At 44.3% G+C, this 70,092-nt stretch overlaps 3 protein-coding genes and 2 non-coding genes across 7 annotated transcripts; all 5 read left to right on the top strand.

Moving 5' to 3' along the window:
* The first annotated feature begins 10,785 nt into the window (after positions 1-10,785).
* Positions 10,786-21,142, top strand: SLC25A38 (solute carrier family 25 member 38). 3 transcript variants are annotated; one of them, XM_040636935.1, is made up of 7 exons: positions 10,790-11,210; positions 15,342-15,463; positions 16,077-16,161; positions 16,840-17,019; positions 17,258-17,426; positions 18,811-18,977; positions 20,361-21,142. In XM_040636935.1, the coding sequence occupies exons 1-7, from the start codon at positions 11,142-11,144 to the stop codon at positions 20,481-20,483; spliced, it is 915 nt and encodes a 304-aa protein (XP_040492869.1). In that variant the 5' UTR covers positions 10,790-11,141; the 3' UTR covers positions 20,484-21,142. The 3 variants fall into 3 exon arrangements, with proteins under 3 accessions (XP_040492872.1, XP_040492869.1, XP_040492871.1); XM_040636937.1 differs by lacking the exon at positions 10,790-11,210 and adding an exon at positions 13,759-13,843; XM_040636938.1 differs by lacking the exon at positions 18,811-18,977 and having other exon boundaries at positions 10,786-11,210.
* A 1,159-nt stretch (positions 21,143-22,301) lies between these two features.
* On the top strand, positions 22,302-51,348 carry LOC103680514 (caspase-14). Its single transcript, XM_040636604.1, has 8 exons — positions 22,302-22,341; positions 26,633-26,968; positions 28,472-28,524; positions 30,050-30,199; positions 34,593-34,818; positions 35,267-35,383; positions 47,160-47,269; positions 49,337-51,348. Exons 1-8 carry the CDS (start codon positions 22,302-22,304, stop codon positions 49,436-49,438), a joined length of 1,134 nt encoding a protein of 377 aa, XP_040492538.1. The 3' UTR covers positions 49,439-51,348.
* A 3,063-nt stretch (positions 51,349-54,411) lies between these two features.
* Positions 54,412-59,888, top strand: RPSA (ribosomal protein SA). The gene is made up of 7 exons (XM_008710003.2): positions 54,412-54,528; positions 55,317-55,482; positions 56,415-56,533; positions 58,125-58,370; positions 59,094-59,222; positions 59,313-59,478; positions 59,726-59,888. The coding sequence occupies exons 2-7, from the start codon at positions 55,350-55,352 to the stop codon at positions 59,818-59,820; spliced, it is 888 nt and encodes a 295-aa protein (XP_008708225.1). The 5' UTR covers positions 54,412-54,528; positions 55,317-55,349; the 3' UTR covers positions 59,821-59,888.
* LOC121104329 lies at positions 56,198-56,348 on the top strand. Its single transcript, XR_005836621.1, has one exon. It is a non-coding gene; the product is annotated as a small nucleolar RNA SNORA62/SNORA6 family (small nucleolar RNA).
* Positions 58,428-58,582, top strand: LOC121104328. The gene has a single exon (XR_005836620.1). It is a non-coding gene; the product is annotated as a small nucleolar RNA SNORA62/SNORA6 family (small nucleolar RNA).
* Positions 59,889-70,092: the final 10,204 nt, after the last annotated feature.

The following is a 70,092-nucleotide window of genomic DNA, read 5'->3' as shown; positions in this document are numbered from 1 at the left end:
GATTACCGATTCTCAACCTTTGTTCATTTTTGAAAGATGTCTTTACATCTTACACTGCATCCCACACATTTTCATACAATTGATTTTCATTGATTTCCAATTTAAATTATTTTTTATTTTCCATTGTGAATTCTTCTTTGTATCATGAGTTGTTCAGAAATGAATTTATATTTTCCAAACAGGGGCGCCTGTGTGGTTCAATTGGTTAAGCATCTGCCTTCAGCGCAGGTCATGATCTCAGGGTCCTGGGATTGAGCCCCATGTCGGGCTGCCCACTCAGCAGGAAGCCTGTTTCTCCCTCTGCCTGCCACTCTCCCTGCTTGTGCTCTCTCTCTCTCTGACAAATAAATGAATAAAATCTTTGAAAAAAAATTTCCAAACATTTGGGGGGTGGCGGGTGCCTGGGTGGCTCAATCGGTTAAGCATCTGCCTTGGGCTCAAGTCATGATCCCAGAGTCCCAGGATCCAGCCCCACATGGGGCTCCATGCTCAGTGGGGAATCTGCTTCTCCCTCTCCCTCTGCCCCTCCCCCTGTTCCTTCTCTTTCTCTCTTGCTCACTCTCTCTTTCTCTCTCAAATAAATAAATAAAATATTTTTTTAAAAATTTCCAAATATCTGGATTTCTTTACACTTTAGTTTCTAGTTCGACTCCTCCACTCTCAGAGAATATATATGTGTGCATTTGGTTTTTTGAAATTTACCAAGAATTGTTTTATGACCCTGAATATGGTTTATTATGGTAAATGTTCCTTGTACACTTGAAAAGAATGGGTGTATTGAGTGATTGTTGGCTGAAGCTGGTTAATCAGATTGCTCTTTATTTTTGCTGTTTTTGCTGTTTGCTTATTCTATGAGTCACTACAAAAAATATATTAAAGTCCCAACTGTGATTCTGAGTTTGTCTGTTTTTCATTTTAATCCCATTAAATTTTGCTGTATATATCTTGAAACTATGTTATCAGGTGCATGCAAACATAAGATTTGTATACCTATTGGGTTGACTCTTTTATTATTTTTTTTTTAAGATCTTGTTTATTTGAGAGAGAGAGAGAAATAACGTGCACAGGGGGAGTGGCAGACAGAGAAGCAGGCTCCCTGATCAGTAGGCAGCCCGACATGGGTCTCGATCCCAGGACCCCGAGATCATGACCTGAGCCAAAATCAGACACGTAACCGACTGAGCCACACAGGTGCCCCTATCATTTTTTAAGTTTGTTTATTTATTTATTTATTTATTTATTTATTTATTTATTTATTTGTAATCTCTATACCCAACATGGAGCTCAAACTCATGATCTCAAGATCAAGAGTCACATGGTCTTCGACTGAGCCAACAGGTGCCCCAACTCTTTTATCATTATTAAATGTTTCTTTTCCTCCAACAATACTCCTCGTCTGAAAGTTTGCAACGCTCAGCATTAATATAGCTACACCAGCTTTCTTCGGATTAGTGTGTATGTATTGTGTTTCTCCAGACTCTTCTACTTCAAACGGAACTATTTTCTTATACTTAGTTTCTCTCCTATAAACAGAATTTAGTTGGGGCTTTTTTTCCCCTTTTTGCATAGAAAGAGTTTCTTTACCACAAAGATACATAATATGTATAAAATCTAAAAATCACCTTTAGATAGAATATTCTGTTGGATCCCATTATATAGTATACAAAAGGTTGATTTCTGATTTCAGAACCATTTTTTCTTTTCTTTTCCAAGTTAACATAATTTCAATAACAGATGATACATTGTGCAAAATTGACACACGTTATATTGACCATATTGCAAATAAATGCCTGGCGGGCAACCTACTCATTTTAGGAAAGCATCCAAACAGATTTATCTTGAAATGTTTAAATATGTGCTTAGAATATTCACACACCATTCCTCCAAAAAGTGTAACTCCTGAAAAACATGAGAAGGTTGCTTCTTTCTCCGGATTTAGATACGAATTTAACTTATTCAGAATATCCTGTGAGCTCCATTATTATGTTAGGTCACTAATAACAGAAGACAAACTCCTCATTCTGAATATCCAGACACTGAAATTCTAGTTGAAATGTAACCATGTAGCGATTTCCTGATAATCGGTGTCTTTGTAGAACTTGCATTATACTGTGATTTCAGTGCTTGGTAGATCCTCTTTTCTTGGAGTAATTTCTTACCCTGATGCCAGTGTGATATGTGCTTAATGAATAGTTGTTGAATGAATAAAGAAATGGGCCCCTGAAACAAGACAGGATAAGAACTAGGGTGAGGTAGATATGCAGGGCTTGTACCTGGCTCTCAGGCTGATGAAAGCCACACCAGAGAGGTGGGAGATGTTCTGGGGCACAGAACATCTTTGAGGAGAAAGCCCACACATAAGCAAAGTTTTCCAGCAGTTTTGCATTATTCAGAAACCCCCTCCAGCCCAGGTTAAGTGCTCCTGACAGAGGGTTTCAAACTTACCAGGGACAACTTTAGCAATCCTAGCAAGGTCTGCCTCTTTAAGAAACTGCACAGAGAGCCAGCAACCTGAAAGTCACATCCATGACCCATCCACGGTCTTCTCCATGAGTTCTTTATAAAGCTCCACTGTGGTGGGGCTCCAGGCAGCACTAGGATGGGGAATAATCCTTCTACTGGATTGGAAGTGGCTGCTGGAAACCTGAAAAGTCCAAAAGAGTTGTCAGACTATGCCTGATACTATTCTGGTTTGATTCATTAATTCATGCACATATTTAATACATGGGCTTGTTTTCCCCAGGCAGAGCAAGTACCAATATCTGGAGGTGAGAAGGAACATGTCTGGTTCCCAGAACTGCAGAAGCAGAAATGTTTAATGGTAGGGAAGGGAGGCCAGGGAGCAGGTCAGAGAGAAAACCAGGGGCCTGACCTGCCATGTTAAAGAACTCAGGCCTTATCCAGAAGAATTATATGTAGGAGAATGAAATGGTCAGATTTGCATGTTGGAAAGATTGCCACTTACACATGGGGATTTGTAGTCTGCTTAAGCCTCAGTGACCCTGGTGGTACACAATTCAAAGACACAGTCTTTCCCCTGCCACTTCCCTGTCTCGCTTCCCCATGTCGTCTAGGCTTTACTCCTGAGATGGTTCACCTTGGTTGGCCATCAGGCTTATCATGCCTCCTTATGCATATGCCTCACATTACAACTGGAGGCTCAACCAGAGACTCCCTTTTCTGGCAGACAGAGGAGAGGACAGATGTAGGTGGCCAGCCCTCCTCCCAGGAATTCTGGATAATCCATCACGTGGCAACACCTTCTTGTACCTTCTACCTGGTTATTATTCGTATTCACTGGTGCCAATCAGTCCTGTTATTATCCTGTTATTATCCTGTACCTGGTCTTGTGCAGTTTCTACTTTTTTTCTGGCTTGTTTCTTGGCTTACTCACAGTTTCCTGTATATGCTTTTTCTCACCCACACAGATGGAAAGAAATATAGATTCTCATTTATAGGACAGACAGGCCCTTGGGGTGGGGGGAAGCCTAGTAATGATCGCCAATCCTCATTGCCCTCCTGCTGGAGGCTCTTTTGCCAGCAAGTAGATGGTAGAGCAGCATTTGAATTCAGTCTCCATAATTTCTTCCCATTAGTATACTGCATTTCCTGTTACTTGTCCCTTAACTGCTCTGAGCATCAGTTTTCAAGTCTGTAAAATGAGAATAACACCGTTAATCGGGTATCCTACTGTCCCAGAGGCCAGGCGCCACAGCCCCCTGGGGACAGGGCTCTTGTTCCTTCTAGCGGTCAGTTTGAGCTGTGCTCCTGAATTGGGGAAGGAGCACCCATGGAAAGGAAGGGCTCAGAAGTGGCTTTGAAGGGACAGGAGGAGGCAGTTGGAAGACTTCTGACTTTATATGCCTAACCTGTCATGAGAATTTCTGCTTTGAGATTCTCAGCAACAATGCAGATGTTCGACGATTGTTTGGATTGTATGTACTGAAGGCTTCACCCTTGAACTCTGATTAAGTCATCTACATCCTCCCCGTGTCCCTTGGAGATGATACTGTACAGGAAAATCTTATCTAAATTTCAGACCTTGGTAATTAGAAGAGGGGACGTATTTGCTTATTTTACAGACAGGATTTTTGCCTGCCAAAAATCAGTGCATTTCAGATTATTCAGTTCATAGAAACTGTGGCATCCTGAATCCATGAGCCGTCCACTCCACTGCTAACCTCTTCTCCCCGGAAGCCGCTCTTCTCTCTCAGAGGAGTGTGGGGCTACTCCAGGAGGTGCAGGTGGGAAGCTAGGGCAGTGGGGTTTCCCGAGGACCTTCCTAAGGGGCAGGGCTTTTCTGTCTTGGAGACCTGCACCGCCTAAAGGGTCAGTCCCCAGCCTGTGGTCCCCTCCCCGACCCGATTCTTTTCTCTAGTCCAAATGATAGAAGAAGCCCACCTCCTTCTCCGGATCACAGAGATGGAGAGACTTGGCTTTGAATATGTCATCTTCCACAGTGACTCAGAGAAGACATGTGTCCGCTCATTCTAGCCTGGGCCCTTCCTGGAGGGGCCACCTGCGTGAGGCTGGAGGAACAGCTAAGCTGACAGCTCAAACTGGCTTTTGCTTGGCCAAAGAGCAGGGAGCCCTAGGCTAGCTGGTGAGTCTGTGGCTGCCGTGAGCAGGTTCTCGGTTACTGCCACACACAGGAGCATAAACTTCATTCTACTGGCTCCCTGGAGAAGGGCGGCTCTACCGGCCCCTCAGTGACGCACCCCAGGTGGGGCCCCCTCCCTGTTTAGGGACTTCTTCACTGATCCTCAACCTCCCAAATGACACTGGAGCACACAGTGGGTGTTAAACACGATAAGGGAGAAAGTCATGCCTTCTCAGTTCCAGTACATGCCCGACCCTGTATAGGGAGCTTTGGTTATATAAACTGTTCATAAAAATTCTTAGAAGGAGAGATTCCTTTTTCCTGTCTTACAGATGAAGACACAGATGTCCTGAATGGTTATGTGACTGAGGTCACGTTGCTAGAAATGTGGGATTCAGAGTCAGGTCTCTATCGCTGAGCCATTCTGTTTCCACCAGACACCTGCCCAGGAGGGAATGCAAGATTCAGCAGAATTCGAGGTTGAGGCTGGTGGTGGGGGGAAGGACTTCTTCCGCCAATTTGAATAGCTCATCCCCTTCTAAGCAGGTGCAGCTTGCTTCAGACAATGTTGCTTGTCTTTCCCTGGCCAATGTATTTTCTCTCGCTTTTCTGCTCCACTCTGAGGGAGGTAAGAATCTGATCCTGGATGACAGGGAGACCTTCAGCATTTTGCCTCACCAGCAACTGGCTGTGCCACATGAAATCCTGGGTGACTATTTCTCCCCTCACCTGGCCCTGCAGGATTCTCCACGTGGTGTGCTGGGCACCCTGCTAGACACCACATTTTTCATAATGGCATACAACAGTGCCAACGCGGTCTTTACAGAGACTGTGAGCATCACCTTCCTGCCTGGGTGCCTCAGTCGGTTAAGCGGCAGACTCTTGATTTCAGCTCAGGTCATGATCTCGGGGTTGTGAGATGGAGTCCTGCCTCAGGCTCACGCTGGGTGGAGAGCCTGCTTAAGATTCTCTCCCTTTGCCCCTCCCCACCCCCACTCTCTCCTTCACTCTCTCTCTTATAAAAAAAGAGAGAGAGAGAGAGAGAGATCTGTTTCCCTGCCTGTGTCCAAGCTAGGAGTGAGTGACTGCTGTGGGGTTATCCCATGTGTTATAATGGAAAATAAGGGCTCATGCAGCAATTCTGATGGCAAAGAGGACTTCCTACTTTTGCTTTTCTTGTGCACCAACCTTAGATGTTCCTTTTTTATCCAAGGACTAGGTAACAAGCTTGAAGATGGGTTATATGTTCAAACGTAAACATAATCTACATAGGATGCTGATGAGCTGTTTTTGGCCACCTCTGATTGAGGGAAACACCAACGAATGTTCCCGTAAATATCTAAGTCAGTCTACAAAAATTCTGGGCTCCTACTGAAATGATAATTCCTTACATTTAATTCGTCTCTTACTTAACACTTACATGCACATTATTTCATTTGATCTTTACTCTAATCCTGGGAAGTGGGTACTTTTATCTCCAATTTGAGAAATGGGGAAGCTGAGGTGAATACACAGCTAGAAAGTGACAAAATCACTTCTCTGCTTGCTCCCAAGGGCCCCTTTCTTTGCATGCTAGCGCTCTGCCTCCGTGGGCTCTCAAGGGCACACAGGGATGAGGAGGACACAGCCCCTGTCCTCCAAGGAGGGGAAACAAGGTGCATTGGTTAGAGTCTCCAGAGAAATATATATGTATGTGTATATACATACATATACAATATTGTTTTAGTATATTAATCAATATAGCTAGTATATATAATATTAATATATTAATAGATAGATCTTAGATGGATAGATTTATTTCAAGGAATTGGCTTATGCAACGGTGAGGATTGGCAAGCCCCAAATCCACAGGGCAGATCATCAGGCTGGAAACTTTTGGGAGGAACTAAAGCTGCAGTCGTGAGGCAGAATTTCTTCTTCCTCAGGGAAGCCTCAATTTTGTTCTTAAGGCCTTCCAGCTGATTAGGTTAGGCCCACTCAGATTATTGAAGATTATCTCTTTTGCTTACAGTGTACCGATTGTAGATGTTACTCAGATCTACAAAATACCTTCCCAGCAACTCCTAGATTAGTGCTGATTGAATAATTGCGGAATGGGGCATCTGGGTGGCTCAGTCCTTAAGCGGCTGCCTTTGGATCAGGTCATGATCCCCCTGCTCAGCGGGGAGCCTGCTTCTCTCTATCTCTTTCTTCCCCTCCCCCTGCTTGCGTTCGACTTTCTTTCTCTCTGTCTCTCGTTCTGTGCTTTCTCTCTCTCTCAAATAAATAAATAAAATCTTCCAAAAAAATGAATAACTGGGGATTATCACCTAATCAAGTTGACCCGTAGAGCTCAGCATCTCACAAGGAGCACTTGTGGACTAATAGGGCCCTTCTGCCGAGGACGAAGACCGCTTGCCTTGTGTGGGTGGAGCTACTTGGTAGTAGACGAACTTGTACAAGTCCGTCCTGCTCACCCCTGTGGGCATTTCAAGCTGTCCAGGGGTTGGGTGAAAACATGTACTTAGGTTTGTACACTTTTAGCCAAAATGTAGTATACGTTTCCTCACTGGGAAGATGGCAGGAAAACTGGAGGAGCTTGATCGTTGCAGAAGGTAGGGAAATGGTTTGTCACAATGCTGATAGAGAGGTTTGTGGCTTCTTTGGGATGATTAAACACAAAATGCCACATGGCCCAGGTTTGTTTCACAGCTGCTCTCTTTCATTGACCCTGATATCTTGGCCGTTGGAGTAGAATCCCAGTACCCCCACTCTGCAGGGGCATTCTCCCGATGCGCCCCCCCCCCCCCCGCCCCGCCCCACACACCGTAGAGTCTTCCACCACTTTCTCGGAGAAGCCCATGAATAGCTCTACCTCACTGCTCTCCCTCATAGTCCCTCCGGTCATCCCCGGCTCAGTGGTGAGGCTAAAGGAAAAGGTCACTGGCACAGAAGGAAGAAAGGTGTCTCTCTCTTGCAAAGCCAGAAACAGCAACAGGACCATCCTTTTTGCCGAAGCTTCTGGTAAAGCCATTAGAATATTTTTTTCCTGCTGGTTGTGCCGTTCCTTGAGACCAGGCACAGAGGGTGACTTCCGCCACTGCTAAGGGCAGTGTGTACCCTTGGAGACTCTTAAGACTGCTCTTTCCGACTGTGTTTGGGGTCAAGGGGGATGTTCAAATGGAGAGGATGTTCCTGTTACACGATGGAGCCCATCGTAACACATCCATTCAACTCTCTGGGAGGCCACTAGTCTTAAAGAGGCTCCTGAAGATGGAGGGAAGGGACTGTGGCCATACTGTGTGCATCATGTCTCCCCTCTTGACCCGTCCTGGCTTCCAAAGGGCAAGAGTGGACTCATTGGTTTGACAACAGTAGAGGGAATCAAGATATTTCCAGAAGCAGCTCTGGCTCCAGGCAGACAGACGGGAAAAGCCTCCCTGAGCTGATTTCCTGGAAGCATGGGGGGGGGGGGGCACTCATCTATGTGCTCTTCAGCATTCCGGCCACCTTCTGCCAAACGAAGTGACAGGTGTGAGGCGCTGTAAGGCTCATCTCCTCCTGCCCTGGAGGGCAGGGAACCAAAGCTGCCTTGGGAGCAGATTCTGTCTCCTATCCATCTCCAGTTTCCCATGCTTACTCCAGCTTTTTCCTTCTCGGATGGTGGAAACTCCTCTGGATGTCAAAGTTTGTTGTGAATAAAGCTGTAAGAAGGGGTCATGTATCCAAACTGACATATGTGTCTTTCTTCCTGGATTGAAAGTGACTACAGTCACTGGGATGGGAAAGCATCTGTGAAACCTTAACACACGACTCAGAAAAAAAAGGGCCAGATTGGGTTTGGGGGACTGAATGTGTAAGTGAGGGGAGTCAGGTTACAGAAGCAAAAATCACCTTCCACTGACTGCAGACAAGTCAGGGAAGCCGTGCCTGATGTTAATGACCTTGTTTTGAACTAAAATCACACGCAATGTTTTCTATATAGATGATAGATAGATAGATAGATAGATAGATAGATAGATAGATATAGATTATATATATATATATATATCTTTTTTTTTTTTTAATCACCACTCCAAGTTTTGCCATTAATTAGTATTGCTCCAAAACCCTCCCTCATCTGCTAATGGGTAATGCTTCTATCGCATGATCGCATACATTTCCACATCTCCAAGAACACGGGGGAAGGATTGAAGACGATGGGGGTACTCTGGGTTCCAGGGCTGGGAGTGTGGCAGGAACAGATATAGTCGAGGAAAACCTGGCAGACATCTACCACCCTTGCAAGCCAGCCCACTTCTTCTGAGCCCAGAGCCAAGCCAATGTACCTGCTGGTGGTGGGGCAGCCGTAGGCAGCCGGCTTTCATTGCAAGTCCCACCTCTGCCCCAACCCCAGAGTGGCTAAGAGCAGCCTCTGAAATACACCAGTCCATTGTTTCTCAAAAGTAGTAATCCTTGCTGTCTGGGGGGAAATGTAGCTGTTCCTTTAAAAAGAAGTTTCAGCTTAGTCACCAACGCTGTACAAAGAAAATGAGCCTCCCCCTTAGACCAAGGGATAGCAAAGTATTCAACAATCACCAGACAGATCTGTATATGTATTTTTTAATGTTTATGCTTTGCTTAATCCCTTCTGGGGACAAAGAGCCACTTATTGGCTGTTCTTTGTGCCTCAATAGCACAGGAATAAAGTCTTAAAAAACAGCATCTTACTCCCTAAATTATCAGTTTCTTCCCTGACCTAGATTTCCCAGATGGAGACTGGATATTGGAAAGCAGTGAAGCCTGTCACCATGACAAGTTTGGACTTTATTCTGCAGATAACCAGGGACATTGAAGGTGCATACCTGCCTTTTTCAACAGGAGTGTCAGGATCCCAGCAGCAATACTTTTCCACAACTCCGCCAGAGAGGAATAACGGGAAGCTGGGAGACCATAAAGGTTATTCCCCGAGTCCAGATGAGAGATAAACTATAATCTTAAACATCTAGACCAGTGTGGTCTAACAGATATGTAGTGTGAGCCACATGTGTAATTTTTAATATTCCAGTAGCCATATTTTAAAAAAAGGAAAAAGAGGGGTACCTGGGTGGCTAAGTTAGTTAAGCATCTGCCTTTGGCTCAGGTCATGATCCTGGGGTCCTGGGATCAAGTCCCACACTGGGTTCTCTGCTCGGCAGGGACTGCTTCTTTCTCTCTCCCTCTGTTCTCTCTCTGTGTCAAATAAATAAATAAAATCTTAAAAAAAAGGAAAAAGAAATATGTAAAATTAATTTTAACAACATATTTCACCAGATATATCCAAAATATCATTTCAACATGTAATAACAACTATTAATAAGTTATTTTACCATACTGCTGTAAGTCTTAGAAATGAGGTGTATGCAGGTGCCTGGGTGGCTGAGTTGGTTAAGCCTGGGACTCTTTTTTTTTTTTTTAAGATTTTATTTATTTATTTGACACAGAGAGAGAGACAGCCAGCGAGAGAGGGAACACAAGCAGGGGGAGCGTGAGAGGAAGAAGCAGGCTCCTATGGGAATAGCCTGACGTGGGGCTCGATCCCAGAACTCCAGGATCACGCCCTGAGCCGAAGGCAGACGCTTAAGGACTGAGCCACCCAGGAGCCCCAAGCCTGGGACTCTTGACTTCCACTGAGGTCATGATCTCCGGTGTTGAGTTTGAGCCCCAGGTCTCCAAGCTGAAGATTCTCTCTCCCTCTCCCTCTGCCCCCCCCCCCCTTGCTCTAGAAAGAAAGAAAGAAAGAAAGAAAGAAAGAAAGAAAGAAAGAAAGAAGAAGAAAAAAGAAATGCGGTGAATGGATAACTTACAGCACATGTCAATTCTTTCATTAAATTTTAAGCGTTCAAAGGGAAATGTGGGTCTGCCAAAACAATAAAGTTGTTTAACAGAAAAATAATTCACACTGCTTCAATTTTTAATACAAATTAACTAAAATTAAATGCAATTTAAAATTCTGGTCGTCAGTCACACGAGGCACATTTGAAGTTGAACAGGCACAGATGGCTGCGGGGTACTGTATGCCGCAGAGCAAGTCTGGACTGCAAACATGTTCACACCTTGCGCCAGACCTTGCAGCCTGTGGCAGGCCTCCAAGCTCCAGGCGCAGGGAAACCGCGGGTCCTGCAGTTCTGGACATCTTCACCAGGTGGCACTAAAGCCAACACCCTCGTGAGCTCGAGACTGGCGCCCAACCCCGGAAGCGAAATGCCACGGTTGCACGCAGTTCCTACGGCTTTCTCCACCTCCGGATACACCCTCCCTGATCTGGGGTCCAAAAGCGTGCAGCCGGGCAGGATGGCCTGGAGAGCAGAGCCACGGGGTCTGCAAACCTAGTGAGGAGCTGTGAGCAGGTCCGGGTGTGCCAAGCGGAGCCACGCAGGGGCCGTGGGTTGCGCAGACTCGGCCTCCGATTCGCGCGGACCGCAGAGCGCCCGCCTGAGAACGCGTCGCCCGGCCACTGCTGCCGCGTCGCCTTCTGCCGCGAGGTCGGCAGCGCTGGGCCCGAGCTTCCACCAACTGCACCCAGAGCCCAGCCTCCTCTCCAATGTTTCAGAAGTCACGCCCGGCGCTGCTGCAGCCTCAAGATGTCGGAGACAGAGTGGAGACGCTTATGGTAAACTGCGGGGAACGGACATAGGGGTTCCGAAACCGCCGGCTTGTAGAGGGAAATTCGGGAGGTAGCCAAGGGTCAGCGGCCCTCTGGGAACCGTTTCCGCTCCCCGGGTGTGCGCAGAACAGGTTGGGGACGTGGCGGGAGAGGGACGGATTGATCAAGGGGATTGAAAAGGGAAGGGCGAGGGAGGAGAGGAGTTGCAGCCCTCTTGGGACGGACAAGCGACGGTCTTGCTGTTGCTTTGGTGTCCAGGTAGGATGGGCGAAATTGCCGGGGCCTTAGGAGTGTCGGGGACTGTGCCCGTGCGACTCTGAACAACGTGCGAGCGCTCGCGGACGCTGCTTTTGAGTTGAATCCCTAGAGTAACAGAGATGGGAGGACGCCTCGGCAGGTATTTGGACCATGGCAAGGCCCCTAATAGCGCCAAGCCTGAGAAGCGGTGGGTGCCCGAGCGGGCTGAGTCAGGACCACACTGGCCTCTGGGCGGGGAGGGAGGACCCCCTCTGGGTCTCCACCTCCTAGCAGGAGAGCAACTGGTGGAGGCCGCGGCGCTGCGAGGCCACGCCCCTGAGCCTGGATTGGCTGCCGCGGTCGTGCCGCCGGGCCTCCATTGGTGGAGGCGGAGGCGGGGCTGAGCAGGCAGGTCCTGGAGGACCGTCAGGCTGAGTAACCGCTGGCCGTGGGTGGAGGCGGGAAACGCAGGACTTGGAGCCGCGAGGGCATCGGATGGGGGCCAGGTTCGCTCTGAGCTCCGTGTTTCCGTCCGCCAGCGCCGGCCGGCGGGGTGTGGGTGGCTTTTTTAATCCTTAAAAAAGGCAGCGGCTGCGGCTCTACTTTACATCTTTGAAAACGTGCTTACTTATTTCTTTCTGGGTCCTCGAGCTCTGGCCTGGAGATTTGATTGGATTTAGGATTAGCTTTTTTAAAGGGAATTAAGAATTGCTTGTGGAACCTGTTTGCTTAACTACTTAAGTACTACTTACTGCCCCTGTATGCTGTGTATTATTCGGTTGTTTTTGCCTTCCTCCCTCAAAAAAAATTGTTATTCATCGTTTTTATCTTGAATAACTTGGGGCTATTTAGAAAAAAATCAAACGTGTTCAAAGGATGTTCCATGTGACAGTATCTTAAGGCTATTCAAAATGAAAAGTGTAAACTCTGGGGTTTTTTAAAACAATGATATTACCTGTTGTGTTTGGGTTTTTTTGTTTTTTTTTTTTTTTTTAACTAATAGAGGTTAGTCTGTCCAGCTGGCATATACTCTGGGCTAATCGACCAAGAAAATTACAAAGTTAAAAAAGTTACGGGCTCTATGCATTTTTTCAGCAAATATTTATTGAACTAATATGTCCAAGCATTGCACTGTGAAAATAAATACATAAAATAGTACCTGCAGTGAGGGAGGGTGAGTGTGTTGGAGCGTGTGTGTGAAGGACCACAGCCTTAAAACAAATTCCATACAATACCTGTGAGAGTGCTGGGGAAGCAGCACAGAGAACCGCACAGAAGCTGTAACTACATGTCATGCCCACAACATTACCGGAGGAAAGGGCTGAAGGGAGCCTGGGAAGATTATTCTGTCCTGGGATGGGCCATGCAGGGCCCACTACGCTTCAGCCTGTGGAATTGTGCTCAAAGGAGAGCCATATGCAGATTACCTGCAGATGATGTGATTCATTCATTTTTGACTCTTGAACACCTATTGTGCACCAGGCTCCGTGGTCAGTGCTGAAGGTACCACCGTGAACAGGACAGCTACTGGCCTCTTCTGTCCTGGACCCTAAGGGAGACGGGCTCAGATGCAGTGGAAGTACTGAGGAGGAGCACTGAATGCGGATGAGGGGATTAGGGACTTTGTCACAGCAGAGGCCCCCTGCAGGGATGAATCAGACCTGGAAGGAGCTAGGATGGGTTTTCAGAGCCAAGAGGAAGGCAGAGAGAATCCCTGATGGCTGCACCGTGTTGAAGAGGTAGGAAGCTGAGAACACAGGCCGAAAAGGTGACAAAGGGGCAACATGATTCGGGAAGGACCTTGTAAGCCTAGCCAGTGGCCTCAAACCATGTGACATAGGACACATTTGTAACCTCTGTGAGCTATAATTTCATCTGTGAAATGGGTTAGATACCTAGCTTTTGAGAGTGTTGTAAGATCTTACCCCATGCTTCCCCGGGAGCTCAGGGGAGGGTGGGTTAGTAGGGTTGAGCCTGGAGACTGGAAAGGACGCCACTGAAATAGATCGGTGTGGGCCAGCTCTAGCAACACTGAGGGGTCATCAGCAGGACGGGGTCATGAAGCAGTGGGTACAGTGAGGAGTCTTAACGTGTCTCCCAAACTTGCCGCTGGAATATTTTGTGGAGTGGAGTAGAGGCAGAAGTATGCTGAACTATTGACTGGGTTTCCATTTTGGAGTGTGTGTCGGAGCTGCCTGGGGGCCCCTCAGGGAGGGAGTGCTGGGCTGAACTGGCGGTGGGCGTGGTGAAGTGCGGTGCCCTGTGGTGTGGGTGAGGTGGCCCTTAGGGGCTGTGACTGGGGGAGATAAGAGCAACCTCTCAGACTGAGGGTGGAGAGCAGCCTGAAAAGGAGCCCAAAACAAAGAGGCGGCCCGCTGTTTGAAATGCACCAGAGCGGCCACGTAAGAGAAGGCCTAGGGCAAGAAAGGGCTCCTGGGATAGGCAGGTCCTTGGTGAGCGGGAGGGGCAGCTCTAGCTGGATGGCAAGTAGTGGGGGCTGAGGGGTGACTAGCCCAGAAGGAGTAGAAGTGATGTGGCATCAGGCTGGAAAGACAGGGGCTTTGAAGCTTGCTGCCAGAAGGTGCCAGTGGAAGGATGAGACCGGGAGGTGCAGACCATGGGAATACGGTTTAGCATATCCGCAGCCCCCCTCCCCCCTTGGGGGACAGGGAGTGGCAAGATGACAGACTGGCCAGGTAGACACATTTTGCTTGTTTGTATGTGTTGTGTTATCACTTTTGTCACCCCTGAATATTTTACAAGCCGTTTGAACAGAATTATGACCTCCAGTATTTATTATGTGAATTTTTTTAGTCTTTTAAGTGGTTCCAGTTCTGATTTGAAACTTGATCATTTGGTAGATATGTGAAGTGATCTCTTCCCTGTGAAACAAAAAACCCACGGGTTACAAACATTTTAGTTCTGGGTTGGTGGCTGTATAGGTCCGTCAACTTCCTCTTCAGAGTGTCTTAGGACAGCAGTTGTCAGTGCATGCAAGAATAATAGTGTGACTGCCATTTAATGAGGAGAGAAGATTTTTTTTTTTGATTGGAGTTTGCCAAGTTTCTTGTTTGGAGAAGAAGGCTTTTCTTTCCTGGTTGGATTTTTAAACGTGACCTTTCACAAGCGTTTGTGATCGAGTGGATTCTGAGGCAAGCCGTGAGGCCTCTAGCGTGGTGGGCTCAAGGAAGTACATTTAGTCTTTGCCCTTCCAGGTGGTGCCTCTAGATTAGCCAGGGTGTGTGACTGTCCTGGTTTAAGGGAGAGCCAGCAGACCCAGGGGTAGGGAGGCTGTTGGTCTGTCACACCATCTGCGATCTGCTTAGGTCCCAGTGAGATGCGTGGGTACAGGAGAAAGGGAAAGCTTTTAAATTAAGGAAATACATAGGTTTTACAGGAAGTGGTCATGTTTTACATTGAAACTGAGCTTATGGTTTCACTTTCTTTTTCTCACTCCTGTAAATATCTACAGATCCTATAACCAAGAGAGCCTGGCAACCAGCAGTTCACACACTAGGTTCAGTTGATTTTGCTTCTGTGAAGATAAGCGGATGGCCACTGACTTTTATCCTCAGGACAGGGAGGGAGGTGTGGTTGGCGGCCCAATTCACAGGTGGACAAAGACGTGTTGCTCAGTAGGACCCTCACTGCTCATTCTCGGTGGTACTAAGTCCAGAGAGATCCCCTCTAGCCGGGTTTTATGTTTTCTACGGCATTCCAGCAGTGTTAATTCCTTGGTACACTTTTCCCTTCTCTGAAGTGGGAGGATGATACAGGGCACCAGCAGGTGGTTAGCAGGTGGTTTTCGAAGGCACCCTTCAGAGGAAATGACTGCGCTCGGTGTGGAGAAAGCTGAGGCCCGAGGCCAAGTTGCTCACTCCGTGTTCTCTTGCCCTGAAGTTGCATCCGGTGATCAAGGCTTTCCTGTGTGGCTCCATCAGTGGGACCTGCTCCACCCTCCTTTTTCAACCCCTGGATCTCCTCAAAACACGCCTGCAGACTCTCCAGCCCTCAGCACACGGGTAAGGCCCACTGCCCACCCCCCCCGCCCCCGCCCCGTCTCTCTGAGGAACGGGTTTCAACAACTGCTCTCAGACACAGGAGCCGCTCAACTGTGTTAAGTCAACTGCCATTCTGTTGGATGCTTCAAGAGAAACATGGGCCTTGCCCAACTTCTCTTTGACACTTCCTATTAATGAAATGGGGTCCTGCTCTGGGGGTACCTTCCTGGGATCTGCCCTGGTGACATTTGCATTTTACTATGCTAGCCTGTAATGTCGTACTGTGCTGTCTCAAACGAGTAGCATTGGTGGTTTTCTGGAAATAATGTGAGTATCAAGTGTCTCTTTTATGCCCCACATTGAGCTCAGCACCGTGGGAAGTATACCAAATGCATGTAACATGGGAGGTCATCCCATTGCTTGCAGTGTGAATCAACAGATAAACAGGTATGTGCCAAATCATGAACATATGGGAATTTAGGGTTATTCCAAGATTTGTTGTAGAGATTCTTGAGTCCTCTTAGGGAAGAACCATACCAAGAAGTTTTCGGATGGGAAGTACTTTTATGACAACTGGGTCTAAGTGTTTTTTGTTTTTTGTTTTCTTCCCTGCCTCCATTTTGTCTGCTTTCAGATCCAGACGTGTCGGGATGCTGGCTGTGCTCTTGAAGGTGGTTCGCACGGAGAGCATTCTGGGCCTTTGGAAAGGGATGTCCCCTGTAAGCTGCCTTTTGGGTCTTGTACTCTCTGCTGTCATAGCTAGCCCTTTCTCATGCACCTCACATATCCCCTCTTGTAAGGATAGCTGAGCGCTGGAAGCGGTGGGAGGACTTGTGTGGTCTTCCTGTCTCATGTTCCCGCTCGCTCCTGTTGGAGGGCTCCGGGAAATATCTTTGTGCCCTAGATACTGCTTGTTGGAGCAGTAGCAAGTCTAGAGCAGACGCAGCTGGTGCTCCCAGCTGCCAGCGTATCCCTGCCCTTGCCCTTCAGTGCAAGCAGGCCACACCTGCGTTTCCTTACCTCCAGGCTTCTCTGGCCCTAAGAACTCAATTTGCTGGGAGCAGCAAGGCACAGATGCTCATCCCAGCTCAGTGAAAGATGACAGTTGATGTTTAAAAGCCTCACTCACCCTCCTCAGCTGGAGGGCGAACTCTGAGGTGCCCTACACTGATTCCCAGAGTGCCCCCAAAGGGGCTCTGTTGCCCAGGGCAGTAATGAGTTAGGTAGCCTGCCCTTCGTTGGCTGCCTTCTCCTCAAGCCCCCATTCTTTTATTGGTGTTCCTGCCACACTTCAATCAACTACTTGCATGCAAATCCCTGTCTTCTGTGAAAACCCACTAAGACAGTATCTTAGTGTCGGTCTGGGATTTCTTTCCTCCCTCTGACTTGTTCTGCAGTCCATCGTGAGGTGTGTCCCTGGCATTGGCATCTACTTCGGCACTCTCTACTCCTTGAAGCAGTACTTTCTGCGAGGCCATCCCCCCACCGCCCTGGAGTCGGTCATCCTGGGAGTGGGCTCTCGCTCGGTTGCGGGGGTCTGCATGTCACCCATCACTGTGATCAAGACACGGTACGAGGTGAGTCCGACTGCTTTTGGCCTTCGGGGTGGATGAGCAGAGGCACTGGGCTTTTGTCAAGTGGCCAGCGATGTCAAGTCCAGATTTGGAATCTAAAATCGAGGCCATTGTGGTCAGAGAATGCAAGCCACACGGGAACCAGAGCCCTGGTAAATGCCACGTACCCCGAAGTCAGGTGGGTTCCTTGCTCAAACCGAGGACCGCCGCGCCAGCCACTGGTCCTGTGCTTCCTCTGCAGAGCGGGAGGTACGGCTATGAGAGCATCTATGCAGCCCTGAAGAGCATCTATCGCACTGAAGGGCACCGGGGACTTTTCAGCGGCCTGACGGCAACACTCCTTCGTGATGCACCCTTTTCTGGAATCTACCTGATGTTCTACAACCAGACCAAAAACATCATGACCCATGGTATGGACAAAAGAAAGTGTGGTGGGGAAGAGATACCTCCGAGACCTCTATCCTCACCACGTTCTCTGTAATAGGACACTGTTCATTGTTCTTAGCAGAGTTTTAGGAACGGAGCCACGTCAGCCTTGCATCAAGCATCGGGCCGGGTGCTAGGACTCAGTGGTGGTTGTGACAGATTTGGCCCCTGCAGAAGGCCTGCAATAATACCTCGCAGATTTGCCTGAGCTTTAGATTGCTGGGTCCTGCCCTAGGGCCTCCTAAATCAGAAACGTTGGGGTCAGACCTGGGAGTCTGTATTTCTCAAGAAGCACTTGATCTGATTCTTATCAGACACCTTTGATAAGGTTAGGGAGGTTAGCACCTCCCCTGCTGTGTTCCCAGCTAAAGTGGTTTTGAGCCCTCCATTTGGGTGGAGAGCAAGGTGCCAGACCTCAGGCATCCTGGCAGACCCACGCCGCCAGGAAGCTGTTGGTCATGACGGGGGCACAGAAAGTGGGCTGTGAACATCCACCAGAGCAGAGCCAGGTTCCGATGGAAACACATCCTGTGGAATGAACCTGCATGCAGTAAGGTGTCTCTGGAGAATTTGAGCAAGGAAATGCAACCAAGGTCGGGAAAACTGGCATGCCTCCATCAGGACGGTGGTAATCCAGTCGAGTTGGGGTGCTTTAGGAGTTTGCTGCCTTGCTGCAGGCACCAGGAGGCCTGATACTGCAGGTCACAGCCTTATGTTGCCACAGAAAGTTAGGGCAATAAAGGAGCTTGGTGTATATTTTTGACCTCTCTTTATGTATAATTGTCCACTGCAATCCATTTAAGAGTAAGTTGCAGGAGTGATGCCCCTTTACCCTTAAATACCTCCGTGTGTGTTTCCCAAGAACAAAGATATTCTAACCATCTCCTCAAAATCGGGGAATTTAACATAGATACTGTTCTTTAGTCTCCAGTGCCTGTATCAGGAAGCTTGTGACATCGGTTTAACCCATTGTGGGCGATGTTAAGTTTTTATCACTTGAACGAGATGGTGTCTACACTGAAAACTCGCCTTTTCTTTTGTAATTTGGAAGCATCTGTGGGGAGGGGGAGATACTTTGAATCTGTATAAATCTATATAAAACATCCTGTTCCTTTCCCCCGAATGTTTGAGCCTCAGTCAGTGATTCTTACCGGAATCAATTATGATGGTGATGGTTGTAAAAAAGGCAAATTTTAACTCCATTACTCCCATTTACATTTAGTTATACCTTTAAATGTTTACTTCTTAACCCTCTTTGAAACTAGACCCTTGTGACTTTGCAAAGAATTAGTGGGCAACTTGTTATTGACATTTATGTGATGAATGTGAGATTCATTTGTAACCGAATGTTGCCTTTGTCTTGTTCAGACCAGTTGGATACAGTCCTTATTCCCGCTGTAAATTTCAGCTGTGGGATCTTTGCTGGCATTCTGGCCTCCCTGGTGACTCAGCCTGCGGATGTTATCAAAACTCATATGCAGCTCTCCCCAATGAAATTTCGGTGGATTGGCCAGGCAGTGACACTCATTTTCAAAGTAAGGCTGTGGAGTAAATATTGCTGCTTATTGTGGTTAAGGCTCGCTCGCTCTTTCTCTCTAGAATGGTAGCTGATGTCCTTTACACATGAGAATCAGCTGGGGAGCTTTAAAAAGTCCCCACCCCCAGGTCACAGCCTGGGCTGCTTCTCTCTGAATCTCTGAAGGGGGTGAAGCCTGGATCAGTCGCTAAGTTCCCCAGCAATTCCAAAGTATTGCCAAGGTTGAGAATCACTGCTGAAAACGTATGGTTGGCTGTGGGTTGTTGTGGGGGGAACTGGCTACATTAGGACAACCTGTGATACTAGTTAAACTTGGCGGATTGCTGGGATTCCACCCCAGACCTATCAGGTCAGGCAGTCTGGGAGGGCGTAGTCAGCTGATGATCAGGGACCTAGGAAGAACTCAAGTCAGAAAAAAATCACAAACACATTATTTGGTCTCTAGAAATTTGCTCTAATGCAAATGGACAAACGGTATTATTGAAGAGAAAAATACAGTAGACGTAAAGTACACTTAAGCACCATTTAAAAGCCACTGAGTTGGTCCTTTGGAAGCATGCAGTGTTATCACATACCAGATATTCCTGTTCAAGCTAAGTTTGTCCCTACATTTTAATAGTTTTCTGTATGTTTCAGTTTTTCTACGTGGCAGAGGAAACAACGCCAGCATACACATGGTGTATCTGTCTCGCCCGAGATGTAAACACATATTTGTGAATCTTATCATATTCCTCACCCTGCTTGGGTTGCCTGCCTTCTTATTCTCTGAACCTAAAAGCCTAAACTTTGAAAATAATATTCTTCAGTATGTATGAAAATGGCAGGAATGATAACGATAGGAATGAATAAATTAGTCCAGATTATGAAGGAGGAGTAAGAGGTGTTTTTTCTTTAATGCTTATGTGGGACCTTCAAGAGCATACAATGAATTATGCAAAAATGCTCCCTGTAGGCAGACAAATCACCAAAAAGGCACCTTTTCCTCCATCCTGGAGCCAGGGCCTAGGGCTTGGCATGCAGATCGTGGCCTGGATTTCAGCTGCCATTTGGGGCTTGGTGCTTATGGGATCTGTGCAAGCTATACAGCTGTATATGGCAATCCTGTAGAAAGATTTTTCAGAAAAGATTTTCAGAAATAAATTCTCCTGAATAAAGCAAGCCTAAATGATACTTTTAGCCAAAAATTACGTGAAAATGTTTCTGCAAAAAAAGTTTTTTTCATCATCTCCTTGGACCCATTATTCATCGTTTTGCCATAATCTATAAACAACCCCAAACTGAGGCTCACAAATGGGGTAACAAAGACCCTCACTCTCGCACTACATGTGTTCATTGTGTTGCTACTCTGCTTCCAGAGTGTTGATGTTGGTTTTTCTCGTAGGATTATGGGCTACGTGGCTTCTTCCAAGGTGGTGTCCCCCGGGCCCTCCGCAGAGCTCTGATGGCAGCGATGGCATGGACCGTGTATGAGGAGATGATGGCCAAGATGGGCCTGAAGTCCTGACCAAGAGGGACTGGGAAAAGACGGGCTCTGTTGCCCTCCCTGGCTCTTGTCAAGGGCTGCTTCGTCTCACTGTCCTGGAGTAAGATGAAGTCCCATCTGGAAAGCCAGGCAGATGTGTCTCCTTCCGTTACCCAGTTTGCGTAGAGAATAGATGGGCCTGACTCAAGCCTTCAGAATCTCCCCAAAGAGGGGCTACTGATGTCTACGGCACACTGGGGAGTGTGGGCTTGCACATCCCTCCAGGCTACTTGAAAAGGCCTTTCTGGAAAGCTCTGTCAGGTGGTTCTGCCTCAGCCACACCTACACCAGGCTGCCTGTTTGGATCCGTTCTTGGGCAAGGATCACACAGCCAGAGAAGCTGTGGCTGCAGAGCTCCCGTGGGGGAAGCCGGTTCTGCGGAGAGAGAGGGGTTCTTGTCACCAGGCTTTAGTCTGTGTCTGGGATGCTGGGAGGATGAGGAAGAAAAGATATCATTACTTAATTGGCTACTAATCACCTTCTCAGAGGCTCTGAAGAAGCAGGGAGAGTGGCTTCTTAGTCTCCTAAGTATCCAAAATAACGAATTTTGTTCTTGGCCTCTGCAATGTTTCAATTCTAAATTGTTCTGGCATTTTTTCTGCAGCTAAAGTTCACGTCAATAAAGTGAAGCACTTTATCATTGAAAACTGTTTGGAAAACCTAAATAGTGTCCTTACTGTGTTTTTTTTTTTTTTTTAAGATTTTATTTATTTATTCAACAGAGATAGAGACAGTCAGCGAGAGAGGGAACACAAGCAGGGGGAGTGGGAGAGGAAGAAGCAGGCTCATAGGGGAAGAGCCTGATGTGGGGCTCGATCCCAGAACGCCGGGATCACGCCCTGAGCCGAAGGCAGACGCTTAACTGCTGTGCCACCCAGGTGCCCCCTTACTGTGTTCTGAAATAACCCAGTAGTCTAAGGTGGCTGGCTCTTGACCCATATAGGTCCTGAAATCTAAACATTTTTTTTTTAAACATCTTTATTTCACACATTGTACACTTCACTCATGTCAGATGAAGCCATTCAGTGATTTTTAGTGACTTTACTGAGTGGTGCAGCCATCACAATGAATCTGTTTTAGAACCAGTCTTCCCATAGGAAGATCTCAGATTTACAATTAATCCTCATTCTGAGCCCCAGCCCTCAGCTGCCATCGTTCTGCTTTCTATCTATAATTTGCCTTTACTGTACACTTCATATAGTCATACGGTTTGTAGCCTCTTACATCTGGCTTCTTTCACTTAGCGTAATGTTTTTGAGGTTTCTCCATGTGGCATGTTCAACACGGTCCCTTTTTTTTTGTTTATGGCCAAATAATACCATATGCCCGTCTGAGATTTTGTGTTCATTCATCCGTTGATGAGTATTTGAATGGTTTCCACTCTGGGGCTCTTATGAATAATGCCACTATGAACATTCATGTACAGGTGTTTGTGTGGACCTGTGTTTTCATAGATGCCCAGGAGTGGAACTGCCGGATCATGTGGTAACTGTTGAATCATTTGGGAAGCTACCAGACTGGGTACCATTCTGCATTCTCACCCGTAGTGCAGAAGGGTTCGGGTTTCCCCACAACCTCATCAACACTTGTTTTGTTTATTTAGCCACACTCGGGGGTTCCCAGGTCTTTCAACTTTCAAACTTAGGAAAGAGCCATTGTATTATCCAGACAGCAGGAAGGGGAATTTGGGGTCTCCTGGTTAAAAATATGGGCTGTGATGTAGGTGGTTCTAGATGGAAAACCTGGTTCTCTACTTACTTACAACATACTTGTAATTGTTCCTGGAAAGTGGGGATCGTAATGGTGAGGGTGAAAGGAGCAGATGTTTCTGGCATCCTAGGTTAGTTTCCTAGGGCTGCCGTAACAAATTACCACAAATTGGGTAGCTTCTAGCAAAAACGTATTCTCAGTTCTGGAGCCTATGAGTCTGAAATCCAAGTATCAGCGGGGACATACGTTCTCTGAAGGCTCTAGGGGAGGATAGCTCTGGTCTCTCCAGGCTTCTTGGTGGTTGCTGGCAATTCTGGGGATTCATCACTCCAATTTGCCGCCTCTCTCCACAAAGCCTCCTGTGCATCTGTCTGTCCAAATTTCAAGGACACTGTAATTGGTTTAGGGCCTACCCTCCTAGAATGACCTCAACCTGATTGCATCTACAAAGACCCTATTTCCAAATAAGGTCACATTTTTAGGAACTAGGGGGTTATTAGGAACTAGGGTGGGACTTAGGACTCCCCGGGTATTCTTTGGAAGGATACAATTTGACCTCCGACACATACTAAGTTTATAAGTTTTTAAGTTTAGGCTGTAGGTTAAAGTGTCCTATTCAAAATAATAGAGCAGTATAGGAGAGGACAGATAGGATCCTAATCTCAGTGGCACTGAAGCCACCAGTACTTGGTGACCTGTGTGCGTGAGGCCCTGTGCCAGGGAGAGTAAGAGATGGGGTAAGACTGGAAATGCGTGCTGGGACAGGAATGGAGGGAAGGCAGGTCACCATGGATGTAGTGACTGCCTCCTAAGAACTTAGTCTCTGACCCTCATCTTAGGCCAGGGGAGCCTAATGCCAGTGGGGGCCTTCCCAGGGGCTCTTGGTGGGGGAGGGGCAGAGATGAGGCCCGAGGTATAGGCTTCACTCGAATTTGCTCACCTTATACTTGGCTGGTGAATTTTCAGTCACAAGAGTCACCTATGCTCATTATGATGTGGCTTTGGAATACAGGTAAGGTTCAGTGGAGTGGGGTTCGCAGCTGATGACCAAGAAAGAATTCTTTTTTTTTTTTTTTTTAAGATTTTATTTATCTATTTGACAGAGATAGAGACAGCCAGTGAGAGAGGGAACACAAGCAGGGGGAGTGGGAGAGGAAGAAGCAGGCTCATAGCAGAGGAGCCTGATGTGGGGCTCGATCCCATAATGCCAGGATCACGCCCTGAGCCGAAGGCAGACGCTTAACCGCTGTGCCACCCAGGCGCCTCCCAAGAAAGAATTCTTGAGACATCTTTGGTGCAAAATGTTGGTTTTATTAAAGCATGGGGACAGGACCCGTGGGCAGAAAGAGCTGCTGCACCGGAGTATGAAAGGTGGCTGATTATATACTAGGGGTTTGGGGGAGGTAAGGAAAGGGAGTTTTTCAAAAGGATTTTTATGTGTTAAAGTAAATTCACAGGATTCTGGGGGCCTTGCCATTGTCAAGTTAAGGTTGTTTTTCCTCTAGCAAGGCATTAACATAAAGGTAGCTGGGAGCTTCTTGGAGGAACATTACACTGCCCTCTTCAAATATCAATGGGCTGCAGGTTATAAGGACATTCAATTGTATCTACATTTCCTTCTGGAAGATACGTTATTGATAGAAGTGCTTTGTTCTTATAAAATGCGCATACACTTGTAAAGTGAGGGAGACAGACAGGTCTTGCAGGATGGTGATCTCTGTAAGTTAATTATTTGTTTTTCCTTTCCTTAGCTTTAGGGCAGCCAGCAGTGCCTGAGGAATGTCTCTTCTAAATCCCATCTGAGGGGGAGGGGGGTTGTGGGGTGCTAGCTTCTGCTTTGCCCTCAGCTTGCCTTCTGTTCCCTCATCAATTAGAATGTTCTTTTGGGGTAAGATAATAATAAATAATAATAATAATGGGAGAAACACTCTAATTTCCTCCACACATGGAGCAGAACTGGAATTTGCCCTTTTTAACCCTGATTCTAAAGGCAAGTGGCCCTGGATAGCTCCATATCCCAGGTCCCAAGAATTTGTTTTTCCTCTTCTTGCAGTCTGTCACAGCTATTAAGGTTTGTGAGTTTCAGCTGGCTGGAAACAGTGCCCAGTGCCCTTTTAAATTGATTTGTTCCTGGCTGCCTCAGACTTAAAGCAAATTATTTAGAGGCAGAGCTTTGTGGAAGGAAGCACTCATCTGGCCACTACAGATAAGGCCTAGTAAGGCATGGGCAAAACAGGACAGAAGCAAAGCTTTCAAGTTGTTATATTCAGTTTCCAAAAATATATTACAAAATATTTCAGTCACAAAGAGTAGAGCGAATGGTACATTGGCCCTTCATTCCCATCTCTGAGATGAAATGATTATCAGGATTTTGCTACCCTTATCTTTCTACTGTCCCTCTTATGAAGGCTTTAAAAAAGCAGATTCCAGACATCACACCATTTCACCCTTCCATAGTTCATCTCTAAAAATTTGCATCTCAGGGCGCCTGGGTAGCTCAGTCGGTTGTGTCTGCCTTCAGCTCAGGTCATGATCCCAGAGTCCTGGGATCAAGTCCCCGCATCGGGTTCCCTCCTTGGCAGGGAGACCACTTCCCCCTCTCCCTCTGTTGCTTACCCCTGCTTGTGCTCGTTCATTCTATCTCACAAATAAAATCTTTTAAAAATAATAAAAATTTGCATCTCTAAAAATAATGAACATTTTTCTTACATAACTACAATGTTATTATCCCACCTGGAAAACGTTAGCAAATTTGTTGCGTATCATCCAATACCCAGCCCATATTCACATTTCCAGTTGTCTCAAAATGGATTTTTTAGGGGTGCCTGGCTGGCTCAGTCTGGAGCAAACCCACTAGATATCAGGGTTGTGAATTGGAGCCCCACGTTCAGTGTAGATGATGTGGGATACAAAGATAGAAAGAACTGTAGATAAGATTAAATATCCTGATAACCTGCAGCCCTTTGACAAATATTTGAGGCAGGCAAATTATAAAGTTCCTCCAGGAAGCTCCCACCTCTTTATGCTAATGCCTTGCTAGAGGGAAAAACCACCTCAGTAGGCAATAGCAAGGCCTCAGGTTTCCAGTGATTCTTCTTTAGCATATGAAAATCTTTTTGGAACTTCCCTTTATTTCCTCCAACCACAAAGTGTATGATCAGTTGCCCCGCACAATCCTGGGGCAGCAGCAGTATTTTCTGTCCTCGAGTCCATCCTCATGCTTTAATAAAATCACCTTTTGCACAAAAGATGTCACAAGAATTCTTTCTTGACCCTTGACTCAAACCTCACCAACATTCCAAAACTACATTATAGAGATTACTTAAAAATAAAATCTTAAGGATGGTTCAGTTGGTTAAGCCTCTGACTCTTGGTTTGGGCTCAGGTCCTGATCTCAGGGCTGTGGGATGAAGCCACCCTGAGCTCCTGCTCAGCCCGGCGTCAGGTTGAAGATTCTCTCTCTGGTCTCCCTCCTCCCCCCCAGCTTGTGTGAGCGGGATCTCTCAAATATTTTTAAAAACGAAAACTTTAAAAAGAAAGGAAAAGTATTTTTTACAGTTGGCTTATTAGGATCGGGATGCAAACAAGGTCCTGAGATTCCTTCACCAGATCTCCCAAAGGGTAAATAATTTTGATGCGAACCACAATTTGAGTGAGTTCCTTAGGGCCTCCTCCAATCAGAGAACCTAACAGCAGTGACAGTAATGGGCAGTTGCCAAGCTGAGAGCTGCTCCCCAAAGCAACGTCCTTTCTGTGCCCCCCCAGGCTGAGCAGTTTGCATTTCCAACTTCCNGCTGACTTCAAATTCTCAAGTCTCAACCTTTTCACCACTCCGTCTCCAAAAAAAGCTGGCTGAATGCAATAGTCTCTAGGTGTTATTTCAGCTTCCAGGGTCTTCCCAGTGGTTCTTCCAAGTGGGAGCTAGTGGGTTAGGTATCCGATAAACACTCTGGATCTAAGATCAGTGGTTCTCAAAGCAGGCTGCACATTGGAATCACCTGAAGAGCTTTAAAAACTGCTGAAGTCTGGGTCTGCCACCCAGAAATTCGAATGTAATCAAGCCAGGTTGTGGCTTGGGCATGAGGAGTTTTAAGTTACCCTAACGTGAAGGCGTGGCAGAGAACCACGGAGGAGCAGGGTTCCCACTAGGTTCTCCTTAACCAGCTCCAAGGGTTAAGCGGGCGCTGGGGGCGGGGCTTCAAGGCAGGGGCGGGGCCGGAGAGGAAATAGGGCGGGAGAGTCCAGGTCAACCCGGCCAGCACGCCAGGCTGCTGAAGAAACAAGCGGAAACGCCTCCGTTTTTCAAAACAAAGAGGAGAAGCGGGAGGCGTGCGCGGTCTGCGGGGCACTGACCTGGGCAGTTGGTCCGTCGGGCCCGGGCCCTTCAGCATCTTTGGGTGGCGATGGAGAGAGGCCTTGAGAGCTGCGGGCGCCCGGAGTCCAACGGCCTCCGGGCGCTGGCCCACCCTCGGCCGTGAAGGAGCTGTGGAGCCGCGTGCTGGAGACCCTGAACCTGCTGTCCCCGCAGGAGCTGAGCAACTTCCGCATCCTGCTCAAGTCGGTGGACGAGGAGACGCGCGTGACCCCCTGGCGGCTGGAGCTGGAGGGCAAGAGCAAGGAAGGGCTGGCCCGTCTCCTGGTCCAGCACTACTGCGAGCCTGCCGCCGCTTCGCGCGTCCTCATCAAGGTGTTGCAGCAGCTCCGCCGCGCCGACCTGCTCCAGCGCTGGCAGGACGCCGCCGCCACTTACGACCGGGGTGAGCTGGGGGCCGCCAGGTGCCCGGCTGGGGGCGGGGCCTGGTGAGCCGGGGGGCTGCGGGTTCTGGGGCTGGGGGGGCCGGCTGGTGTAAGCGCGGGGTTTGGCCCGGCTGCCCGGGGGTTCCCGGCCCAGCTTGGGGGCGGGGTACCCCGTTTGACTCGGGGTGCTGAGGCCAGCGGAGCGAGGAGCGGGCGGGCGCCCTGGGAACCAATGACGCGCGGCGGGAAGTGGGAGCCTGGGGCAAGCGGTCCCGAGTTGCCGTTCCCGAACGCGGAATGGAATGACCCACTGAAGAGCAGCCATCGGGATCTACCAGCACATTTTGGGGTGGGTTCAGAGATCAGATCGACTCAGCAGGCCTGAGATGCTTTGTCAACGTGCACCTTCAAGAGATGATGATGTGGGAGGTTTCTAAACGATGCGTTGAGAAGCACGCTATTGGAATTCCCGCCGTCACATCTCCAGGGGATGTGTTTATGGGGGCGGGAGGGCCCCTCTTCCTGCACACCATGAGACTGTTCGCCATAAATCTAGGAAGATGTGGCTTATGATCAAGAAATGCTGTATGTAACAGGTTAAGGGTGGTTGGGGCTCCCCCCCCCGCTCCAGATATAATAAACATATGTGCACCTAATAGTGTGTGAGAGAGACAGAGAAAGCAGCACTTATATGAGGACAATCGAAGTAGACACTAAAATATACCGTCGGTGACCTCTGCCATGAGCATGCTTACGATCTGATTGAGCTTTGAGGGGTGTTACCGTTGCTGATTTTGTTTAGATTTGTAATGAACGGATCACAAAGGTAACGGCCCACCGAACGTGGCGTGTGGGCAGAATACCGGCCCCGTGGACACTTGACTCTCCCTGCTTTGCGGCACCTGCACAGCATTTGTGTTGTTCCTCCCAGCTTAGTTGTTCAGGTATCCCATGAACACCTCTTTAGGTGTTCTCACCTCTTTGGATTTTGAGTCTCGTACTGTTGGCAAAGTGTTTTTTTTTTTTCTTTCTAGAATTATCCAGACTACACAATATTATGGCTGTACACTGTCGGCACCCAATAAATATTCAAATTAAATGCTAAGAGACTATGTTAAATTTTTAAAAAATGCCTGGTTCCTTTACTTTATTAAAGTCCCTTTATTGATGTCTTGATCTCCCCTTCAGGAAGTACATGTGCAGTAATGTCAATCAATTACACCTTGTCCTTTTTATTGCTGGCCTGGCGCCTTCTGCCCTTGTACCTAACTGGAGTCTAAGGGAGGTCTGGTTAAAGTTTCTAGCCTTGTATGAGTTTGAAAGAGGGTGTGTTCATAATCCAGGGAACCTGTTCTAAAATTAGGTTGAAGCCTGCAGGACCTGAAAACTAAGAAGCAACAGAATTCCCTGGGAGGAGCTTCCTATTGACAGGAATGACGGTGGATTGATTGAAAAGAACAAAAATGGGGAAAAAAATAATGCCCTTTTTCTGTTTTATTCTCTTTTCATGAAAATTCATTCAGGGATTCCAAGAAAGATTCTAAAGAGAAGTTATGATTGCGTGGATGGCGAACTGGTAAATATTTTTGCTCTTACCCCAGCACTGCACACTGGTTAGGAATGACGGTATTGAGCCACTTTGGCTGACATTGGAGCATTTTTTTGTGTGTGGCTCTTGTTGGTTAAAGGAAACTATCTGTATGGTTGTCTCAAGTGGTCAGATCTCACTGCCTTCTGTTATGATTGTGAAAGATAAACATGAGCCATATAAAACCGTTGTGCCTGCATTAACCAAACAAGGTAGGCACTGCTGTTGTTTCTATTTCATAAATCAAGAAAAATGAGGCACTGGAGGTTCGAGGATGACTGGCTGTGTGGCCCTGCAGGGCTATATAAATTGCCAGTTTAGGGTTTGTTTGTTTGTTTGTTTTTTAAGTTTTATGATGGAAATTTTCAACAAATACTAAAGTAGAATAGAAAAACAAATCTCTCAAATGCCAGCCCAATGTACTTATGACCCTGCTTCAGCAAATTAGTAACGTATGGCCAGTCTTGTTTTGTCTGCTCCCCGGCTCGATTATTTTATTTTATTTTATTTTATTTATTTATTTATTTATTTTATAATGATTTTTTATTATATTATGTTAGTCACCATACAGTACATCCCCGGTTTTTGATGTAAGGCTCGATGATTCATTAGTTGTGTATAACACCCAGTGCACCATGCAATATGTGCCCTCCTTACTACCCATCACCGGCCTATCCCATTCCCCCACCCCCCTCCCCTCTGTAGTCCTCAGTTTGTTTCTCATAGTCCATAGTCTCTCATGTTTCATTCCCCCTTCTGATTACCCCCCCTTTCTTTATCCCTTTCTTCCCCTACTGATCTTTCTAGTTCTTATGTTCCGGCTCGATTATTTTAAAGCAAATCCGGATAACCTATCACGTTCATCTACAGATATGTTAGTATGAATCTCTAAATCTTTAGTATGAGAAAGAGATTGTTCAAAACATAACCACAATGCCATTATTCTACCTAAAAACAACTTCCTTAGTGTGTGCAAAGATGTGGTTGGGATTCAGATTTCATTAACTGGGTCCTATGTCTTTTGCAGGTGGTTTGTTTGAATCAGGATGCTGATTCATACAAAGTCAACACAATTACAGTTGACTGCTTTGTCTTAAGGCTCTTAACTTAGGGTACTTCTCCCTTCTTTAAACTTTTTTCTTATTGTTTATTTGTTGAAGAAATCAGGTTGTCTGTAGAATGTCCCATATTCTGGATTTTGATGACTCCAGCCCTGTGTGGTTATCTGCCGTGTTTCCTTAAACTGTTATAGCTATACACATGAATTTAAAACTGAGATTGGCCTGTTAGTCTTAGTGTAAGGAAGATATTTGAAAGAAGTATAAATCCAGTCATCCTTCCCGCCCACCCTCCTCCCATAACTAATAAGAGAGGCAATCACTGTCGCAGCCCCGATCCGAACTGGGAAACCTCAACGTTGATCCCAGAAGAAACTCATTATTTCATATCTATGATGTATGTGGATTTCTGAATTAGATTTGGTTTAAATATTACTGGCTTTCCTGGAAAATAGGACTGTTACGACCTGAAGGGCAAGCGGAAGGCTTTCGTCATGTGCGTGGAGAAGAGCAGACCAGGGGCTCACCGGGACATCCATCTAATGGAGGAGTGGCTTGGCCAGTGCCAGTTCGAGCATACACAGTGCATCAATCCTAACAAAATGGTAAAATTAAAAACGAAAATGAAAAATTGTAACTTGGATCTTATAATTTTCCTTTCTTTTTTTTTTTTTTTTTTTTTTTTAATTGGGTTTTGGAGGGCCTTAGTGGGTGGCTTAGTTGATTAAGCCTCTGACTCTTGGTTTCGGCTCAGGTCATGATCTCAGGGTCGTGGGATCCAGCCCTGTGTCCACTCTGCGCTCAGTGGGGAGTCTGCTTTAGGATTTCTTTCCCTCTCTCTCTGCCCCTCCCCCTGCTCATGCTCTCTCTCTCTCTCAAATAAATAAATAAATCTTAAAAAAAAAATTGGGTTTTAATACCTGGCAAGAACCAGGACTTGCTGAGCAATCCCATGTATGCCCTGATAAAATTCTTGATGCATTTGTAATCTTTAGTGTGTGATACCCTACCTCCCCTTCCAGTCAAGCAGGGACCTCTGCAGCTGAAGAGGGAAGGGGACCCAGGTGGCGTTCTAAGCAAGATGGGCAAGGAGGCCAAAGGACAAGGCGTGAGTCTGGAGTAGGCAAGTTCCAGAGCCTTTAGCAGCAGGAAAGACCAAGGAAACCCCTTTAGGTAGTCACCAGGAGGCAGGCCAGAGGCATTCCAGCTGTGTGAGTCCTTGTGGGATTCATTTGGAACCTGGAAGAGGTGTAGAGAGGGAGCTGATAGCCCTGGGCAGAATTGCATTGTGACCTAACTAGATGATAACTGAAAAAATAAGGTGGAAGAGTGGTAGTGGGAACTCCATTTGACTTCTCTGACCCTAGTTGAGTCATGACCTAGACCTGCCTTTATTAGGGATAGTATAATGGGAAAGCCCTTCCTAGATCCCAGGAGTCCCTGCTAATGAATGTTAAGGAACAGTGCAGCATGGGGCTGTGGGTGCCACACAGATGGCCTGAGCTGGAATCCCGTCTCTCTCTAGTTGTTACCTTAAATCTGGTTCTCACCCGAGGGTGATTTGTCCCCGTCATTTGGCCATCTGTGGAGACATTTCTGGTGGTCACACCTGGAGGGTACTACTGGCTTCTAGTGGGTGCTGCAATGCCCAGAAGAGCCCCCACAGGAAAAGATTTCCTGGCCCCAAATGTCCATGGTGCCATAGTTCCAGCAGCCCTGAAATTGACCCGACTACCTTCCTCTCCTGGAAATGGGGTTGATGAGAGTGACTTACGTTGGAGGGCTATGGTGATAATGAATGAGCTGCTGTGTCAAAATGCCCAGAATAACAGCTGGCTTATAGCAAGTGCCCAGTAAGCTTTGATTTTATTATTATTTTGATGGTAAAAATGGAGACTCTTTTCACTTTCCCCAAGGATTGTATCAGAATCTCTGAGATATTGCGTGGTTTCGAGTCAGACGGCAGATACTGCTGTTCCTTTGTTTATTCTCTTAGGGGTCTTATTTGTAAATATTTAGTAGTGTTAGTGGCTAAAGTATTTCACTGTTCTTAGTTTCATTTTCCAGATTATTAGTTTGGTTAAACATCTTTTGGCTATCGTTTTCCTTCTGTAAATTGCTTAGTTTCCTTTGCCCTCTTTCCTACTGGGTGGTCTTTTTCCTGCTCTTATAGTTATTTTCCTGGACTTTATTCATTTACAAAACGTAGTGCAAATACTTCCTCTTGTCCCTGTTACTTGTCTTTTGATTTTTGTTGTTGTTGTTGTCTTAAATTGTATAGAAGCCTTTTTTGATTTTTTGTGCATAAACTTGTCGATCTTTCTTGGTGGCTTCTCGGTTTTTGTGTCGTGAACAAATCCCATGCCTTCCCAACTTAAAAAATGTTTAAACTGTTTTTCTGTACTACTTGTATAGTTTGAGGCTTCCTTTCTAACTCTGGAATCTTATTTTTGAAGTAAGTGTGAGGTAAGGGGTCTTACCTTATATCCAGATGGATAGTCAGTTGTCTCAGCATTTTTTTTTTTTTTAAGATTTTATTTATTTATTCGACAGAGATAGAGACAGCCAGCGAGAGAGGGAACACAAGCAGGGGGAGTAGGAGAGGAAGAAGCAGGCTCATAGCGGAGGAGCCTGACGTGGGACTCGATCCCATAACGCCGGTATCACGCCCTGAGCCGAAGGCAGACGCTCAACCGCTGTGCCACCCAGGCGCCCCTGTCTCAACATTTTTTGAATGATGTGTCCTTCCCCCACATATTTGAAACGCCACCTTTATCATGAAATAAAGTCCTGTATATAATTTGATTGGTTTCTGGAATCTAAAATATTCCATTCATATGTTTGTTTATACTTCTCCCTGTACATCACTGTTTCATTCACCATGATTTTTTTAGGACATTTTGATGTCTGATAGGACCTATCCCTCCTTTTTTTTTTTTTTTTTCTTTTTCTTTTTGACTTCCGAATACTCTTGGCACTTTTTGAATATCATCTGTTCTCTGTGAGCTTGAGAGTAATCTGGGTAAGTTCCACCGAAATCCTTTGGGAGTTTGATTGCCATGACACTGAATTGAGATTCATTTGGAGTGAATTGGCAAATTAATAGTATTAACAGAAGCATGGACATGTCGTGGTGTATGTTGCCTCTTCCCTGAAGCTTTCTTTATCCTTTTCTTCATTTAGGTAATGTGTGTTTCTTAGGTTTATTCCTAGGTATTGTCCTTGTTTGGGTGTGACCATGAACGGGACTCCCTTTCATTATGTGGTTTAAATGATTGTTGCCAGGGCACCTGGGTAACTCAGTCAGTTAAGTATCTGCCTTCAGCTCAGATCATGATCTCAGGGTCCTGGGATCAAGTCCCACATTGGGCTCCCTTGCTCTTAGGGGAATCTGCTTCTCCCTCTGCTCCTCCCCCTGCTCTTGCTTGCTCTCTCTGTCTCTCTCTTATAGAAATAAATAAAATCTTTAAAAAAATTAAAAAAAATAAGTGATTGTTGCCAGTTAACTGGGGAGGGGGAGTGTTAGATCTTTGTGAGTTAATTTTGTGTCCGGTCAGCTTGCCAGTCGCTAGTTCCAGTAGTTACTTGGTTGATTACGTTATATTTCTAGATAGTCATGGCATCTGTAACTAATGAATTTTAGCTCTTTGTTTCCCGTATTTAGACTTACTTAAAAAATTTTTTAATTTAAATTCAATTTAATTAACATATAACGTACTACTAATTTCAACTACAGTGTATTACTAATTTCAGAGTTTAGTGATTCATTAGTTGCATATAACACCCAGTGCTCATTCCATCAAGTGCCCTCCTTAATGCCCAACATCCAATTATCCCATCCCCCCTATCCACCTCCTCTCCGGCAGCCCTCAGTTTGTTTCCTATGATTAAGAGTCTCTTATGGTTTGCCTCCCTCTCTGTTTTTATCTTACTTTATTTTTCCTTCCCTCCCCCTATAATCATCTGTTTTGTTTCTTAAATTCCACATATGAGTGAAATCATATGGTATTTGTCTTTTCTCTGACTGACTTATTTTGCTTAGCACAATACACTCTAGCTCCATCCACGTCATTGCAAATGGCACGGTTTCATTCTTTGATGGCTGTGTAATAGTCCATCACATGTATATATCACATCTTCTTTATCCATTCGTCTGTTGATGGATATCGGACTCTTGCCATAGTTTGGCTATTGGTGGACGTTGCTGCTATAAACATTGGGGTGCATGTGCCCCTTTGGATCACTGAGTTTGTATCCTTTGGATAAATACCTAGTAGTGTAGTTGCTGGGCATAGGGTAGCTCTGTTCTTAACTTTAGAGCAACCTCCATACTGTTCTCCATAGAGGCTGCCCTGTTTGCATTCCCACCAACAGTGTAAGAGGGTTCCCCTTTCTCTGCATCGTCGCCAACATTTCTTGTTTCCTGAATGCTTAATTTTAGCCATTCTGACCAGTGTGAGGTGGACTTCATTTAACTTTTACTCACTTTATTGAAGGGGGCATGGAGTAGTGATAGCAGCCATTCCTGCCTTGCTTCTCTCTCTGGGGGGCTTTGCTCTGATGACATCGCCCCATAGTTTCCGTCAGGTGTATGTTATTGGTAGACACTCCATTCCCTTCAATTTCTAGCTTTTTGAGGGCATTAGCTTTAGAGAATAATAATTTTTATATGTTAAAATAAGTTAATAATATAAAATTTATACACACTAGCCCTTCGGGGAGCTATCATTCTGTTGTATTTTGTGGTAGAGAATTGGAAATGCCCTAATTCTGTCAAAGAAGAACCAGTGGCACAAGAAGAAATCGTAGGAATTCTGAGAACAACCGAAAGGGAAGTGACAAGTTAAGGAACTGATATTTTTCTCATATTAACCCTGTTTAAGATGTGATTATTTTTGTATTTGTCATGTCCTTGGATTGCATAGGAAAAGGGCCATCTTTAGCATTTCTGGTTTTTCTTACCTCCAGTTCTTTTCAACATGTTATCCTATTTTACAGGAGTTAATCAAGAAAATAAGATCATTTCGTGATGGACTCAATGAAAGTAAAGATGATGTTGGCTGTTGCCTTGTTACCCTTATGTCCCACGGAGAGAAAGGCTTTATTAAAATGGAGGATGGTGAAAAAGTCAGCCTGGAGGACATTTTTGAAATGTTCAATAATAAAAATTGCCCAGCACTTCAGGAGAAACCAAAGATCTTTATCATCCAGGCCTGCAGAGGAGGTAAGTGACGACTTCTTTGTAATAGTCATGCTTCTAGGAAATTCTCATATGGATGATTGAGAAAAGAAAAAGAAGTTAAAAATATTTATTTGTTTGTTTCTTTAAAGTCAGAGGCCCCTCAGTTGATATGACTTTAGTTGTGTTGTGTACTAGAGACTTTGGGCTGGGAGGAAGGGACAGAAGGGAAACTTAGGCTGCGGGAGGGTCCAAGCCCCTCATGGCATGAGACAGGCCAGGGAGCCTCACGTCTGAGAGAGACGTGTGCGGTTTCCAAGGGCTGGGCCACCGTCCGTGGGATGCCAGGCGGCCTGTGGGGCCGACATCCAACTTCTGGAGCTCCTGCGGATGTTGTCTTTGTGGAGATACAAGCTTGTTGGGACTTTGATTGAGGGCTTCTGGTGTGTGTGGTGTAGTGCTGTACTTTGTATTTTTGTTCTTCAACAAACAGAGAAAAGAGACTGTGGTGTTGAGACAGACGATGAACCCATGGAGTCTGATGACATCTCCGAGAAGCGGAGGCTGCCCACGTTCAGTGATTATTTCATCATCTATCCCACCCAGGCGGGTAAGACATGAGGGTGGATGACAATGACACACACTTTCTTCCAGAACGTGTTGGATCATTCATACCTTTTTTTAAAAAATTTTTTGAATTATCATTGCTTTACAAACTGACATGTATAAGGAGAATTTTTCATTAACCCATCCATCTCTCTTCACAAATGTTCCCACTTTTAGAGATGGCAGGTTGGCATCTTACTGCTCTTCTCTTCTGGGAAGGCACAAACCTCTGAGCAAAGTATCACATGGTAAAGGATCATTGGCTCTCCTATGAAAAAGATCTTGGCCCAAAAGCTAGTTCTGTCACTTGCTGTATTAGAGAACTTCAATGTTTTTTAATCTCTAGATATATCAGTTTCTTCATGTAAAACGGGAATGATGGAATTTACTTGTGTCATTGAGATGTTATATAAATTGAATTATATAACCGCAGATGTGCTTACCATAATAATTGGCATAATAAATCCAAAAAAAGAAATTAGCTACGATTATTACTAATACATGATGCTAATAATATATTATCACCATTACTTCATTACTAATACTATTATTAATAATAAGGTAAGGTCCAGAGAATCTTGTGTGTGAAGAGCCACCCCTTCACTTGATTCACTTGTAGGAAAGACAAGAATTAAGAGGTCAAGGACATTTCTTTCACTGGGCTGTTTGTTTGGGGTTTTTTTAAGGTTCTGAAAAAAATTTTTAAGTCCTCTCTACACCCAACATGGGGCTTGAACTCACAACCCAGAGATCGGGAGTCGTGTGCTCCACCAACTAAGCCAGCCAGGTGCCCCCCTTTAGCTGTTTTTATCTTGACTTCTTTCAAAGAGGATTAAGGCAGTTTACAAAAATGTATATGGAATTCAAGCTAAATTTTAGTGGAGAAATGTAAGCAAAGGAACATAGGGCAACAACTTAAAATGAAACATACTTAGTGTTAAGATGTGAAAAACACCTCCATTAAAGTGAGATGTAAGATTTCACTCCTTGGTTATTTACCCAAGAGAGATGAAAGCGTGTGGCCTCCCAGAGACCGGCACACAAATGTTCATAGCAGCTTTATTTGAAGTGGTCAGAGACTAGAAACAGCCCAAATGACCGTCAGCAAGTGAATGAATAAACACATGGTGGTATGCCATACGTGGAATACTGCTCAGCAATAAAAAGAAATGAGCTGCTGATATAAACTGACCACAGAATTATTATGGAGCAGTTACGGGTCAGGGCAAGGAACTTCATGTTCCAGTGTTATCGACTGAGTGAGTTTTATGACTGTGTACTGGGCTGTATATATTTGAGGGCTAGAGATTCAGTTTTAAACAGAAGAACTAAAAATCTCTGCCTGCCCGGAACTTATGTGCTAGTTGGAGACAGAGAGACAAACATAGAGAAGCTACCTATTATGCTATTTTATGATCCCATTTGTATAAAGGTCAAAAACAGGCAAAATTGATCTGTGGTATTAGAAGTCAGGATAGTGCTTGCCTCCGGCATGCAGTTTTTGGGGGGCAAGAAGGGGACTTTGGAGCGCTGGCACCATCTTGTTTCTTGATGAGGGCACCAGTTACAGGGTGTGTTCATTTTATGAAAATTTATTGAGCTATTTTATACCCCTAAGTTTTGCACACTTTTCTGTGTGATGGTTACCTTTCAGTGAAATGTTTACCAAAAATAAAGTATGTTGCATAGTGACCATTGCCATAGAGAAAAATAATGCAGGGACAAGGGACATAGGAAGTGTCCGGGGGCAGGAGTAGAGATTGCAGTTTTATTTTGTTTATTCTTTTTTTAAGATTTTATTTATTCATTTGACAGAGAGAGCACAAGCAGGGGGAGCGGCAGGGAAAGGGAGAAGCAGGCTCCCACTGAGCAGAGAGCCTGACGCTGGGCTCAATTCCAGGACCCTGGGATTATGACCGGAACCGAAGGCAGACTCCTCACCGATTGAGCCACCCAGGTGCCCAAGATTGCAGTTTTAAAAAAAAAGAGATGGGGCGCCTGGGTGGCACAGCGGTTAAGTGTCTGCCTTCAGCTCAGGGCGTGATCCCGGCGATCTGGGATCGAGCCCCACATCAGGCTCTTCCGCTGTGAGCCTGCTTCTTCCTCTCCCACTCCCCCTGCTTGTGTTCCCTCTCTCGCTGGCTGTCTCTATCTCTGTCGAATAAATAAATAAAATATTTAAAAATAAATAAATAAAAAATAAAAATAAAAAAAAAGAGATGTGTAGAGATGTCCCCACTGAGAACCTGACTTTTGTGTAGACAGTTGGGGGACACGAGAGAGAGTGAGCTATTCAGATATTTGAGAGAATTTATGTTGTAAGAGAAGAATACTTCGTATATAGCAATGACAAAAACTCTACGTATAGACAAATAGACCACTGCGATAGAAGAGAGAACCTGGAGGCAGAGCCAAATAGGCAAGGAAACTAGACATGTGACAAAGAAGCCATTGCTGATCAGTGTGGAACGAACGGGCCGTTCACTAAACAGTGCTGGGAAAACCAGCTTCTGTGTGGGAGAAAAATAAAAATTCATTTTCAGATTTCCTGGCCCAGGGTTTATTGCCTCTTTAATCGTGTGGAATGTCGAGTTAGTCTATAATAACGCTCCTTTTATCTCTGATATTTATGGCTTTCTTCTTTTGCTCTTTATCAGTCTTGCCAGTGGTTTATTTAGTTAAGAACCTGTTTTTAGTTTTGTTAATCCCCTCTAGTATCTGGTTTTGATTTCATTAATATTGACTCTTGGTTTCCCTTTTTCTTCATTTTGGGGGCGTTTATGCTACTCTTTTTTTCCCAGCTATTTCAGTTAGGTACTTGGCTCATTATTTTCTCTTTTTAAACATATTTTTTAAAGGTATAATCCCTTCTGAGCACTGCTTTCACTGTATCCTTCACATTTTAACATGGAACACTTTTATCCTTCAGTTCCAAGAGTTCTTAAATTTCCATTGTTCTTATATGTGTTAGAAACATGTCTCTAAATTTCTGTGTTGGGATTTTAAAATTTGTCTGTTACTGACTTCTGGTTTATTTGTGCGAGGAACTGAGAAGAATATGGACTACAGGACCAATTTGAAATCTGTTGAGACTTGGGTTATGCCTTGGTCTTGAGTAAACTTTTTTTTATTTTGAAGATTGATTGATTGATTTTTTTTTAGAGAGAGTGTGAGCCCTGGGTTGGGGGGGTGGGGTGAAGGAGGAGTAGAGGGAGAGAATCTTCACGTAGACCCCACGCTGAGTGGGGAGCCCAACCCAGGACTCAATCTCACGAGCCTGAGATCATGACCTGAGCTGAAACCAAGAGTCGGAGACTTAACCGACTGAGCCACCCAGGTGCCCCTCTAGTGAACTTTTTAATGGCAGTTGGACTCTCCTAGATATTCTGTGTGTGCTTAAGAATATGTGTTCTGCACTTGTTGAATGTAGGGTCCTAAATATTTCTGTCAATTAAGCATAACTGTGTTCACTTGTTTTATGTCTCCATTAAATTTGTCTGCTTGACCTGCCAATATCTGAGATAAGTGTGCCCATACGTCATGTCATTGTGGTAGGCGTGTCTGTTTCTTCTGTATTCCCAGTGTTTTTGTTTTCTTTATTTTGACACAACTTGAGTAGAGGCATTCGATTTTAGAATTGCAGTGAAATATATAGAAGAAATAAGATAAAATGTTTTAAGCACTCTTTAGTGAACCTACTGTGCCAAGTAGTGCTTTTGTGTGTGTTAGTTCCTTTTGTCTGGAAGGCATATAGACACTTGAATATTCTTTTGGTCCATATTGGCCTGGTATACCTCCTTCAGACTGTTTTCTATTAACCTTCCTGGGCCCTTATGTTTTAAGTGGGTCTGTTTGAGATAGGATATAGCTGGGTTTTTTTTTTTATTAATTCGGTGTGACCGTATCAATCTTTTTACTGGTTAATTAGGGCAATTTGTCTTTATTGTGACTGTTGATATATTTGCCCTTTTGCCATTTTATTTTGTGCTATTTATTTTTCTTTGCTTTATTTCCTTCTTTTATGGCTCTTGTGTTTGCTTGATTATTAGCAGAGTATGTCATTCTAACATTTTTCTCCCTCCTACTGACCTGGAAGGTAGACATCCCATAATTCTTTTTCTCATGGTTACCCGTGCAATTTTAAACATGTGCAGTTAGCCTAAAGTTAATTTTTAAAAAGCTTATTTTTACTCCCTGATGATTCAAGGAACCTTAGAACACTAATTCCCATTACATTCTCCCACACCTAAGTGCTACTTTTGTTTAACATTTATTTCTTTTATTTTTTGTATCTTTCTTTCTTAACGTTCTTTATATAAAAATATTTATGTTTTATTTTTTGTATCTTGCTTAACATTCTTTATATAAAAATGTTTATGTGTTCTTAAATTGCCTTAAATTATTCTTCTACCGCCCCCTGGTTTTCTTCTGAATTAAGACATCAGTTTAACACACTTTTACAAATGTGTTGGCACACACTAGGATGGCCAGCACTATTCTAGGTAATGCCTAGACCTTTTTTTAAAACCCCACAAATTAGAACAGGAATTAGAACATTTTTTTAAAGATTTTATTTATTTATTTGAGAGAGAGAGAGAGAGAGGGAGAACGAGCAGTGGGGAGGTTGGAAGTCCTGCAGTGCCCAACAGGTGTACACATCCCATTAGTAAGAATTATGGTTCTTTAAGAATGAAATAAAAATATTATTTCTTTCAGTTTGTGTAAATTCTTTCCCCCTTAATGGCCAATAAGTTATTTAGATAATAATACTGAGCTTAGACCTAACTACTTTAGTAAATGGAACTCTTAGATATTTCTTTTGGCCTAGGAGCACTGAAAAAAAAATTACTGAGGGGCGCCTGGATGGCTCAGCTGTTAAGCATCTGCCTTCGGCTCAGGTCATGATCCCAGGGTCCTGGGATCGAGCCCCTCATCGGGCTCCCTGCTCGGCGGGAAGCCTGCTCCCTCTCACACTCCCCTTGCTTGTGTTCCCTCTCGCTGTCTTTCTCTGTCAAATAAATAAATAAAAAATCTTCAAAAAAAATTACCGAGACACTAAGGGCACCATGAACTGAGAAAGTTTGGGAACTTCTGCCTGGGGGAATCTTCTGCACATGTAAATACATGGGATGGGATGACCAACTGCCCCAGTTTGCCAAGAGATGGAGGGGTTTCCTGGGATACTGGACTTGTCAGGGCTAAAACTGGAAAGCAGGTGAATGGGGATGCGTTGAGCACTCTAATCTGGGCGCTCCTTTGAAATTGTTTACAGTAGGGAGAGTAAAGTGGTGGGAAAGCTAAAAGCTACTGGGAGTGGTGTATTCATACTGTAGAATACTGCACCACAGTTGAAAAGAATCGGCATGGAGAAGTTGTAAATGTAACAATGAATGAAGACAAGGCAGCTGTAACAAAACAGAGTATGCCTTTGATACAAAGATTTGAAAGCACAATAATACAACTGAATTATGACTGAATATATGGCTGATGAAAGTATAAAACTATGGCACAAAGAACAGCTAACTTTTGTAACAGGGACTGCCTCTGGTAGAGGTACGAAGGTGGGGACGTGGGACCAGAAAGTAATCAGGGAGAAGATTCAAACGAGGCTTCAAGTGTATTTCACCAGAAGAGAAGAGCTGGAACAAATAAAGCAAAATGTTTACTGTTTATTAGATCTGGGTGGTGGATGCCCAGGTGTTCGATACACTATTCTGTGTTCTTTTTGGTATTTTTAAAGAGATGGGGCTAAAGAAAGAAATTGGAAACTGCAGATATAGTCAACTCTGATGAAGTTTTGCTATAAAGGGAGTTGAGAAAGAGACAACCTGGATGGTGATGGGGGATCAAAATTTTTTTGTTGTAAAGATGGGCAGTACTGCCGCACAGCTGCTGATGGAATGATCCAGTAGAGAGGGGACATTTTTTTTTTTTAAGATTTTATATATTTATTTGAGAGAGAGAGAGCACAAGTGGGGTTAGAGAGGGAGAAGCAGGCTCCCTGCTCACAGGGAGCCCAATGCGGGGCTCCATCCCAGTACCCCAGGATCATGACCTGAGCTGAAGGCAGATGCTTAACTGACTGAGCCACCCAGATGTCCCAAGAAGGGAAATTTTTAGGAGGGATTGCAGGTGCAACAGCTGGTGGAGCTGAAATTTTGAGCATAGGCAGTATACGTCCTCCAGGGATTAAATTAGACTGATTTTTCAAATGGAAGAAAGAAGTTGCTCTTTTCTTCCGTGGGGAGGACTCCAGGAAGAGCAGGTTTGAGGAGGAGGGGAAATCCAGAGTTTGAGATGGTAATTAGCTGTCCCAGTAGACAGGTGAAGAAGGCAGTTAATTATTTAAGTCTGGAATCAAGTGAGTGGTCTGCATTGAAGAGAGAAATGTGGGAGTCATCAGCTTATAATGTTGTTTAAAGGATAGGGCACGGGCTTTCCTCCAACATGTATAGAATGTCAAGATGAAGAAGAGTCACCCATGGAGACTAAGAAGCAGCACCTGCTGATGGGGGAGAGAACCGAGAGGGTGTGGTGGCCTGGAAGCCAGGCGCAGGAAGTGTTTTAAGAAGGAGGGAGTGACCCTGTCAGACCCTGGTGACAGGTCAAAAAAGGAAGCAGACAGGAGCGCCTGGGGTGGCTTAGTCCGTAAGCATCTGCCTTCGGCTCAGGGCGTGATCCCCGGGTCCTGGGATCAAGCCCCGCATCGGGCTCCCTGCTCTGCTGGGAGCCTGCTTCTTCCTCTCCCACTCCCCCTGCTTGTGTTCCCTCTTCTTGCTGGCTGTCTCTCTCTCTGTCAAATAAGTAAATAAAATCTTAAAAAAAAGGGGGGGGGATACAGACATAATTCATTGGGCATCTTGACAAGAATAATTTGGGATGTGGACAAAATGTGGACTCAAAAGAGCAGAACTCCAGGTACATGCGATAAAAAGGATCAAAGCTCAGAAATAGAATACTGAGTAAAATAAGTCACAGTAAACTTGGGTTTGTTTTGATTTTATTATTTTTTTTTAAGTTCAAGCAAAAACACAATGTGTTGTTCAAGAATAGCATATACACGTATGTCTGTGTATGGTAAAACTGACATTAGTGGTTTCTGTGTCGGGGAGACAGTGGGGTCTAGGAGGAGCATACAGGTGGATGCTAATTTTCCCAATACAAGAGTCAATGAGCGAAGACCCAACAGAACATTGGGTTTGGGCTATTAACTGATAATTCCTAGGGAATACTGTTAACATGGAGAAGATGCTCAATTTATAAGAAGAAAGTAAACAATATTGGAGTACTACTTTTCATCTATCAGATTGGCAGAGATCAGAAAGTTTGAATGTATACTCTTGTTGAAGATAGAGGGAATATACTTACTAATTCCTGGTGGGACTGTAAATTGATACCATTTCTTTAGAGGACCATTTGGCATCGTCTAGCAAAATTATAAATGCACATGTAATTCCTTGTCGAGGAGTTTATCTTCCAGATATTTGTACATGTCTAAGTGACACGTGCTCAACATTGTTCAGTGACATTGTTTATAATAGCAAAAGTATAAGGAACAACCTAAACATCTCTCTATAGGGGACTAGTAAATTATGATAAATCATAGAGTAAATACTATGTAATCAGAGGAAGAAACTCTTTATGTACTGATGATGAGCAACCTCCAAGACGAACTGGCAAAAACAACAAAAAAATCAGGTCCTAGAACAGCATGTATAATATTCTACTGAGATCGGGAGGAGGATGGTTCTACCCTCAAATATGTCTCTTTGTACACAGCATAGATCTGGAAGGATACACAAGAAATGGATACCATTGGTTTTCTTGGGCATGGGATGAGGAGGGAGGAAGACTTTGCTGGATTCCTTTTGTAATTTGAATTTTAAACCATTTATATTTGAGTCTTTGTGTTTATTTTTTTAATTTTTTAAAAAATTTTATTTATTCATTTGAAACAGAGATACAGACCGAGAGAGATACTCCCTGCTGAGCTGGGAGCCTGATGCAGGGCTTGATCCCAGGACCGAGATCATGACATGAACCGAAGTCAGATGCTTAACCATCTGAACCACCCAGGCGCCCCTTTTTCTTTGTTTTTAGATTCCACATATAAGAGAAATTATATGGCAGTCTTTCTCTGTCTGGCTTATTTTACTTAGCATAATACCCTCTAGTCCGTTCATATTGTCACAGATGGCAAGATTTCATTCTTTTTTATGGATGAGTAATATTCTGTATGTACACATATAAATATGTAAAAATATATCTATATATATACACACACTATCGATGGATGAATTGTGAGTCATTTGAATGTATTACCATTCAACAAATGGATTTAATCACTTCTTGGTCTTTTGGCTAAGGTCATGTGCAAAAAATGGATTTAAGACATCTTCAAGTTACCTTCTTTTAGAAGTTGGATGATTTCAACAAAATTCGGGTTTCTGACATCTAGCTCACCATAGACATTTATACCAGCTACCTGACTCCAGTGAATCCTAGAGCTTGTCTTTCCTGCTTTGGAACAGAGGCACGTCGCCTGTATTCAAGAGAAGCTGCAACATGCTTTAGTCTTGTGAGTGCTTGTCACTCTTGTTCTATGTCGAGTTCTCTAAACAACTTTATTTTTTTAAAAAGATTTTACTGGTTTATATGAGAGAGAGAGAGATCATGAGCAGGGGGGAGGGGTAGAGGGAGAAGCAGACTCCCCACTGAGCAGGGAGCCCGATGCAGGACTCGATCCCAGGACCCTGGGATCATGACCTGAGCCGAAGGCAGGCACTTAACCGTCTGAGCCACCCAGGTTCCCCTCTGAACAACTTTATAATGCAAGTATGGGGGAGTCCTGGTCCTAACAATTTTTTATTTGACCTTGTTTGATAAATCTGTGGACATTTACTAGCTTCTGGCCAGAGTCTAAAGTTCTCCAATATCACTCATCAGACTCATTTTTTTTGTGGCCTAGAATCTGTCCTGAGGACTGACCCCGTGGCCATGGACTTAGGATCCCTGATTATTTTCAAAGCAATGAGAAATTTGTAATCTATCATTTGATAAAATACTTGACAGCTACTATGATTTTTGTTTTGCTGACTGGCAGGTATTCTTCAAAGGGGTTGGGACCATGTTAGAGCAGAGGTTTTTCAAATGTTATTTGCCATAACCCACAGGAAGAAATAGCTATTGTGTTTCACACAATCTAATGCCTTGATTATAAGACATACCACTATTTTGTATCCTCAAGAAGCTACCAATTAATCTATGCCACAGAAGAGATTATACAGCACATCCAGATTTCAGATTGGTGGGAAAAAGAAACTTCGATTTTAGAATTGATAAAATACGTAATTCATTGTAGTCTATTACATATATGTATATAGAAACAAATGTACATGTAACACACTAGTTTTATAAATCATAGCTGCCCTTGCTACATTTGAGCCACTTTAATATTTTCTATTTAGCCCATTTTATCCCATTACAAAAAAAGGCAGTTTCAGTCTGCTAAATTGATTTCTTGGCTGATTATTGGGCCACAACCTGCAGCTTGAAGCAAACGGGACAGGATGGATTGTCAAGCTTTGTGATGAGGCGTTTCTGACTCAGATTTACTCTAAGGGGGACAATACTGAAATTCCTATATAGTTCCCACACTGAACAGATACGTTCTGTGGATCCGTTTACAAGGTTATGGAGATGTAATTGAAGTATGAGCTGGGCATATTCCATGTACCATTTAACACATGGGAGTATACATTCATGACACCGTCACTGTGATCAAGATTAGCATATACTTCTATCTCCCCAAAAAATTTCCTCATGTTGAGATCTATCCCTGCCTCCATCCCCATCCCTGGGTCACCAGAGTTGTACTTTCTGTTACCACAGAGTAGATTACATTTTCTGGAACTTTATATAAGTAGAATTATATAGTATGTATGTTTCATGGTTTTGTGATTCATCTGTGTTGTTTTGTCTATCAGTAGTTCATTTCCTTCTGTTTCTGAGCAGTATTCATTTGTGTGAACACAATGTGTTCAGCCATTCACTTGTTGAACATTTGAGTTGTTTCTAGTTTTTGGTTATTACAAATAAAGCTGCTGTGAACACTTGTAAGTCTTTGGGCATATGACTTTGTTTTCCTTGGGCACATACCAAGAAGTGGAGTGGTTGGTTCATATAGTAGGTATATGTCAGACTTTTATTTTTTTTAAAGATTTTATTTATTTGTCAGAGAGGGAGAGAGAGCGAGCACACAGCAGGCAGAGTGGCAGGCAGAAGGAGAAGGAGAAGCAGACTCCCCGCTGAGCAAAGAGCCTGATGCGGGACTTGATCTTGGGACCCTGGGGGAATCATGACCTGAGCCCAATGCAGACGTTTAACTGACTGAGCCATCCCCGCGTCCCTATGTTTGACTTTCAAAGAAACTGCCAAATCGAAAATTCTTTTTCAAAGTGGTTGCATCATTTACATTCCCGCCAGCAGTGTATGAGAGTTCCAGTTGCTCCACATCCTCTTTATCAGTTGGTTTGACCTATTTAAAATTTTTTAGACAATCTGATGGGTGTATAATAGTATCAACCTGTGGGTTTAATTTGCATTTCTTGGAGGACTAATGATTATCTTTTCCTGTACATTATTGGCCATTCATATATTTTCTTTTGCTGAATGTCTGTTCATATCTTTTACCCAATTTTTTATTGGGTTGTTTGTTGTTAAGTTGTAAGAATAATTTATGTATTCTGGATACAAGTTCTTTGATATGTATTACAGATATTTTTTTCCCAATCTGTGGCTTGCTTTTCATTTGCTTAATAACATCTTTCAAAAAACAAAAGTTTTGGGGGTGCCTGGGGGGCTCAGATGGCTAAGCATCTACCTTCAGCTCAGGTCATGATCCCAGGGTCCTGGGATCGAGTCCTGCATCAGGCTCCCAGCTCAGCAGGGAATCTGCTTCTCCCTCTCCCTCTGCATCTCCCCCCTGCTCTCTCTCTCTCTCTCTCAAATGAATAAATAAAAGCTTTTTAAAAAAACAAAAGTTTTTAATTCTGATGAAGTCGAGTTTATCAGCTTTTTCTTTTTATACTTTATGCTTTTTGTGTTTTAAGAAATCTTTGCCTATGTTGACGTTGCAAAGATATCCCCATGTTTTTTCTGTTCCAACCTAGATTTATTATCAGATTTATTATCAATAATTTTATTACCAAAATTTAATAAATTTTGATATTCCCATCAAATATCTAAACAAACATGTTTTGTGTTTTTTAATCTAACTAATAATAAAAATAATTTCGCTAAACTTTTGAGGATCCCAAAATGAATTCTGTATGGGTATGTTCGGGGGTATTTACCTTAACATCCTATAGCAAAAGTAAGTAAAAAAAAAAATAGAGAAGGGAAAATGAAGTAAATATGGCAAAATGTTGATAACTATTGAATCTAGGGGATGATTATATGGCAGTTTGTTAAACTTTGCTTCCTACTTTTGTGTATATTTGGAAAGTTTTATTTTAAAAATTCATACTAGAGAATTGTCCTCTTGAGAGGTTACAGAGGCTGCTTGAGAGGTTGCTGCTGGTCCCAGGAGTCCCCTGGGGGGCTCAGGTGCTTCCTCTCTTTGTGTCTGTGTCTCTTACGGCCCCAGACACTCTTATTAATGCAAGAGTGCTTCTGTATTCTCAGTTCGAAGCCATTTTCCAGGCTTAAATCTGGGTAAAAGACAAAGTTTGGTGCAAAGAGAGGAGGAAAATGGATGAAATGTCTTGTTTGCTTTGTAGATCATGTTGCTTTACGGCACCCTCGCACTGGCTCCGTGATGATTGAAGCGATGTCTGAAGTCTTTAAACAGTACGGAAATAAGTGGCACATCGCTGACTTCTTCACCAAAGTAAGTAAATTCCAAGGGAACACGTGCTCCATTCGTGCTGACGGTAATGCACTTAATGAGAGCATTTTCAGGAGAAGGTTGACTTTAGCCATGAAAATATGAGAGATACTGAAAAGCTGCTTGGAAATGATGAGCGGATCATTGAGTTTTGATGATTGTGGCATTCAGAAAACATGGTTGAGCCAGCTGCTGAGGGAAACGGACAGTGACATTTTCTGTTCATTGGTAATACGAGCGCATTAGATATGAGATGATCTTTCAAGTTCCTGCCTGCTCTGTAGCCTGCCATTGCAGTCAGCTTTGGCCTGATTCAGCTCCCCTAGAGAGGGCAGAACCTTAGGACTTCTTTAATGACTGACTCTAGCTCACATTTGTCTCCCCAGTTTTTAGCCCATAGTAAACATTCACTGAATGAATGCGTGCCCAATAATGGCAGTAGATTTATACACGAACCGTAGTTTGGAGAATGGCCTAATTATTGTAGTTTATCATATCAGGATTGAAGGGCAATTTTCTTCTCAATCTGAGAGTTTTACACCCAAAGAAAGCTAAGTAGAAAAGACTGTAGAAGACTACAGTAACATGGGGCACCTGGGTGGCTCAGTTGGTTTGAGCATTGCTTTCTGCTCAGGTCATGATCCCAGGGACCTGGGATCAAACCCCACATCAGGCTCCCTTCTCAGCAGGGAGTCTGTTTCTCTCTCTCCCTCTGCCCTTCCCCCTGCTCCTTTGCTCTCTCTCGCTCACTCTCTCTCTAATAAATAAAATCTTTAAAAAAAAAAAAGAGTACAGTAACAACGATGCTAACATCTATTATCTATTGAATGGCTCACTCCGTGTTGGTTACTATTCTCTGTGCTTCACAGGTATTAATCCATTTAAGCCTTCCAACATCCCTCAGGTAGCTACTGGGATTCGCAGTCACTGTGGCAGATGGGAGCTAGTTAGTGGCCTAGCTGGCATTCCAGCCTGGGCAGAGTGCTTCTAGAGTTCACGCTGTAATCACAATTATGTATTAATTGCTCCACACCTCCCCAAGGTATGGTCACTACTTTTACTTCTTTAAAATCGAAAGATTTATTGTTACTACTTTACATATGATGTTTAACAGCTTTTAAAACCTCTTTTCACCTCATTTGAGGTAAGACCTTGGGGGGAAACATTTAAGGGAGGGACCATGGACAATTTTGACACTCATTTCAACCATATTCCCAAATATCTCATATTGCTTAATTTCTCTAAGGATATAGTTTCTTTTCTTTTTTTTAAAGAATATAGTTTGTCAGCTTCTCAGGAATATGTTATAATAAAGACAGATTTAACCAACTGGAAATAGAAATTCATTTTAGCTAAAGCTAACTGAAAAATTGTTTCGCTGACCAATGTTCATTAAGACTTTACTGAACACCCTTCATTTTTATTATTTTTAAAGATTTATTTGTGAGAGAGCGCGCAGGTGCATGGGAGGAGCAGAAAGAGAGGGAGACAGAATCCTCAAGCAGACTCCTTGCTGAGGCTGGGCTCGCTATATCAGGACCCTGAGATCATGACCTGAGCTGAAACCACGTCGTTGGCCACTTAACCAACCTAGCCACCCAGGCACCACCCTTCATTTTTAAAGCACTTGCTGAGTAGACACTAGCAAAAAAAAAAGAGAAAAATCCAAAAATGAGCATGATGTGGCCTTTGTATTAAAGGCACATACAGCTTAGTTAGGTAGCAAATGGAAGATGTGCTTACAACCAACTCCGAGATTGTAGAGCTGTGGATGCTTTGGACATAGCGTAATCCAGCCCTTTCATTTTACCACACAAAGGCTCAGAAAGGGTTAATACCTTGCCTACCCCTACCCCCGGGCAAGTTGAGACCAAACCCAGGTCTGTGGACCTGAGTCTACTGCTCTTCCCATTCTGAATGCAGCATTCCAAGCGCTTGGTGGGACATGCTCTTTCCAATGCCATTTGCATCGCTTTCCGGAATGCATAGAATTCGGCCATTTCACTCTGTAGGGTTTACAAAAAGGCTTTTGCTCAGGGCTTTTGGACAGTTTGTGCTTTAATCTTTCAGGTGAATAACAGAGTGGTGCACACTGAATTTCATCTACATGAGGAACCAATTAAAGTATCACTCGTCATGGAATCAACTTTAACTAAATTTGTATATTTCTGACATCAGGAAGATGAAAAACTAAGGACTGCTTTGTACTACTTTGTAAAGAGCTGAGAGCGTTTGTAGCGTAGAACTAATAGTTTCCATTTTGCATTGTTACTGTCACCAGTTGTATTTCTCCAATTTGTTTTGCATATATATATATGGTATTTTTCTAAGATTGAACCGTGCTTATTTGAGACTTATAATTTGACTTCTTTTAAAAGATCACTGTTTTTTGAAAATGGTTTTTCCTGAACTGTTACCAGACATGGAAGTCCAGCTCTATTTGTGGACCATTTTTGTCACGTGCTTCTCTTAATGATTATACCCCATCCTCTCCCACTTGGTACTGGTGTTCGTCTTCATTTTCTTGGCTGTCTTCAAGAGCTCTTTACGTAGTTTTGTCCTGTGTTTCACCTGATTTCCCCCATATCATTGTCTGTAGCCAGCTTTGTCTCCTTTTGACTCCATAAGCCATAAATCTTACCTGGATGTTTTCATTCGCATTCTGTGCCCTTGATGCCTGTTTCCACCTTCCCCCCATCCCCCAGCTCCCTCCCTGCCATGTAGTACCTTTGAACTACTGTTTTCTCTGCCTGGAACACTCTGTTCCACCCCAGTGTGATCCGTCCTTCAGAGTTTGGCTCAATCATCCTTTGTACAGGAAAGCTTTTCGCAACCCCTCATGCTAGGTCAGCCTTTTCTCCATGCTCACAGACCCTGTGCTTTCCTTCTGCAGCAGTTAGCACTACTGTAGTTAAATGCCAATGTAGTAGCCGTTAAATCTCTCTCTCCAGTTCAGTCATAAGCTCCGAGAGGCAGAGGCCATGTGCCTCACTCATTACTGTGGCCCAGCCTTTTTCTGTGCCTTAAGACACAGAGAAGCGCTGTGACGAATGTTTACTGAATGACTAGTCTCTGTCTCTCAATTATTTTGTCCATTCCTCAGACTTCACCTCATTACCTCTGTGCATCTAGCCATCTTCTAGTCATCTAGCAGGTGCCACCTGCTTGGATGTCCTGTGACCACTTTAACTGAACAGGTTGGAAGTCAACCTTCTCTTTCCCTCAAATCTCTTCATAAAACCCGTCTCACTGTTAATAATCCTTTGACTCCCCACTGCCTGCAGAATATATTCAAATTCCCCTAGGAGAATATCCCAAGTCCTCTGTCAGGCCTTAACCTATACTATTTGTATATTGCCTACTTGTCCTGGGTCTTGACCACACCAGGTGATTTGCCCTCCCCTCAGTAATCCCCTCACAGAATCAGGCTTGTGGATTACTGAATGTTGAATGAATGCTCTTGGCTATGTTATCATAGTTCATTCTCTCCTTTCTGCCTGAAATGCCCTTTGTTCTCGCTGTATGCTTCCTCTATACCACGCATTCCTTAGGATGCAAGTTGGGTCCCATCCCACTAGAAGGAAAACCTGTATGTAGACCAGTGTTTTTAGAGTAACAAACTCCGGACTGAGCATGAGTTTTCATTGCAATTTTGTTCTAACTTTCGGTGTAACTTTGGACTACATTAAACCCCGGTTTTCACATCACAAAAGATCTGACTTGGCTGAGAACGCATTCCACTGGACTTCGATGAACTTTGGCTTCTTAATAAACTGTTCGTGAATATCCTGCAGGTGTGGCTATTTCTGAACCTAGAGGTTCAAACTGGCAGTTGCATAAGACTGTTGGGCCTGTATGAGGATACAGGTGTTTGGTGAAAATGCTCTGAAGATTGACGGTCACAATGACTGAAGCAACCCAGAATCTCCAGGCCTGTCTCCATTTCAGGGACAATTGTGTCCTTTTTAGTTAATGTGATTTCTCAAATATATATGTGTGTGATTTAGTTTTTTAAACTTTGAGTTTTGATATTTGATGTAACTTTGCTTTTTTATAGAGCATTAAACTTGGTTCATAAAATATCTGGTGAGCCTTCTCTGTTCACTTGTATGCTGTGTAATCCTAGGATTCCCAGCACAGGGGCTTATTTCAGGGGGAGGGCAGCAGCTGAAATAGGCAATAGCTCTTATTTCCTGAGAGGTTAAGTAACTTTTTCAGAATCACACCATGTGGTGAAGCTGGGATTCTAATGCATGAACTAATACAAGACAAAGTGCCAAGTGAGAGAGTAAAGTTGGAAGGCAGAATCCTTTCGGCGGACAGAAAGGACCCTACCATTTAAGGGAATGACGGCTTTGGGACAAAGGAGGGAATGGTTATTTTGGCATATTGCTCAGGCCACTGCAGGTAAGGTTCCTGGAGAGGACTGTAGCACAGCTGGATACCGGACCAACAGGTAAAGGAGGAAGTCTGCCTAGAGAAGGAGGTGGGAAGGTGCCCAAGATGAACCTGAAGTCTGGGGCCAGCTAGGTGTCCCATATTCTCTCAGCTGTAAATTAGAATGGGGCACCCCTAGCCATCCAATGCCACATGAAGTGTAGCTCCAAAAAACTACAGTCCCTAGCACAATTTTATATTTGGGAAAAACTTCAGCCAAGTTTTTATCTCTTTATTTTTTACTACTTTTTAGAGATTTATTTATTTGAGAGAGAGTGAGTGTGCAAGTGGGGGGGGGGAGAAGAGGAGAGAAAGAACCCTCAGGCAGACTGTGTACTGCTTGTGAAGCCTGACAAGGCGCTTGATCCCATGACCCCAAGATCACGAGCCAAAACCAAGAGTTGGAAGCTCAACCAACTGAGCCACCAAGGCGCCCCAAGTTTTCATCTTTTTAAATATGAACCCCAGAAATCAAAAGTTTGCAAAAGATAGGCTCTGGGATTTTTACTAAAAAACGGGCATGAACAGGCGTGCCTGAGTGGCTCAATTAAGTGACTGACTCGGTTCAGGTCATGATCTCAGGGTCGTGAAACTGAGCCTCTTGTTGGGCTCTGTGCTTAGTTCAGAACCACGTGGGACTCTTTCTCCCTCTGCCCCCCCCCCCCCCGCTTTCTCTCTCTTTAATAAATCTTTTTTTTAAATGGGCATGAATAAAAATTGTCGCAAAAACTTGTGCAGAGCACTGGGAAGCTACAAGGTGGCTGCAAGAATACTACAGATATTCTTTGGCAAGTGCCTCTTGGGGCAAGGGCTCCTCACCGTGGTTTACTGCCGCAAGTCAGCGAGTCAGTTGTTCTTCATCTTTGGACTTTTGCCAACTCATTTCCTTGCCAAGGATTTTCATCACGCAGATGAGTTNACTGGGCTGCCTGGGTGGCTCAGTCAGTTGAGCGTCTGCTTTTGGCTCAGGTCATGATCCCAGGGTCCTGGGATTGATGTGGGGCTCTCTGCTGAGCAGGAAGCCTGCTTCTTCTCCCTCTCCCTCTGCCTGCTTCTTCCCCTGCTGTGCTCTCTCTGCCAAATAAGATCTTAAAAAAAAAGAGAGCAAAGTTATTATGTGGGAAAAATATTATTTTGTAGAGAAACACCTAAACATAATTACAGTACAATGCCCTCCTTGTAACAAAGGAAGTAGTCTTGGGACAGGAGGGTGCATATGGGAGGGAGCTGCTAATAAGGTGGCTTGGGAGTGTCCAGAACACCCTCCAGAAAAGTAATGCAGTGACAGAAAACTGCCCCTGAAAACCACCCATTCCGTTTTCATGTAGCTATTTTTTCTTTTGAAAGCCAAAATGTCTCCAGACATTTTCAGTAGTTTCTAAGGGTGTTTGTAGCCCTGCCAAAGTTTCTTTCCTTCCTTGTCAGCTTTTTAGACTGCAATGGGGTTTTGTTTCAATTTAAAACAAACTGTGTTCCTCAGAAAATTTCAAAAATATGGAAAATCAAAAATATGAAAAAATTCAAAAATGAGAGGGGGAAAAAACTCACCCAGTTTCTTTACCTGTACATTAGTTTTCACCCTGGCTGCATATTAAAATTATCAAAGGAGCTATTTTTAAGAATCAGATTTTTTTAAGTCCTAGAAATGTAATATACAACGTGGTGACTATAGTTAATACTGTGTTGAATATTTGACAGTTGCTACGAGGATAAAAGTTCTCATCACAAGAAAAACCAGATAGTGACAGATGTTAATTACATTTATTGTGGTGATCATTTCACAATATAAACAATTTATGTAGTACAACTGAAATGTTTTATGTCAATTACACTTCAATAAAAATTTTAAAAATCAGATTTTTAAAATTGAGGCTCAGCATATGTTTAAAACTCTCCAAGTGATTCCCAGGTGCAGCCAAGATACTTGGCTACTTTTTTTTTTTTTTTTACCATCATCTTAATGTATAGGGCTTAAATTATCTATTTATTTATTTCCAAAGAGAGACTCCCTCCCCGGGGAGTGATGGAGGGAGGGAAGGGAGAGAATCGTAACTTTAGCTAAGCGATGCTCGATCTTAGGACTGCTATCATGACCGGAGCCAACATCAAGAGTAGGTAGATTAACCAATTTAACCTCTCCTTTTTTTTTTTTTAATTGAAGTACAGCTGACACGGGTTTCAATTTTTTTTAATAATCTCCCTCATCCTGCAGTTCTTGCTTGTACATAGAATATTTTGAATATTTCTCAGTGGCTGCATAGTACTATATGAACAATACATTTTTAATAACTAACCTATTGATTGAGATTCCTTTTCTTCTAAAAAAAAAAAAATCTTACCATCTGTACAGTCTTTCCCTTTTAATTTTTTCAGGAAAATTTCCCGAAAGCCAACTTTCAAAATCTGAATTACGTACTGCCAAACTGTTCTCCAAAGAATGAAAACAATTTTTCCAGCTGTTGATCGAATACTCGCGCACGCTGTATTCAACAGCTTCCCGGGTACGGAAACTGCAGCTTAGGCCAGGGACCCGCTTAAGCTCACGTCGACGAAGGGCGACACGAAAATACGAACCGCTATTACTGGCTGCCTGCAGGGGCGCGTTCCTGACGAAGTACTGCAGGGGCGGCCGCACAGCGCGGAACGTCTTTGCGGCGCCGGAAAGCACTACCGTCGCTAACGGCCGTGCTGGGTGTGGGCGCCCATCCGCCCTTCCGCTCGGCTTGTGTTGTCATTGGCTGGCGGCGGAGTATATAAGGACGTCATTTCCGCCCACCCGTCCTTTCCGCGCTACCCCGGGGAGGGTCCATACGGCGTTGTTTTGTGTGAGTGCCCCGTGGGGTTCCTCGGCGTCCTCGAAAGCCATTAGAATAGCTTCCTGCTGGATTGAGGGGTGCGAGGACTGAATGGAAGCTAGCAGGGAAAGCGGGCCTGTCTCGGGCCGGCGCGCTTCACCACTGACCGGATGCCCGCACGTGGCCGGGCCCGGGCCCGCGAGTTCCCACAACGCCCCGGGAGCGCGCGGAGGTCGTGCTAGAGCCGGGGCGCTGGGCGAGGGTGCGGACCGGCCGGCGGCTGCAGTGCAGAAAGAAGGGCTGGCGTACCGCGCTGCGATTGTTTCGGACCTCGGCCGTGAGCTCAGGCCCAGGCACCAATTTACAACAGCTGTTTGGGCTGTTGGTTTTCCTTTTCGTGTTGATTCTTGGCAGGCTTTTGCAGAAAATTAGTTGTAACTCTAGAGAGAAATAATTGTGAAGCGCCCACTTGTAATCTGCATGAAAATTTGTTCGCGTCGTGCTGCCTTTGCTCATCCATACCTTTACTCCGGGTTACTATTGAGTGTTAAGTGGCAGTTCACCATGTTCGTCTTGTTTAATTATTTGGGTGTTTTTCCTATCTCCACACTCACAACGATTTGCTGTAATTTTTTAATGTGTGGGATATGTGTGTTGTATTGTCTCATCCCACTAGACTGTAAACTGAAAAGTGTGGTCCTTGGGTTGCATTTAAATATGAAGTTGTTTGGCTCTCAAGAGTAGTTAGAATGCACCTGGTTCCTTACCCACTTAAAGAACTGGAGTGAAAATGACTGGATTGTTAACTTGTTTTTCAGGTTTCCGTCGTAACTTAAAGGGAAACTTTCACAATGTCCGGAGCCCTTGATGTCCTGCAAATGAAGGAGGAGGATGTCCTCAAATTCCTTGCAGCAGGAACCCACTTAGGTGGCACCAACCTTGATTTCCAAATGGAACAGTACATCTACAAAAGGAAAAGTGATGGTCAGTCGTGCTTTGATTTGCTGGGGAGGGGCATTCCAACTGACTAATAAACCAGATCACTACGTTGGAAATGAGCTTTAAAACTAAGTAAAAGTGGGGTGCCTGGCTGGTTTAGTAGAGCATGTGACTCAATCTCAGGGTTGTGAGTTTCACTCCACGTTGGAGATAGAGACAACTTTTAAGAAATTAAAAACAAAGTGTTCTGGTGGTTTTGGAAGGATAGCTTTCTGGGCTCCAGTTCAAGGGAATGTCTGTTGATAGGTTATGGGACTTGGGTTGCTCCATGAAAGAGCTGTGAGATACGAAGATGAAGCTCATTAGCTTAACTTCTGTAGTGCCTTGTATTTCACAGATTAGCTTAACTTCTGTAGTGCCTTGTATTTCACAGGTACTGATCCAGGTTTGTTTGTGTTCTGAGAGTGAAGTTGAGCAAGAGATAGGAAGGAACAATTAGGCTGGGAAGGTAGGTTGTAAAGCCTTTGTAAGGCACTTTGGGCAAGGGAGTGCTTCAGCTCAGAGATGAACCCACTGAAGAACATAATCCTGGGAGTGACATGTTGTAAAGCAGTTTTGGGTGAATCTGGCATGGAGGCAGGTGGTAAAGAAAGTGTGGCTAGAGGCCAGGGAGTGGGTAAGAACTTGCGGGAATCCATATGGGGGCCTGATGTAGGCTTAATGCAGGAAAAGAAAAGATGCACTTTGCTACTGAATCAAGGCTGCACACTATTAAAGCTCAGGGTTGAGGCCAGAGGTGGCCCGTGAACTTCTGAGTGTCGGAAGTGTGCTATAAAAACTGCAAGATTTTCGCTAACACCAGTAGAGCTTGTCTCTGTGACTGGAGTTTGATAGTACTCTCTGCTACATACAGTTTTTTAGAAGAAAATCCATTGCAAGTTAGGTCAGGTGTTACAAAGCTTTCTGCCATCACCTAGGTATCTACATCATAAATCTGAAGAGAACCTGGGAGAAACTTCTGCTGGCAGCTCGTGCCATTGTTGCCATTGAAAACCCAGCTGATGTCAGTGTTATATCGTCCAGGAATACTGGCCAGGTTTGTGAACAATATGTTTGGTTTTTATTACAAAAAAATAAGCATACAGGCATTGTGGGATATAGGAAAAAGTATAAGAAAATAAAAATAGTCCGTAATTTAATAGCTTATACAAATATTGAATTGCTAGTCTGTTTCACTATACATAGTACTTGGCATCTGGTGGTTTGTCGAGCTTCACTTTTCAAGAAAGATTTTCTAAAAGGATAATAGTCCTCCGAGGCTCATCAGGCCTCCTAAGAGAATCTTTGCCAGCACAAATAACTTAATTTCTTTTCATGGCCAGTGGCATAAAACTTGTATTTTGCCCCATTTCTGTTTTGACAATTCTTTTTCTGTTGAGAAAACTAATGAATTTCTTGGAAATTGATTTACAATTGGCCCTTGAACACCACCATGAATTAGGGGCACCAGCCCCATGCATGACTGAAAATCTGTTTAACTTGACTCCCCCAAAACTTAACTACCAATAGCCTACTATTGACCTTCAGAAGCCTTACCAGTAAGAAAGATAAGCAGTTGATTGACACATTTGCTATATGTATTATATACTGTGTTTTTAGGAGTAAAGCTAGAAAGGAAAATACGTAGTACTGGAAAAAATCCACGTGTAAGTGGACCTGCATGATTTAAACCATGTGGTGGCCAAGAGTCCACTAGATTAAGAGCTCTAGCAAGGGTTTCAGTCAGCCCATTTCTAATTTGAAAAAGATGCTTGACTTGAATTTTTGACCGATGTTTAAATTGTGTAGTGAGACATGTTCTTTTGTACTTGTTTAGATTGGTGGTGAAACTGGTTACCATAAATATAGGGTGTGTTTTGCAGGGGGTTATTCCCCAGAGGCTGGCTTGTGACAGAACTTAAAGTTCGGGGCATGGTAGAAGACAGTTTTTAATTACTACCGTAGAATGAACTTAGTGACAACTACTGTGGTTTCCCTCAGCAAAAATTCACTGAGCATCTATATTGGTCCAGGCAGTGTTGCTGGGGGTTTGGGATATAGTAGGAAAATACTAAGTCTGCCTTTCTGAAGGGATGCAGGAAATACCTTTTTATGGAGGTAAAGGGGAAGGGAAAGAAAGTGGGTATATTCCTGCTTTATATAGGGTAGCTGTGATGAAATTGGACCAGATCATGGAAGTGCTTGTTGGTGTCACTGTTGTGCTGTCTGAATTGATGAATTTAATTTTCATGACCCCGTTGGAAGCACATGAATAACCTGCCCAAGTCACAAGAGTGGCGTACTTGGTTCTTGAAACCCTGGAGCCTCCAGATGTGAGGAAGCCAATGAGGCCCAGGTGCCCTTGCATTGAGAGTGGGGAGAGCATTCCAGGCAGAGGGTCTGGGGGTGGGGTATGCGTAGCATTTCTGGGCCCTAGTTCTGTAAGTTCTCAGGTAGCACAGAAGACAAAGAATTGCTGGGTGTGTGAAGTGCTTTGATGTTTTCATCGGTGAGGGAAGATGGGAGGGCTCCAGACGCTGTGGCTTGCTTCAGGTGGTTACAGAACTGGGTGTCTGCACATGGACACTTGGGGGTTCCTGTGATGACATCTCTGGAGCACTGCTAACTCTTCATGTTAATTCTTTAAGCGAGCTGTGCTGAAATTTGCTGCTGCTACTGGAGCCACTCCTATTGCTGGCCGCTTCACTCCTGGGACATTCACTAACCAGATCCAGGCAGCCTTCCGAGAGCCAAGACTTCTGGTGGTTACTGATCCCAGGGCTGACCACCAGCCTCTTACAGAGGCGTCTTATGTTAACCTGCCTACCATTGCTCTGTGTAACACAGACTCTCCTCTGCGCTATGTGGACATTGCCATCCCTTGCAACAACAAGGTAACAGTGTTACGGTGTACACTAGAACCTCGAATTCTTGAAATAGTTGGGCATTCCTCTGCACATTGTTAGAGCTTGGAGTTGAGGCCACTGGCTGGCCGATGAACTCACAAGTGTAGGTAGTGTGCTACATGAGGGGCAAGTCTTTTCGCTAACACCACAAGGGTCTCTGGCCCAATGAGTGGAGTTTGATAGTAATTCTTGCTACAAGTATAATTCAAATGTGTCATCTTTAAGAAGAGACCATTTTTTAAATGGCCTGTGTTCTCTTCTGCTTTTGTCCATATTTCTTAACTGCTTGGGCCTTTCATTACTGGGCCTTTTCCGATTTTCAGAGCAACTTGATGAATCCTGCTGTAAGGTCCTAAAAAGGTGGGTTGCATGTGGTTCAAATTGGTCCAGTTTACTGCTTTCAGAATACCTGGTTCCATCTAATAATCACCCAAAGAGATGTTGTAATACCAGTTCCAGGTATTTTGTTTCATTGCCTAGGGTGGAGTCTTGAAGTTTTGTTTTGTGTTTTTTTTTAATTCCATGGGTCCAGTGCCAGTCAAGGTTGAGACACACTAATACATAGAATACTCCTTGTTAAAATAAGCACTTAACTAAGACAGGTCTATTTTGTTGGTACCAGGGGTCTAGATGGGACAGATAGATGGAATGGGGAGGTGCATGCTGTTGGGGGTGACCCAAGTGTCACTTCTTAACCTGGTGCTCTTGCAGGGAGCTCACTCAGTGGGTCTAATGTGGTGGATGCTGGCCAGGGAAGTTCTGCGCATGCGTGGCACCATTTCCCGTGAACACCCATGGGAGGTCATGCCTGATCTCTACTTCTACAGAGATCCTGAAGAGGTAAGCTTCCTCCACAAAGAAGCAAGTTAGACATCTTGGTCTACTTCTTTGAAATAAAATTTGTTTTTATAATTTTTTTTCCTTAATCAGATTGAAAAGGAAGAGCAGGCCGCTGCTGAAAAGGCTGTGACCAAGGAGGAATTTCAGGGTGAATGGACTGCTCCAGCTCCTGAGTTCACTGCTACTCAGCCTGAAGTTGCAGACTGGTCTGAAGGCGTGCAGGTGCCCTCTGTGCCCATTCAGCAGTTCCCAACTGGTATGTGTCAAGATACATCAGTTTGGATTTTTGGTATTCTTAATCTTTTAAAGGATCTCCATGGCTGTGTATATTAGCACCGAAAGGTTCTTGCGCTATAGCTGTGCTAATGTTTTGATGATTGAATTCAGTGCTTTTGAAGTGGTCTGGCCTTGAGTGTTTGTCCTTTGAAATGTGTATTTGGTGGAAATCAAGGCATAGTGTTGGGAGTGGGGCTGACTGTGTTTTTTTGGTGTTCCCTTAACAGAAGACTGGAGCGCCCAGCCGGCCACTGAAGACTGGTCTGCAGCTCCTACTGCTCAGGCCACTGAATGGGTAGGAACCACCACTGAGTGGTCTTAAGCTGCTCTTCCACAAAGGCAAACAGAATGGGAATGAGGTTGACGGAAAATAAACAGTTTGTAAAAGTCGTCCATTTCTGTTTATTTTGCATTCCAGATCAAGAAATGCCTGGGATTATTCCATGACCTGACTTCAGTTTTACTTCTAAAGCCCACTTTAGATAAAAGTACTTCTGACGTGAGAGTTTCCCTTCACTTCTCTTTTGTGTAAGGAACAGCTATTCTGGAAATAGATTTAGGGGCGCCTGGGTGGCTCAGTCTGTTGTGTCCCACTCTTGATTTCAGCTTGGGTCATGATGTCAGGGTTAAGGCATTAAAGCCCCATGAGTGTGGAGCCTGCTTAAGATTCTCCCTCCCCACCTCCCCCACCCCCACTCCTGTACTCTCTCAAAAAAATAGATTTAAATAATTGTAAATAGGTGGTAACCCTGGGAATAGTTTTTCCGAGGTCAGACCTGATACTCTTTTATTGCCATCTGCCCTTGTAAGTTATATAGAGCCAGAGTTTGAGTAAATTGCTTTTCAGTGACAGCCTTGCTGTATGCCAGTCATGTGACCAATCCTTAAGTAACATCTGGTATTTGAAAAGCTGCCTAGGGCAAAGGTGGGATGCAGTCTTTTCTACTCTGGAACCATTGGAGGGGACCCAGCTTGTCACCAGCTCAGCTTGCCTGCCGGTTCTGGGAGGGTTGTACAGGTGTATAAAAAGGTCATTAGGTTGTGCTCTCCATATCTGCCGTTTTCTGTGTATATTCCATTCTATTTAAAATGCAGCACTCTCCTTGTCATTTCACAACATTTGACCCATTAAAAATTGGAGAAATAGGGTGGACCCAGGTTTTGAGGAACCTGAATGAGGTACATTGATTCACTCCCCCTCTTGGAAGACATAAATATCCGTGTGACCTGATTACTAGGGCCCCTTCCAATAGTGCAGGGGCAGTAAAGGGACCCCATAGCTCAAGCATCATTGGTTTCTTGGGGATTCTGTACTCTGTGCAGAACAAATTTGGGTGCCTCTGCCATAAAACAGCAAAGCTCCAATGTGCTTAGGCCTTGAACCCATAGCACTTTGTAGTGCTGCAAATGGTCAGCAACACCAGTTAATTCCTGGAATCAGGATGGCTGGAGGGAGGGCAGGTGCAGAAGGACCAGAAAGAAAATTGGGAGTGGGGGAGAGGTGTAGAACATATTAACAGACTATTAGCCTGTTTTGGGGCAGAGGGGGCTGTTCAGGGAACAAGGAATAGGAAAACTGGTGTTTTCATGGCAACTTAAAGTATATATTCTGGAAAATAGTGGTGTCAAAGGCTGACTCCCATGTGGCAACTGCTGGTCCAACCCCCATCCCTGCTCTCAATCTGTGTGCTAGTGGCCAGGACTTACAACCTAGAGCCCTTGCTGTATTTTGCCCCTTGCTCAGGCACTCCTGGCATTCCCACAGTAGTTCCCACAAACAGGCCTTTTTCCCCTAGACCTAAGTTCCTAAACTTAAGTCCAGAGTTAAGGGACCATGAGCTTGGCCTAACCTCGCACAGTTGGGGACCATGAGCTTGGCCTAACCTCGCACAGTTGGGTTTATACCCAGCATGATGCAGCCGAGGGATCTAGGTGGAATTTCTCAGAGATCTTACCCACCTGGGTTTAGCTTGCCCAGGGCCTCACACCCTCTGCATCCAGGAGAATTCAATCCTGTTCCTCGTGTCAACAGCTGCTGAGATTTCTGCTCCAACCCAGGACCACAAAGTGGCCCAGACTTAAGTCACCCCACTCCAGGACAACGTTGCTGTCCCATGGCTGCAGAGCCAGTGCCTTTAAGCCAGCACAAACTGGAATAGACATTTTAAACCAGTCCAAACTTTTTTTCAGCTCGATGGTGCCTACCTAATGGTTACTCCTTAAGCCTGCTGAATCTAAGTGACAAATTAATCTCCGCCTCCAGGTGTTCACCCTGCAACCTGCCACTGGCAGCTTTACCCCGTGGGTGTCAGCAGCCTTGAGTCTTCCCAGGGACTGCTGGAGTGAGGAGGAGCTTACCTCCCTCCCCTGCCCTGCGTTTGATTTGGCCAAGTGGACCTCTTTTTTTTGGCACTTTTCCATCTGTTCACACTAGCACAGTCTTCCCGGACATAGTAACTCATTCAGTTCTCTTACCCCACCTGATCTTGGAAACTGCTGTGAATAATACATGGCTTATGATTTTTTTTCCTTTATTGTGGAAACAATACTTAGCATGAGAAGAAACCTCCAGCTTAAGATTTTTCTTGTTCTTATCACAGCTTCTAGCTTTTGATGCGCTTCTTGGGTTTTGTCTTACAAACTTACAGAAACTGAATTCCATCCATAAGTTTTGTAGGGTTCCCCCTTTTCTCCTCTGCTTTCCTAAATACTTTGGGGGCTTCCATAGAGCACGTTTCTTACTACATCCCAGTACAAAGGCAAATCAGCATCCCCACTGAATTCAGCCGAACACAGAACTTGACACTTGGTAGATACTAGTCAGTACTCCGAACAGAGAAAGAGGTTAAGAATAAATCCTAGGGGCGCCTGAGTGGCTCAGTCGGTTAAGCATCCGACTTTTGATTTTGGCTCAGTTCACGATCTCAGGGTTGTGAGATCAAGCCCTGCATTGGGCTGCATGCTGGACATGGGACCGGCTTGAGATTCTCTCTCCCCCCTCCCTCTGCCCCTCCCCCCACTTGCATGCGCTCTCTCTCTCTCCCTCTCCCTCTCTGATAAAATCTTTTTTAAAAAGTAAGTTGTAGAGATTTACAAAGCATTTAAGAAAGAGCTGGAGGGTTATATTCCATTAAGCAAGCCTCAGGCTCCCAACAAGGCTTGAGGTGCCCACTTTTACACATTTGGCAGCACAGAGCTCATTTCACAGGCAGCTGCATCACCTGCTCTAAAACTTCCCTAGGGTGTTACAGTCTGCTCCCCGACATCAAAGTCGCAGTCTCACACGGTGTTTCAGGGACATGCTGCGCTCTCCGGGGCCGGCTTGGGTTGAGGTCTTCTGGTGAGTGGGTGGGTGAGACTAGGTCTGGTCTGGGCCATGGCCCCGCACCAAGGTGATCTGTGAAGGGCCTCTGGCTGTTGCATTACCCTGGACATCATGTGCTATGAGTGAGGCAGATAAGCATAGCTGATTCCAAAGCCCGCTCTGCTGAGGTGATGTAAGAAAGCCTTGCCTAGCTCCTTCCTTACGTGTGGCTCTGGGCAAGAGATGTCTCCCAGTGGCTCAAGTGGCCCCAGCATGTAGATAATCATGGGGCTGTGATTCAGAGATTGTTGTGCACGGCAATTAGCCTGGATCCCAGCATGTAGCAAACACTCATTCTATGTATCAGATTGTCTTTTGTTAGTGCATAATTTAAAAAGAATTTTTAATTGTAAAATGCATCATCCATGCAGATGACTACAAAAGATATATTTGTATATTCTAGAAAAATAAGAATCAAATGAAAGCCTCTGTAATCATTACATGGGTTTTGACATAGAAAGCTGCCAGAATCTGAGAAGGTTGCCATGTGAGCTTCCTGTTCCTTGCTTGCCCCCTGAAGTCACAGAGCTCCTCTCCTGCAATACCTTGGTTCACTTGATTGTTAGATACCTAAGTGTGCCCTTTCAGTCAAGAATTTAGTTTCCCTGACTTGAGTTTCCTATAAATGAAATCATAGCATATTTTTTGGTGTCATTTGCTTTTTTAAATTTTGATTTTAAGTTTTTTGGGGGGAGGGAGAGAGAATTTTTTTTTTTTAAGATTTTATTTATTAAACAGCGAGAGAGGGAACACAAGCAGGGGAAGTGGGAGAGGGGGAAGCAGGCTTCACGCTGAGCAGAGAGCCCGACGCAGGGCTCGATCCCAGGACCCTGGGATCATGACCCGAGCTGAAGGCAGACACTTAACAACTGAGCCACCCAGGAGCCCTGGAAGAAAGAGAATATATATATATATATTTTACAGATTTTATTTATTTATTTGACAGAGACAGCGAGAGAGGGAACACAAGCAGGGGGAGTGGGAGAGGAAGAAGCAGGCTCATAGCAGAGGAGCCTGACGCGGGGCTTGATCCCAAAGCGCTGAGATCACGCCCTGAGCCAAAGGCAGACGCTTAACGACTGCGCCACCCAGGCCCCCCTATGGAAGAAAGAGAATCTTAAGCAGGCTCCACGACCAGTGTGGAGCCCGACTTGGTGCTTGATCTCACAACCCTGAGATCATGACCTGAGCCAAAATCAAGAGTCGGATGCTTAACTGACTGAGCCACCCAGGAGCCCCTTGTGTGATTTACTTCTTGCCTTCAGTGTTGTGCGTTGTGCCTTTCATCCCAGTTGCTATGTTCCTACAGAATCATCCATGACATCAATATCCTGCAATGGCCATTTGGGTTGTTTCCATGTTCTGACCATTATCAACAGAACTACTTTGAACATTTTTGATAGATCCTGGTGCACCCAAATTTCCCCACTGTGGCCTTCAACTCTAACTTCACCAGGTAACATCAGATGGTTTCACAATAGTATACAAAATCCTATGAAAACACAACCACAACCCTCAGTACCTTGTAGTGTTCACACCATCCTTTCTTCACTGCGCAGAACAGCTGTGTCTCAAAATCCAGGGACCATCCATGCAAAATCTGATCCTGGTTTCTCTCTTCTACCCCTACTCTAGGAGTCCGTCCCTGGCCCAATGCCACACTGTTCTTCCTCTTTACTGGAATTTTATAATCTATCATGGCAATAGGTATGGCAATCCTCTTCCCTTCCTCTTCTCTTCAAGAAAGTCCTGGCTATTATTGACCATTTTGCATTGTTAACACACATTTTTTAATCAATTAGTATAGTTCCACTATAAATCCAATTGGGATTGTATTGATGCTATAATTTAGAGCAGTATTGACTGACATTGAGTTTTTCAATCCATGACCAACCTATATATCTTGCCAGTTTCTCATTTTATGCCTTTCCCTCAATAAAATTTTATAGTTTTTCCCGAAGAGGTTTTGCATGTCTTTTGGTAAATTTATTCCTAGACTCTTAAGATATTTTAAATCGTACTCCTTAAGAAGCCATTATTAGGAATCCTATTGTAACAGCTTAATCCATATTCTAAATAACGTAGATACCCAGTGGTAAATGGTAAATGTCACTATTGCCATGGGGCTTCTGACTCTGCCTGAGCAATTCAGACCCTTTGTGCAAGGCAAGAATGATTACTAAATTCCATCCATGAAAAACCTGCTCCAAACCTGCGTGCCACACACTGTACTCATTCAGTAGAGCAGACCCTGTCATACTTCTGGTGCTAAGTGCAGCAGGTTTCACTTAGGAATAACCCAAGGAGTATCCAGTTTTTTCTCTGCAGAGAATCTCAAGTAAAATAAGAATTCAACATTCAACAAGTATTTATTAAGGACATACTCTAGGCTAAACATTATTCTAAGCACTGGGGATAGAGCAGTGAATGAAAACAAAGCTTGTAACTTGTGACCCATATTTTGATTAATTAGTTAAGTAAACCATTTTCAATGGGAACATGGAGAAGATATGTCTAAAACAAGAATCGTAGGCATTAACCTATAGAAAAGAAGCAAATGGAAAGAATCATCGGGGAGAATCAAAAGACAGTTAAGAAACCCCTCTGGAAGGAGGAGTCACAGCCCAGTCTCACCAAGTGGAGCAGAGAGAGGTCTACACTCGGGGAGCTGGGGACCTTTACCATAAGCCCCGGAGTCTCTTGGAACCCATGCTGTGTGAAAGGTGTAGACCTCTACTGTCTGCCCCACAGAAAAGTCACCTACATTTTTTTTCTTCCTTTTCCTTTAGATATTTCTGGAAATGAGTTGGGGACTAGGAAAAAATCTCTAACTGCAGAGACATCTACCCCAGTTCTGCCCCTGCTGTACCCTCAGTGAAAGACAATGTCCCAAGGAGCACTCTCCCCTTTCCATGGGTGGTTGGCTCAGTTCACACTGGTACAAAGAGCACTCCACATTGCCAGAAGTGCTCATCATCATGTTCCCACCAAAAGGCCCTCCACTACCTCCTCGGCCACTGACCTCTGCATTTCCTTCTATCCAATACCCTATCCCAACCCAAAGGTGTCTTCCATTTATGATTTGCAAGAGAAAGTTACAGCTTCAAGCATGAGAAAGTAGTCCTCCAGACCATCATGGCCGTCCATACACAGAACTCTGCTCAGGGCCTCAGAGGCTTTCAAGCCTGAAGGAATGAATGGGCTGATTTGACATTTGTTTCAAAATCCCTTGTAGAGGATTATTTATTTTTTGTATTAGTGTGTATCATTTCATATAGAGAGAATTCTGTTAAGTACATTGGTTTTTCAAAACAATGTCTACTAATACTCCGCATTTGCAATTTAGAAATGAAGAAATATGATTACAATTTAAAATACAATGGACAGATTTAACAAGACTGTTGGAGAGAAGTTTGGTGAGCTAGAAAAATATATGAAAAATTACAAGGAGAACAGAGAAGAGGGACAGAAAATCAGAAAGAGACGTTAAGGTACACAAAGGGTAAAATGAGAAAGTCAAACATCTGGTTGGGAATTGTAGCAGGAGAGGAGAGAAAGAATGACAGTCAGTGTCAAAGAGAAAAGGCTGAGAACTTTCTGAAATTCTCATGAATCCACAAATTCAGGAATCCCACTGTGTCCCAAGTAGGATCAATTCTTTTTTAAACATTTATTTATTTGACGGAGAGAGAGAGCACAAGCAGGAGCAGCGGGACAGGGAGAAGCAGGCTCAGGGAGCCTGATGCGGGGCTCGATCCCAGGACCCTGGGATTGTGACCTGAGCTGAAGGCAGGCGCTTAGCTGACTGAGCCACCCAGGTGCCCCAGTTAGAATCAATTTTAAAAAACCTATCCTTCACATTCCTGAGGAATCATGGAAACACCAAAAACAAAAGTGTTCTTGAAAGCAGCTGAGGAGAAAAAGAACACCTGAGTATTCCCCATCAAGAGTGACTGAAGACAGTTGAATGAGAAAAATGAATGGTCAACCCAGCTCTCTTACCTAAGAATGAGGACAATATAATGACTTCTCCAGAAAACAAAAATAAAGTTAATAAGGCGGGGGGAGTAACGCCGGTGGAAGCTGTGCCCGAGTGCTGGTGGTCCACCAATGTCCATCCTCCCTTCTTCCATAGTAATAGCTCCCCTGACTTTAATAGCCAGGTATAGGCTGAGAAGCTGGTACCTCAAATTACATGGTGGTAGGATGTTTGGTCAGGTTTTGAGGCCTGCATTACTTTGGACGGTAGAGTACAATTTGACGAAATCTGTAGCATTAGGGAACTGGTAGGAAAGATCCAGAATGATGGCTTATGTTGACAATTTTTTGACTGCTTTGAGCCAAGTCATGAGTAAGACAAGAACTCCAGCTAAATCTGGCCAGCCTATAAAGCAGCAATGGAAGGACCCAGATTTTTGCTAATACGGTCACATTCTATATCTGGTATCCATACACTCAGCCAAATATTTCTGTACAACCAAGTCAAACAGTTATGAGCTATGCAACAGAAGGGGCAAACTTTGAAGGGAAAAACATTCTTAACTCTTTGGAAAGATGGCATGTAGGAAGGTGAGATTAAGGTAGGATTAAGGTGTGGTTTTTCCATTACAGAGCTACCATAAACAAGAAAAAAATCTGGCAAAGTCAGATTATGGTAACAGGGCTTTGGAACAGGAACTCTCCTACTGACTGGTGGGAGTATAAATTGGTACAGTTTGGCATTATTTAGTAACATAGCATCTGTAATATCCCTGTTAGGAATATACACCAAAGAAACTCATGCACATTTGCCCTAGGATACGTGGACAGGAATGTTACTCAACAACCCTGGAAACGGTCGATGGTCCACCTACAGCACAGTTGATCAGCTGTCATATATTTACATCACAGAGTGCCAGGCAACAATGAACATGAACAAAGCACAGCTACACACAATGGTATGCATCAACTTCGCAAACATAACCTTGGGCAAAGAAAGTGGTAACAGAAATTTTTCTTAATATGTGATTCCATTTGTAAGAAGCTCAAATAACAGACAAAGGGAAACTATTTAGAGATGTATTCCTTGGTGGCATACATTATAGACATCAATAAAATATCCAATTTAAGCAGTAAAAACCAAAAAAAGAAAAAGAAGGGGGCATCTGGGTGGCTCAGTTGGTTGAACATCCAACTTGATTTCAGCTCAGGTTGTGATCTCAGGGTCAAGGGACCGGACTGAGCCAAGCACTGTGTTCCGTACTCAGTAGGGACTGGGCTTCAGATTGTCTCACCCTCTCCTTCCCTCCCTCTCTCTCTCAAATAAATAAAATCTTCTTAGAGAAAAAGAAAAAAGCATTCAATAAAATATATATAAAGAGCAGAGGGGGCATGTTGAAGATAAAGTGTTTCCATGTCTTTGTTAATGAGAGAGGTTAAAATATCAGCTCTAGAATATAAGAATGTCTCTCATCCTGCATGCTCATTGTATAACAGAACCTTGCCACTACCTCACGGATGGAATCTTTGTCCTCCTCCTCTTAATCTGAGCGAAACTTTGGAATTGCCCCAACTCAGGAATAGTGGAAACGACACTGCGCAATTTCCAAGGATACAGCATGAAAATGCCACTGCCATTGGTCTGGATCTCTTGGGACATTTGTTCTGGGAACTCCGCCACCGTCCAGTGAAGAAGCCCAAGAAACTGAGAAGCCCACTTGGAGAAGAAGCAAGGCCCCTTGCCCCCAGACCCCAGACCAGCTGAACTGCCAACCGACAGCCAGCATTAACTTGCCAGCCACGTGTGTGATCCGTACTGACAGTGGATTGTCCAGTCTCGGTTTGAGCCGTCTCTGTGGACGCCACGTGGAGCAGATGTAAGTCATTCCTGTCAAGCTCTGTTGGGATTGAGTATCTGTGAGCAAAAGAAATGATTGTCGTTTCAAGCAGCTTCGCTTTAGGAAAGTTTGTTATTCAACAATAGGCAGCTGATACAATGGAAAAATTCTAGAGGCATTACACTACAGAAAGAAGACACAGACGCCCACTATCACCAATCCTTTGTTTCATAGCAATGAACTTCTCAGGCAATGCGATTAGGCAAGAGTAACTGTAGACACAATAATAGCCAATTGACTTTTCCCTGTAGAATTTACAATAAGCATTTCTCCCAGATAGTATAGCTTTTGTACCTATTGTACATGTTAGCTATATAATATAAGCTGTTAAGTGATTACCAAATAGTTTATATGTTTATTTTCCTATTTTTAATATTTTACAAAATTTCTACTTTATAAACATAGCTGTCATGAACATCCTTGTGATTAACTGGAGCAAAAGACAGGGACGATTTAAGGATTTAAAAGAAAATCATTCCATTTTCTTAAATCGCATTTTTAGTAGCGTCTAAAGAGAATGCAGAGTTCAATTTATCATCAGCCACAATAATTACTGATCTTTGTTATCTGATTAATGAAAAATTTCAGCTCGGTGAAGTTTCTTTGCATTTCAACTAGGTAAAGAGCAGTTGCTGACCTGCTTTGATTTGAAGATCCAGGAAGAGGCTGCAAGGCTTGCCACTCTGAAAGTGTTCCTCCATGCATGGGGAAGTGGGTCTAGGTGGCATAAGGTCCCCTCTGCCAACAGTAATCTAAGCATAAGATAATCAAATGAAAAAGCCACTGCCTGCCACATTTGCTGTAAAAATAAAGAGAAAAATAACATAAACTCTTATACCTTGCAATTTTATTATTCAACAATATTTGCTGAAAACCATGTGCTCTTCATTAAGCTAAGAACATGGGATCTGACAAAGAACTAGGAACATTCCCTACCCTCAAGGAATGTAACCTGTAATGTGGAAAGAAGACAAATAAAAAGACATTATGTGAGGGTGCAAAAAGCAGAGGTATCTGTACCACCTTTTTTTTCCTGTAAAACAGTAGGTTTATGAATCAAAGATACAGTACTTGAAAAAACCTTCCATTTTATATTTCAAAGAATTTATACCTTTCACCTTACCCATGCCTATAATAGAGACTACCATCTAAATTAAAATGGGAAAACAGAGGAATGTATGGCTTTCATTCATCTAAATCCACAAACGGAAGAAGGGCTCCTGAGGATCACGGTCAGTCATTCTGTTAACCACGGGAGGGCAGCGGCACTCTGCCTGTGAAATGCTTCCTGGCTGGTGCTTTTCCAAACCCTGGTGAAGATCTGTGCCTGTTCTACCATCTGAGAGCTGGTGCT

Source organism: Ursus maritimus, unplaced genomic scaffold (assembly GCF_017311325.1).
Source record: "Ursus maritimus isolate PB19 unplaced genomic scaffold, ASM1731132v1 scaffold_20, whole genome shotgun sequence".
Lineage (NCBI taxonomy): Eukaryota > Metazoa > Chordata > Mammalia > Carnivora > Ursidae > Ursus > Ursus maritimus.
The sequence above is the reverse complement of the archived record's forward strand: the minus strand, read 5'-3'. Positions and strand labels throughout refer to the sequence as shown.

Excerpts from the sequence above, each read along its gene's own strand:
- SLC25A38 (XM_040636935.1), top strand. The coding sequence starts at position 11,142 with ATGTTTCAGAAGTCACGCCCGGCGCTGCTGCAGCCTCAAGATGTCGGA. Across the intron at positions 11,211-15,341 it reads ACAGAGTGGAGACGCTTATG|TTGCATCCGGTGATCAAGGC; the intron begins GTAAACTGCGGG and ends CTTGCCCTGAAG. Across the intron at positions 16,162-16,839 it reads TTTGGAAAGGGATGTCCCCT|TCCATCGTGAGGTGTGTCCC; the intron begins GTAAGCTGCCTT and ends CTTGTTCTGCAG.
- LOC103680514 (XM_040636604.1), top strand. The coding sequence starts at position 22,302 with ATGGTGAGGGTGAAAGGAGCAGATGTTTCTGGCATCCTAG. Across the intron at positions 28,525-30,049 it reads ATTGCGTGGATGGCGAACTG|GACTGTTACGACCTGAAGGG; the intron begins GTAAATATTTTT and ends CCTGGAAAATAG. Across the intron at positions 30,200-34,592 it reads GCATCAATCCTAACAAAATG|GAGTTAATCAAGAAAATAAG; the intron begins GTAAAATTAAAA and ends CCTATTTTACAG.
- RPSA (XM_008710003.2), top strand. The coding sequence starts at position 55,350 with ATGTCCGGAGCCCTTGATGTCCTGCAAATGAAGGAGGAGGATGTCCTC. Across the intron at positions 56,534-58,124 it reads CGTCCAGGAATACTGGCCAG|CGAGCTGTGCTGAAATTTGC; the intron begins GTTTGTGAACAA and ends TAATTCTTTAAG. Across the intron at positions 59,479-59,725 it reads CATTCAGCAGTTCCCAACTG|AAGACTGGAGCGCCCAGCCG; the intron begins GTATGTGTCAAG and ends TTCCCTTAACAG.